The sequence below is a fragment of the Toxotes jaculatrix genome, chromosome 5, assembly GCF_017976425.1.
Source record: "Toxotes jaculatrix isolate fToxJac2 chromosome 5, fToxJac2.pri, whole genome shotgun sequence".
NCBI lineage: Eukaryota > Metazoa > Chordata > Actinopteri > Toxotidae > Toxotes > Toxotes jaculatrix.
Window position 1 is genome coordinate 21,860,308 of NC_054398.1, and position 70,751 is coordinate 21,931,058.

At 35.2% G+C, this 70,751-nt stretch overlaps 3 protein-coding genes across 3 annotated transcripts; 2 read left to right on the top strand and 1 right to left on the bottom strand.

Moving 5' to 3' along the window:
• Nucleotides 1-239: 239 nt before the first annotated feature.
• On the bottom strand, nt 240-10,064 carry LOC121181997 (forkhead box protein P2-like). The gene is made up of 15 exons (XM_041038257.1): nt 9,909-10,064; nt 7,552-7,656; nt 6,947-7,027; nt 6,276-6,315; nt 5,765-5,942; nt 5,224-5,319; nt 4,363-4,450; nt 3,794-3,931; nt 2,824-3,013; nt 2,652-2,722; nt 1,838-1,939; nt 1,607-1,728; nt 687-756; nt 463-593; nt 240-369 (listed from the first exon to the last, which is right to left on the bottom strand). Exons 1-15 carry the CDS (start codon nt 10,062-10,064, stop codon nt 240-242), a joined length of 1,698 nt encoding a protein of 565 aa, XP_040894191.1.
• A 4,113-nt stretch (nt 10,065-14,177) lies between these two features.
• Nucleotides 14,178-19,496, top strand: ppp1r3ab (protein phosphatase 1, regulatory subunit 3Ab). The gene is made up of 4 exons (XM_041039325.1): nt 14,178-14,968; nt 15,292-15,359; nt 15,472-15,569; nt 16,141-19,496. The coding sequence occupies exons 1-4, from the start codon at nt 14,187-14,189 to the stop codon at nt 19,486-19,488; spliced, it is 4,296 nt and encodes a 1,431-aa protein (XP_040895259.1). The 5' UTR covers nt 14,178-14,186; the 3' UTR covers nt 19,489-19,496.
• A 3,966-nt stretch (nt 19,497-23,462) lies between these two features.
• On the top strand, nt 23,463-30,527 carry bmt2 (base methyltransferase of 25S rRNA 2 homolog). Its single transcript, XM_041039140.1, has 5 exons — nt 23,463-23,710; nt 26,262-26,403; nt 26,569-26,697; nt 27,616-27,730; nt 27,994-30,527. The coding sequence occupies exons 1-5, from the start codon at nt 23,551-23,553 to the stop codon at nt 28,624-28,626; spliced, it is 1,179 nt and encodes a 392-aa protein (XP_040895074.1). The 5' UTR covers nt 23,463-23,550; the 3' UTR covers nt 28,627-30,527.
• Nucleotides 30,528-70,751: the final 40,224 nt, after the last annotated feature.

Sequence of the window (70,751 nt, forward strand, 5' to 3'; positions counted from 1 at the left end):
TAATCAAAATCCTAAATAGCTCAATGTTAATTTGAATTTGGAAATTGTGAATTATTGAATACTAGTTTTGGTGAGAATTTCTGGCCACCAGGCACCACATTAAGACACGTAAATGAAGTCACAAAGGTACCATGTGTACTGTAAACTGGATGGCCTACATCCCTGAATGCTCAATGAAGGCTTGCTGTACTGCTTTATGATGAATTCTTTTTAGTCAGAAACACTTCTGCTCTCCAGGGTCATTCAAGGTCAAACAAGGGCTCTTCATCGTTTTCAGTCACGTCATGCTGCAGAGCTGCTGGTTTTACTGTCGGCATCTGAGGTTTTTGGTCATTCAGATTCATCACATCGTCTTTACGGGAAAAAGACCTGCACGAGGTGAAAACCAAGACATTTCAATCCATGATCAGAGAACATCAGTCATTTCATTCATTTTTAGAGTTCAGAATGAACACAACTCACTGTTGGACTCTCGCAGAGATGTTTTGGTCACTGTTGCTGTTTGTTGCTTTGCTCTCCTGTATTTGACTCCTGGAGTTCTTGCTTAAACTCTCTGTCTTGAATCCAGGCAGTGATGCCTCAGCCAGCGCCGTCTACAGAGATTGATCAAAAATCAGTCCATCACCACAGTCCAGCCGGCTCAAACTCCTTTAATCAAGAGTCTGTTCTCAAACACATCCGCTCACCTGTAAGCTGGCGTTCAGTACAGTCCCGAAAGCAAGGTTCGAGGACACATTTTTTATCAGTGATGGACTCCTGCCGAATACGAAAGGTTACAGAATTTCAAAATAGACATCATCCATGTCTAATTCATGGCAAGCAAATCAATACCTCGTATATATTCCACAAACCACAACATGGTAAACAGCAATAGTTTGAGGCAAGGTCGGTTATGATGGCAAATAATTCATTCGAATGAATGATCAGGACAAGGCCTCGCATTAAAGCCCAAAAACTGTCACCATAGTTATTTGGATCATATTTATCATTCATTTATGGGGGACTATAATAAAAAAACCAAACGAGCGCAATACTGTAGATGTAGTATAGAATCTATTTAAGCCTGTATTATAGACACGGAGAACACAGAACAGAGCAGGTTTTTGCCTTTGTCCATTTTCAGTTGAAGTTGTAGTATTAGTAGTTTTTCTACTTAAATATTGAAGCAAAGCCAAAGACGTGGCATCATTTGTTATTTTGAAAGTATTAAAAATGTCTTAACCCTGTGAGACCTGAACTATGAAAGAATGGTCAGAAAATTCTAATTTTTCAAATATGAACTCTTTATTTGTCCCTTTGACAAAATGTAAAAAAAAAAAATTAAAAAAAAAAATTCTAAGTATATTTTTTGTTTGTATCACACATGTCAAAACATTTAGAAAAGTGAGGAGTGTCTACCAGGAGTCAGTATACGAGCATAAGAGTTCATCTAAAAGGGTTAAATGCAAAGTTTATGCTTGATGGTGATGCAATGAGTCCCAGAAATGTGGGTATCATATATGATACGTACGGGCTCACAGGGTTAAAATGTCATCATGTCTGAAATGAAATGCATGCAGATACCCTGATAACAATGCTGTGTCAAACAGGAAGCCATCGACTGTACCCTGTGATCTTCTGGGATCTCCTCCTCTGGTATTCCACCTCATCCACCGTCCACACGGCACCTTTCACATTCTCCACACGCACAAAACACTTGTGCAGGCTCAGGTTGTGGCGCACTGCGTTCTGATCCAGAGCAAATCAGAGTCAAGGAGATTTACTCAATACATGCTGCATAAATCAGGTATGACACACACTCTGGGATCACAGAGTTAATTATCTCCGGGTGTATTACCTTCCAAGTGGCAGCGTTGCGTCTGAAATAAGCAAACGTCCGTGTGAACCAGTTGTATATCTCATTGAGTGTTAGTTGCATGTCTGATGCCTCCATAATAGCCTGTAGATGGAGAGGACACAAAAATCTGTAGCACATTACAGGATCAAATTAAAGCCCAGACAGTTTCACCTGTGATCCAAGAACTGAGGGGAAAGTTGTATATTCAGAACTCTGAAACAATCCTTCTATTTTCAGCTTTATGAATCTATTTTTTGGGGATTTTCTTATTACCTGTTTTAGAATCAAAGCCATTAACTTTCTCACTGGCACATGTAAAAAGTAAGGATTATTTTCATTCATAAAATCTTAGAAACAAGTCCAAAGCCCAAGCTGACTCGTTTAAATTCCTTTTTTCCCCCCTCAGACCAGCACTCAAAAACCCAAAGATATTCAGTTTCCTGTCACAGACAACTAAGAAAAACAGCAGATATTCATATTTAAGAATCTGGGGATTTTTTTTTTGGATGAACTGTTACTTAATTATCTAAGCGTTTCAGCTGTATACAGGTGATTGAAATGAATGAGTGCACATGGGAATCAACATGCCAACAGAAACAATGACTTTCTTGGCAAGAATGGCGTCCAACATTAAAATGTCCATTTTCTAGTGACCAGTGAACATTAAATATGAAAACACAGAGTTAAAATCACAAAGGAGAAAAACCATCTGGATGCTTAAGTACAAATGATTTAAGAATGTAGTATTTAAGAATGCAAATAATGTAAATATTCATCAAATTCAAAAACTCATCTTCTAAGTCAGAGATTGTACCTGTCTGATCAGTGTTGCATAGGTGAACGGTGGTCTGATATCAGTGTTCTTGTAGAGCTCATATTCATTTTCTGAGAGAAGATAAAATATAGTAAGTGCAAAGTGGAGAAGAAAATGCGCTATGAACTGTTTATGAACATAATGCAAAAGTGACCACAGTAATTTGGTTTACCCGAGGACAGGGAGTAGACCAAAGGGTGGTGGCGACGCCTTATGGCCCCAGCACATGCAGTATGAGAGGGCGACTCTTCCTCACCCCCCTGGGATGGAGTGCTGACAGGAGCCAGAGGTTGAGGGGGGAGTTGCGCAGAGTCTGACGAGTTCAGCGAGGGCAGGTTGTTGGTGAGGGCGACTGAATTGAGCTGAGAGCGACACAAGCAGACGATTAAAGTTAACAGAGGAACGAGAGGAATGAAAGGACTGACAGGCACAAAACAGGGAGGAAGATTTTCAACAGAGTGTAACAGAGCGATTTGATTCGCCTCTTCAGAGATGATTCCACTAATATCGCAAGAAGAGGGAAGCCAATTATTGTTAATTGTAGGGTGAAATTGTTTGGTGAGTGTTGTGATTATGGTGCAATATTTGCAAGATTAACAAATGATTAGCTTCCACATTATCAGAGCATATCTGCCATCTGAAAACACAATGGCAGCCATCTGATGTCAGCAGCTGGGCACCCAAAGGAAAGGAAAGGAAACTCTCAGCACACACATGTGTAGTGAGAGTTTGAGAGTTAAAGAGGTAAAAGGCTCACAATGGAAAAGCTTTTTTTTTTTTTTTTCCCAGACATGCATTTACAATCCTGTCTGATCAAACTTCTCTGAGCAGGTCCAAATGTTACTGACCTTCATCTCATACAGGTGTATCTCTAAATCATATATATATATATTTTTGTTTCTAAGAAAATACCAACATATTTTTGCAACTCATCCAACTGTAAACGTTCTCCAGGTCAATTGCAGGCTGGTGGCATCTTCATCAGAGCTGGAGAAGCTACGTTTGTAGCCATACACTTGTTATTTTCACTCTCCATCACACACGTGGAGTTTTGCTCACGGCTCTGAAAACCCTCTGAAATGTTTACGGCTCATTTGCTCTGTGTCTGTTGTTTGAACAGCTATTACCGCGCGCCTATCTACCTGTAGAGCGTGTGGGTCAGCAGCTGTATCAGACTGTGGCGACTGCAGACTGGCGGGTGGAGAGAGCGACTGAGCTTCTAAAGATGGCAGATGCAGGTGAGCCGTCATCGCTCGCAGACGCTGACGTTCTTTGCAGAGCTGTTAGAGGGAGATGAAGGGAGGGAGAGGAAGGCTGTAGCTGTGGATGGTGTCACATCAAAATCACTGAGCACAGATTATTGAAATGGAAGGCTGTGAACCAGACACATTTTGCAAAGTACAATTTCCTGCTGTGTCAAACATCAGGAAGGAGATGGTGTTGGTTGAACATTGCGTGAATATTGAGCCATGAGCAGGAAGGTGTTTATATGGTAAAATAATCTGAAATCTCAAGGAAAAGAATTCAGTGTTGCAGAGTTACAATAACCTGTGCAAAGCAAACTCCCACTCTTATCAATGTTTGCACTTTTGTTTGCATTGTGTAGAACATGACAGTATCATCACAGGACAGGTTTGCGTGGACACTAGCACGCATTCAAGCAGCAGTGCTAACTTTTGTTGTTGGACAATTTTACAGGACTCTTGCCCACCTGAAGCTCAAGCTGCCGAACCACCTGCATCTGGACTCTGCACTGGGCTGTGCTTCTGTCATCCAGAGTGTGTTCACTGCCTATGTGCCTGAAACACACACAGGTGCATCAAAGGAATTCTCCATTGAAAATCTGTTCATTGTTTATCATATACCCACCCCTGAATGAGCTTTAAGTATTGTAAATCGTACAACTGCTGTCATGAAGTCTCCATGAAGTTTGGCGCTTCATGGAGACTTTTTAGCCCCAGTTATTGTCCTCACTTTCAAGTCACAGAGGTAACCATCAGTTTTTCTGAAAAATAAATTCAGGTCAGGCTGTTGTTGTTGTTGTTGTTGTTGTTGTTGTTGTTGTTGTTTAATAACACTTACAAACTCTTCAATGTATTTCCAGAATCCTCAAAGACTCTTCTGTCCATCTGCATAGGATAATCCTCCATCTTCTACACGATAAATATGATTTTTAATCTGCTTGTCAAGTTATGACAGATGATTTCCTATCCAATCAAAGATGGCAGTCAGAAATGACATATGTCCTTACGGTAGGTTTTATCTTTATTAATCCCACTTTCCCATATTTTATATATTTTTTAAACAATAATACGTTTATATTGTCCTTGAGTCGCACAAAATTTATCCTTTAGAAAAACTGATATTTGGTTCTGTGACTCACATTTAATGATAATACATAAGAAGCACAAACTGGGACTGCAAACATTTCAGTCCCACGCTTCAGGCCTACAGGGGCTGAGTTTTTTGATACTGAAAAGATTTTCAGTACAGTATTCCTTTAAATCATAAACACAAAATTACTCAGTGTCAGAAAGTGAAATAAATTAGGATAAATTAGTTAAAAACCTACTTGATAAACTGGGTCAAGTTTTCACAGACTGACTCACATCCAGGCCAGTTACACATGCCGTGACTGTAGAGAACATGTGAAGCAGCGTGATCAGCACTAGACGGAGGGGGAAAGGATGGAGAGTAAAAGTATCGTCATGATTAAAAACCAGAGAAGCCAAACAACACCAAGAAAACGAGAGCAAAACAGCAATAAAACAGATGTGAGAGTGTTTTCTTTTCAGGTAGCAGAAAATGACAGAGAGGGGTGGAAAGGAGCACTGAAAAATAAATGGAAAACTATTTACTTTTGATTTAGGACATGTATTCATGTAAACTTTTTTCTTTCCTTAACCACTTCAGGTGGCAGAACACAAAGCAAACAAACAAAACAAAATGTATCGTCCCGAGGGGAATTAAAAGTCTCACTGCAAAAAGCAAACACCCCCCCACCTGCACCTTGAGAGGAAGAAAATGTCTACAGATGACAAGTCTTTGATGTTTACAAAAAGGCAGTATCATTTGAGTTCTCGCAATCTGTTTACAGCACAAACAGATCTTACCATTCTGCCCTGCGAGGAGAGGGAGCCTGCTGGTCACCGGTCTGTCTCCTCATGACTTTTGTTGACATTGTGCTGTTAGCAGAAGAGTCCTGATTGCTCTTGATTGTGGTTTTATCTTCACTTGCTCCATTTGTGAGCTCTTTCCATATCTGCTGCATCTCTGCAGGGCTCAAACCAACTATCACATACGGAAACATACAGTACACTGTAAATTTGTTGTTTCACATGTCAAAGTAAATCAAAGCAGACCCTAAGCATGGGGGGTTATTAGTCCTTAAATTATAAATGTGAGAACTTGTGTGGAAAAAAGATGATGGTATTTACTGTCCAGTGAAGGGTCATTTTCTGTTCACACATGCACTTTTTTTTCCATCTGTCCTTCACATTCATTCAGAGAAACATGGAGAGTCTTTGTCAGGAGCTCTTTTCACCCCTTCACTGTGGAATGTCCAGGAATAACCATCACAGCTAGAATATGAGTAAGGATGAAATTTCTACTTTTAGGTTTTACTTTCATCATTGTCTCTTTTGAGTTTAGTTGAGCTGTATAACTGAACGTAAAACCAACGAGAAACAAATCTTCCTGTGTGTAGGTCTCTGCGACAAAATCGTATCAGATGGAAGTCCACATCTATATATTTTGGTGTTCTCATGATGTGATGTGATGTGATGTGATGTGATATAACATAATATAATAACCTTACTGTCAATTTGATCAATCAATTTGAATGGCACCACTAAAATCACTGATTCTGCACTGAAAATTGAAATACATAGTTCACAGTTTACATTGCAATTGTTATCAACAGATGCTGCAGCAAAGAGGGAGAAGAAACAGAACCATTGTAAATCCCTGGTGATAAATGTAAAGAGGAGTGACCTGGAGAGAGGGCAGGAGAGGACAGGACTGGTCTCTGCACCCGGAGGAGCTGCTGCTGCTGCTGCTGCTGCTGCTGCTGCTGCTGCTGGAGCTGAAGGAGCTGCTGGAACACAAGCTGCTGTGCATGGAGCTGGAGGACAGCGAGAGAAAACAGGACATTTCACAGAAAAGCGAGGTAGTATTTATGCCCTGTCCTGTTTTAATGTGTTGCGTACAGGGCACCATAAAATAAATTTAAAAAACCAGTCAAACAAACTTAAATAAATAATAAATCAATAAATAGACTTCGAATCAATACTTACCTCTTTGACTTTCTTGCTCGGTTGCTGTTGAAGGAAATGAATCTGTTGTTGTTGCGCCTTGTAAAACTCTTTCAGATGTTGCTAGAAAAATGAGGATGGAGCGTTATTTAACTCAAACATCTTCCAGTGAGATTAGTGAAACGGTACATTGTGCTAAAGTTACCTTACAGTAACCGATACAGATTTCTGTGTCCTTTGAGTTGTTCTTTATTCAGGTTTGTGGTTTTGTTTGAAGATGGGACAGTAACAGGAACATTAGCAAGAATGAGTTTTTTTATTCAGGTGTAGTTAAGACTTTTGTGGAGGCAGAGATAATCTGAGAGGCTGAGTTAAACCAGGATCAGGTCAACGAACCTCAAACCACAAATTCGGTTTATTTTGACTTGTCATAGCTAGTGGTACTGTAATTAATAAAAATTAATCTAGCTGACTCAAACAATCTATCGCATCTATCCCTTTAGTTACAGTAGTTTGTCCATGAACTATTTGTAGACAAGAAAAACAAGAAAAACTGAAACTTTACTCTGTAAAGACAGCCCAGCAAACCAAAGTGCCGTATGTTATTATTAGTAGTGCCTGTATTAGTGTTAGTATTGCATAAATACCTGCTGGAGCAGAAGGGCTTGTTGCTTCTGGTGGATCAGAGCCTGTAGCTGGTTAGGGGACAGAAGCTGCTGCATCTGCTGTGGAGCTATCATAGCCAGAAACACCTTCAGGAGGAAGAGAAAGGATAAAATGATCCAGGACCACAATCTACAGAGCGAAGGCACGAGGATAAGTATGCGAGACAGAAGCCAAGTGTCAGGTGTTAAACAGTAATAACCATCGAATGGGAATCTTTCCAATCCAATTACAAAACAGCGCTGTCAACCTTTTGTGAACATCATAATGTTGGATTGTGTCACTGACCTTAAATGAGATTGGAGATAGGCTGACCAGTTAATTAGCAACACAATTACATGCTTGTTGTGACTCTTAATAGAAGTGTATGGGTATTAATAAAGGCAAACACTTGCAGAATAATAACTGATCTGCACTGTTACTGATTGAGTGACAAATAACAGAGTGATTGTCTTCTTTTGTAGTCAGAGGCAGCAGCAATTGGCATGACTGCATTTAGAGACAACAAAGGGCACTTACAAATTTAACATATTGTATTACAAACAAGACTAAAAAAATAATACTAGTGCTGCCAATTGATTGTTGGGCAAAAATACATAGTTATTATTTGAACAGTTTATGCCACTTTTCTCAAATGATGAATATCTTTTTTTTTTTTTTTTTAATATAAAATATAATTTACTGTACGTATGTGCAAAGGCTGTTACCTGAAGTTCTTTGTAGGTTTCAGTGAAACCTTATGCCTGCACTGGTGCAATATCTTGGATGTAATGAAAGAAGGACACATGAGCGATCTCATGTTTGTCATTTTTGTCATGAGTCCTTTGAGATAATACCGCCAGTGTTTCAACCAGATAACACAATGAGAAATATAAGAACAGTACTAACAGGTTGAAATTTTTCTTTTTTTGTACACCTGGATCAGAATTGCTCGTACGTATGCTTGATTTGGTCTTATTTGGTGCTGAAGCAGTTGTTCTATTAATTGACTAGTTGATCAACAGAAAATTAATCACCAACAGTTATACAGTTAAGTCTCTTATAAAACATTTTACAGGCACTTAAACACAAAGATTTTCTCTGTTTTATCTTATTTATCTTATTTGTTTTTGGACTTTGCTGCACAGAGACAGAAACGTGACAATCAGAACAAAATAAATGGCAAACACTAAGTGGTGATGAAATTAGCGGAAAATCTGCAATATTTATTCTTAGACTATTCGCAATTATTAAATCGCTCTCTACATGTGATACGTTTGATTAGACAAACAATTTGAAGATGCTGCCTTGGACTTTGGAAGTTGTGATGGACATTTTTCACAATTTTCCGACAATTTCTAAAACGATTGATCAGTGTACCGAAAAAATAAAAACAGTTGCAGCTCTAGTCTTACACTTCCTGCGTCTCCCCTTAATCTTCTTTTGAGAGTTGTTTTAAATTAGGCACTGACATCAAGCTGGCTTCATTATCATGCTTTACAAATCTCTGGGTAAACCTTTGTGGTGTGTGGATTGGATGTTACACACTTTAAAACAGATTACAGATGGAGGCCCTTTTCTTTCATGAGAGAAAACCAGTCTTTGCTGTAAGTAGTCTTCTTTCGTAACACTTTTTGAGTTTTCAGGTTGAAAACGTTCACATTACATTGTCACTTAATGTAGTCATTATGTTATCTGAAAAAAAAAAATTAATTAAAAAAAGACGTTTAAAAATTCACATGCAGTTCGAGGGCTGGGAGACCATTTACAGTACCACTTGTTTTTTGTTATATTCTTAAATTTTTTAAAATCTGGTTAAAGTTGAAGACCACTACAAGTACAGATTTTGAAAGTGAATTAAGCGAAAAGGACAGAATGAAACCGACAAGCTGAGAGAACAGTGTTAAGGAAACGATGCTGGCCAGTCGTTCATTATCTTGGTTGCTTTATTGATCACCTAAATTAAGATTCCCAAGGATGGAATCGCAAGAGACAACCATAAAATTATGTGGGGCTATGCCTATTTGCCTTTCACTTGCATCTGTTTGGCCTGTGTAGGACTGTGGGCAATTATTTCTTCCTGGCTCTGACTCTAAAAACTAATAATGAAGGACAAACAGAGACCTGCGTGTCAACTCCCAACTCGGATCATATCTCATATGAAATCCCTGACACTGTCAACAGAACTGCAGCCTCTGGGTTTGGTGTCCTGTCAGAGGATGTCCAATATGGAGCTGACTTGCGATATTTCTCTTGACATCTGTTTGCCTAAGACTGTTCTATTTCTCACTTATGAAGAGGAGGAGGAAGAAACGAGGGAAGAAGAAGAATAGGGTGAGGAGTAGGAGGAGAATGAAGATACCTGTTTATGGTGGAGACTCTGCCAGTTTTCACCACTCACTCCGCTGCAGGAGTCCCCATTAGCTACTCTCTCTCCTGCACCGTTGTCTGTGTGACTGAGGAGGCTGCTGGCTGGAGTTTGACGGGCTGCCGTGGGACTGTGAGGAGACTCAGGCATCCCAGCTCCGGTCCTTAAAGAAAATAGTCAACACTAAATAAGCTGTAAGACTCAGACACAGTAGATACAGTTTAGCATCTCTGCTAAATTACACCTTCACACACTAAACACATGGCAAGAAAGAATATTAACTTGCAAATTTTAAAAATACCAAATATGATGAGCATGTACAGATATGGGAATCTTAATTTAGGTGATCTTAGTCCTATAGCAGGACTAAGAAGGAGAAAGAAAAATTATAGTAAAAAATTTCCCTTGCACAACTGAAAAAACAATGCAATTAAATACTGTAGATACAATTTACATAACCACAGACTGAATTAATTTAACGTATATATAAGAGAGCTAGACATAAAATTCAGTTTCACTTCAAGTGCTAACTCCTAAAAGCATACAAGAAGAAAATGTGATCACATGGCCATAACAGAGAGCTCTCTGGTGCCTGTATTTCTTCCCAGGGTAGCATCAAACCTACATACCGTTCAGGTGAATAGTTGAATTCAGAGCAGCCAGGCAGAGTTGATGTCTCCAAGTCATGCGGTTTGGAGTGAGGATGGGAGAGAACTGCTACAGTTGTGTGTGTCCTACCTGAGGAGGAGGAGGAGTCACTGTATCAGTCAGTAAATTAGACAGTGAGAAGAGCAGTTGATTACTGCTTTGTGAAAAACAGAAAAAAAAATAGTTACAGATCAGCGAGAGCTGTAGACAATTTTTTATTTTGGGCTTAAAGTGGTTTCAAAGGAACAGTGCTTGCCTGGTGAGTCTACATCACATGTACATTGCAGTAATGTAAAAAAAAATATTGTATATTGTAATATGATAAATAGACAAAACATGCTTCTGTGATTTCCCTATGTGGCAGTAAGATTGTATTTTTGCAGGCATTACTTTTCTGTGTACATATTCATAGACATACACAATCCAATGATGAAAAAATATCTTAAAAAAAAAAAGAAGGAATGAAAAAAGCCTCAATTCAAGCATCATTTATTGTCTTTTATGGTTAAAACAAAGGGTCCTTTTCTTTGAGAAAAGGCAAGTATAGTTGTCTGTGACTTTATTTAGATATGCAGTATCTGAGAATTTTGAACAACAAAAAGAGCTCTGCAGCTGCAACTGTCAAACTGTTATCAAAGAGCTATTTACAGTGGTGTCTGCACTTTTATTTCAATAGCACATCACTACATCTATTAAAAACAAATAAAAGCATTTTAATTTGGGCTGCTGATAAATACAGTATACCCTAGAGGGTAAAAGTTCAACACAGCTACTTTAACAAACAACTCCTGAAATGTTTCTGGGGTAATAAACTTTGTACAGGATATTTCTGCACACTCACCTCTTCATGAATTTAAGCATGTTTGCACAGTTTTTTTCATTCTGTTGTGCTCTTTATTTATTTATTGTATTGCTTCTTTTCTTCTTTTCAGCATACCAACTTTGTCACACTCCTACAGCAGTTTCTTTTAACATCAGCTCTTTATTGCAAAACGTGTTTTACAGACTGCAAGTGCATGATGAAAGAAGAGGATGAGAAGCAAAGGCCAGACTGCTATAACATCAAGAGTTGCTAGCCTGTCGTGAGATGAGAGCGATTTCAAGGTAAGGAGCAAAAAACCTTGACTACATTATTTTATATTCGACATACTTTTATATTTAAGTGTTTCTTTCTTGTCGTGCCATAAGAATGAAGAAATAACATGGCATAGCAATAAATATACACAAAAATAATGTAGAGTAGAAGATGTCAAAGATTAAACTATTTATAGTATGTAAAGTAGATATTTAGATATGCATTTAAATATGAGACAGTTGAGTAGAGAGGCCAAATAGATCCTATCTCTTATAAAACGTCTCATAGCAGAACAGACTTGAGAGCAATTAATGATTGAAATGTAGATATTGTTACCAAGGTAACGTTCTGCCACCTACTGGATCAGTGTTTCCCCTGCCCTGCAGTTTCATTGGAAGAAAAAAAGGCAAAAAACATTTGTCTGGTACATTCAGATACAAACAGAAAAAAAAAAATCCTTCCATGTAGCCTCCAGCTTGTTTTACTTATCATCATAATGCTCCAAGACAGTTCAGGGGTGAAATTAAAAGTTGACTTTGTAAGGCAAAGGATTTATCAACTGTCTGATGACCGGTGGCACACACCAGCAGCCAGGAAACCAGAAGGGTTGCACTGGTGGTGTCATGAACCTGCTGTCATATGACTCTTTCACACACTTCAGTTCTGGGTCACTTGTCTCCCAGCAGTGAAGTCTGGAGGTCAGGGGTTGGCTGTTGTGCCCTCTCCCAGCTCTAACACTGCCATATGAGTCCGGCTGGCTCTCAGGAAAACTGAACTGTCTCATCCAGCTGGGGTATTTTACCCAACCCACATGGACACTCCAAGGCTGATAGCATTGTTGAGCCCAGTCCAATGAACTCATCTGATACCTCTCTGGTTCCTGCAGAGGGCATTGTGGGTCCACCCAACCCAAAGATCTGTTCTCACAGAGCTTTCCCAGGAAGCAGCTGCTCTCCATCCATGCCAGATAACCTGCCACTTTGTCATACCGCTCCCTCTCCCTCCGGCCTCTGGCCTTCCTGTACTGCCTGAAGTTCCCCTGCTGAAAGTCTCTCAGGTGAGCTTGGTGGACACCCCAGTGATGGCCCCGACCGTCTTCGCAGCGACTAACCTTTACAAAGCAGTCGTTCACGGACAAGTTGTGCCGAACGCTGTTCCTCCAGCCTGGACCGCGGTTCCTTAGGTAGGGAAACTGCTCCTCCATTTCTCTGTAGATGGACGCCAGGTTGAGTTTCTGGGAGGGGGAGGAAAGGATGACTTTGGCAATCAGGGCAATGTAGGAGAGTGAGGGCTTTGAGAGGAGCCGTGTGTCCTCAGAGGAGGGATTCCCTGAGGAGCTGATCCTGTTATCTGGAGGATGGGCTGGGCTGGTGAAGATGCTCCCATAGGTGTTGGCAGCATCCACCGTTATTGCAGCCGTTTCTGGTGCAATAATTTCTCTGCTGCTCTCCTCTGTCTCAGATGCATTTGTGAAGTTGCATCCTGCTTTTTGTTCTCTCAGACATAAAGTGTCCATTAGATCCTGTCTTGTTCTTTCTTTCTCTGTATTCATTTTTTACTTTTACTGTAACTTTCACGTCCTAGCACTGCAGTGTAATTTAAAGTATCCAGCCTGTCTCAGATCCCACATTCTCTGATGGTTGGGTTCTTTTCTCCTGGACAAAGAAATTATCTACCCTGACAGCCTTTACATGCTTTTATACTGTTCATATCCAATTCAGGGGGGGAGGTGTTCACCATTCTTTAGTTAAGACACAATGCTCTTACTCACTGTTAAAATATGTATTTTATTTGCTCAGTAAGATTATGAGCTAACCACTTTGGTCATGGCTTGGGCTGAACATGCCACTCTGTCACAGCTGTGAGATAAACACAGGAAATAGTACAAACACAATGCATAACTGTAAACTGTGTAATGCTGGCATCCACAGATAAATCTTGACATGCGATAAGCAGATAAAAGAGTGAACTCATGTGGAATGGTTGTTTCTTACACTATCAGGCTTTTGCAGTTATTGCACCATCAGAGAGTCAATGATAGGTCAGTGGAAATTATTTTGGAGGCCTGAACTTTATGTAAAGACCATTTGTTTCTGTTTGTCCTGTCTTAGACTTTCTGTGACCCAATGTGGGCCAAAAAGCAACAGAACACAAATAGCCGCTATGGTAAATCTCAGGCTTGTTGTACAAATACCATTATAAGTCTTCAGGGACACATTTGTACAGTTAAACAAGAAAGATGTCTGCAAAGCTTTGAGGTTTTGGGGTAGTTTTGCAGTAAGAATATTAGATAATCATTGACCTACATTGAAGATTATGTCACACAAATGCTCAGCCTCAAAGAGGGAAGAGGATGATATTTTCTCCTCCTGAGCTTCAGACTACTGGACATAGTTTAAGTCCCCTCTGGCCTATTTATAGTGTTGGCCCTTGCAACAATGTCATCTGTAACTCGACTCCATCTGTTAAGTCAGAGCATGTTGAATGTCAGTTGCCAGAAGCAGAAGCACTGCTGTTCATTTCCTGCTGACTCCCTCACGGAGAGCCCCATGGAGTTTGTGGGACAACCAAGACTTTCTGGGGCCTGTAATTTCTTAGAGGTGCCAGGCCTCAGCTCTTTGGATGTGGACGGTGATGAGGGTGAAGTGGTCATCAACATCAGGCCCAAATCCTCTCCTCTCCCACGGAGAAAGAGCTCCATCACTGACGAGGACTCAGAGCCTGAGCCACCCCTCTGTGGCTCCAGGAGAGTGTCCTTTGCAGACTCCAAAGGCCTCAGTTTGGTACAAGTGAAGGAATTTGACTCACGGGATGTACCCAAGCTGCCAGGGTATGACTCCTTCCCTTCTGAGGGTGAAGGTAAAGAGGCAGAGGAATACTTCCTATCTCCTCTCACTTTCTCCCTTCCGTTGTCGACTGAGGAGCTGTTCATCAAAGTGCGGGACCAGAAAGTGGAGCTGGAGTCAATCGAGTTACTTCCTGGGACCACAATACTGAAAGGAGTGATCCGTGTCCTCAACATCTCCTTTAGTAAGGCAGTATACATCCGAACCACTTTAGACACCTGGTCCACTCACTTTGACCTCCTGGCGGAGTACATCCCCGGTTCCAGTGACGGTGAGATGGACTGTTTCTCATTCAAGCTCACCTTAGTGCCCCCATTCGGGGAGCAGGGAGCCAGAGTTGACTTTTGCCTGCGGTACGAGACTCCACTGGGGACATTCTGGTCCAACAATAACAACAGGAATTACGTGCTGTTCTGTCACCAGAGAATGAAACACAAACCACAGAAGGAAAATGTGAACAAGAAAAGCTGCCTAAAGACTGTCAGGTGACGATGTGTGTGAAGTGTTTTGCTGTTACAGATTTGAAATGATTAATACTGAGGATGTTTTTAGATGTTGGCCATTTATGAACCTGATATAGTGATCTGACCCAAATTGAAGTCGTTGTTGACCAAACTATATAATATTCTGTATGTAGAGCAGAGAATATAGGTTTATTTTAGTTTTATTTCACGTGGAGACTATATGTGGTCTATATCTTGTGATATATATGAGCATTGTTGCCTCATGGTTTGTTGAACGTTGATAGTTACATAAATCTAAATGAGGCAAATTAAGTCTGACTGTTCGCAATGTCATTAATTCACAGTCAGAACTTCTCCTCTGTGGAAGACATTACAGCCATGGACGTTTCATTTCAGGACAATATTTCAGCAGGTGAATATTTATTTTGCTGATTGTGAAATGAGGAAAATAATTGTGAAATTTAAATAATGACAGCCGTAATAGTGCAGCTGCAGAATAAATGTGCACTGTCTCTTTTCTTCAGTTGTGTCAAAACATGGAGAGGAAGTGGATGAGATGAAAGCCAAGCAAATCTCTGATGGTCAGTCAGGAACAACAGTGGAAGATGAGCAGAAATTAAAGGTGAGTAAAAAAACAAAAAAAAACAAAATAACTACACTTAACATTTCTTTGTTTTCATTTTTATTTGACACATTTTATGGTTTGCCTTCAGACTTTCTACATATCAAATATGTAATTCAACACACAACATAGTTGATTGAATGATTCCTTGTTGTAATAACCATGCATTATTTTCAAGCTTGATTTGACAGGTTTGATGTATTGTATATATGCTTATGAGATACAGGAGGAACAGAAAACTTAACATAACCCCGGTGCACTCTCTGAGAGAATGTCACATGGCTGCAGCTTGAGTAGCACCAGCGTCACATCATGTTCTGTGCATCTAAAGGACACTTAGTTCAGGCTGTCTGCACTGACTCAGTGTCTCATATTTTGCCAAGCATGTTGTTGTGATACTGTTTTATTCTCTTATATATTTTATAAAAAATGCAGTCAAGTACAGTAATTTATACAAGCATGTTACCACGTGACATGCAACCTTAAATGTTATACCACTCCCTGTTCTAAAAACAACATAACTATTGGATGAGTATGCTAAAATTAATCTATCCCTGTTGTTGATGGACAGACTGAGAAGAGACAAAACAGCAGCCGAAGAAGTCGCAGAAAGGCTGCTCGGATGGCCCGGGTGAGGGAATACTTTGCTCAGAGAGATGGGGAAGCGAATGACACTGAAAGGTATGAATCACCTCCAGAAGCAGAACAGGCAGCACAAGCAGAAAACCCAAAGGAAAGGTGCTCAGACATGCAGTCATTTTCTGAGGGGAGCAGAAAATCAGAGCTTTCTCAGCTTGTTTCTGTGTCTCTGGAAACACACAGCAAATCCCTGCTTGATGTTCTACATGATACGTCACCAGCACATGGCAACACATCTAACCGCGAGCCAGAGAAATCTGAGAGCAACAATTTGGCTGAGTCAGCCACATTAACAGGAGGTGAGAGTGCCACAAATATCCCAGAGAATCCGCTGCATTCAAATGATGAGCCTGCTCCTGCACAATGCCAAAATATCAACACGTCTGTCTCCAAAGCTGAGGGGAAAAGTCAGAAGCAAGGCACAAGTTATAAATGTACTAACAACAATTCAGCTGAACCAGCTGACAGTGTTATTTCAGCGGTGATCAGCGAAAGCCTTGTTAGCCAGACCAGCAGCCACACATTTGGAACGGTGGTGGCTCCACTGTATCATCAGATGTTTGGCAGAGTGGGAAGTGAAAGTCAGAGCGTAGGTGACTGGGGAAATCCTGTGGGGGCTACACTGAATATTGGAGACTTAACTCAAAGTTATCCTCATACTGAAAGAAAAGAAAGCAGCTGCACAGTTCCAACAGATGTTAGAAATAATAATGACAAAGTTCAGGGAAATGTGATCAAGATTCAGGAATCAAACCAAGGATGCTTAGATACCACTGGAAATAGTCCTCCCGCTGAGGAAGAACAGATAAATTTGAGCGTGACAGCAGATGACAGCCTGGACTATGCAGAAACTTTGCAGGATCTATGTGAGATTATCAGGTCAGACCAGCAATGCACAAATACATCTGAAGTTACAAAAACTCTATCTGGAGATACAGAAGTATGTTCACATGCTGTGAACATTTTACATTCAGATTTGTTGAATGCACAAATAGCCACTCAGAGTTTATATCTCCAGGGAGAAGCACAGGAAGACAATCTGACATGTGACCTCCAAAACCAAACTACAGCAGAAGCAGCACAGGCTCAGCTGCCAGAGCATATGTGTTCACAAATTAAAACAAATCTAAATAAAACACATTCACAAACTGAAGCTCAAGAAGTCATGGCCAGTTTAGAAATTTCATTTCTGCCAACTCAGCCTTCTCAGAGTGTGTCAGAGCATGTTAGTAATGATACAAACCAACAGACCAGCAAAGGTGGTGGAGAAAATGAGTCAAACAAAGACGATGACATTGGCAAAACCATAACAATATCAACAACCAGTGCATCTTCAGAGGCAGATAACCCTTCAGATCCTTTTCATAATTTGAATCCCAATCAAATCAATCATTCAGCTGCAAAAGAAATCACAAATAGCCACGGATCTTGTTGTGAAATTGTAGTGGAAGAGCATTTCTCAACACCTAATACATCTCTGGAAACTCAGGAGGAAACCAAAAATGTGGAAGAAAGAGATAAGTTGACTAACAATTCGTGTGAAGATGAAACAGAACATTCAGCTGTAACTGAGGTTAGTGATGATGCAGCTGAGTCAGTGACAAAAGCAGTGAGAAGCAACTATCACACACATGATGACATGTTTGTGGAGCTGAAAGATGAAGGCACTTTAAAAGATGAGCCAATTATTGCTTCAGAGGGATTAGAAAAAACGGAGCATTGTGAAATGGAAGCAGCTGTCTTAAAACAGGAGGATTTCAGTTTAGCAGACACTACTGAGGTAAAAAACTGGGAAATGATGGTTGAAGAGGAGGAGAAGAATATATTAACAGATCAAGAGGAAAATGAGGCAACGGGTTTAAAAGTGGACACTGAAACAGTGGAGAAAGACCAAGGAGGACAGTTAGAGGATGCAGGGATAGAGACATCATTAGAACATAGAGATACCAGAGAGAAGGAAAAAGAGAAGACACAGGAAGAACTGGTGGAGGAGCTCATAGCTGCAGGGGAGAATGGGACCAAGGCTGAAGGTGCTGTGTGGTTAGAGGACAAGGAGAGAGCTGGAGAGAAGGAAATCTGGGAGATTATGGCTGGAAAAGATAGGGAAGAGGCTGAGAAAGACTTAGGATATTTTCAAGCCACAAAGACAGAAAAGGAGGAAGAAACAGCTGTGGAGATGGAAGCAGAGAAGAGAGAAGAACAAGAGGAGACAGAGATAGAGATAGAAAAATGCACCGCACAAATGCAAGAGGTCAATATCAGAAGGACGAATGTCCAAGAAAAAGAGGAGATAGAGGGGGAGGAAGAAATGGAAATTGTTTTGAACACTAGAGACAAAGCCAGTGTTGTGTGGGAGGATCAGGTACAACCAAGGGAGGAAAACATAGAAGAGGAGAATCCAAAGTACAGGGAGGAAATTGCAGTTGATGAAGCAGCAGACTCAGAGATTGTAGATGCAGACTCAGAGGGCATGACAATAGAGGGTGGGGAAGATGAAGTATGGTGTTTTGAAGAGAGGTTAGACATTACACAAAACAAGGTTGAGGATAGTTTGTCTGCTCCGGTGAACAGTCTGCAGGACAAGGGAGTGACAGACAAAGAAAATATGAGGAAGGGGGAAAATGCACACATCCCAAGTGAAATACAACCTTATGAAGAGGAGGATTTTCAAAGCGCAGAGAATGTTACACATGATCGATCAGAGGCTGAGAATGAATTCTCCGGTATGGTCGCAGACTCGTGCATTTCAGCAGCTGAACCTGAAAATGACCAAACAAGCCACGACAGCGCTTCAGCAGAGTCCGACTCAGACGATGAGGTGGAGTTGTACATGCACTGTCTGAGGGCTGTTCACACTGGGGCACAGGCCACTAAAGACAGAAACAAAGATGCAGGTCTTAGTGTGGGTAAAAGACCCTCAGTAAGCAGAAGCAAACTGCTGTCCACACCCATGCCCTCCATAAGTGAGTCTCTGGATGAGGAACAACACCTCAGCTGCCTTCAGGGCAATCATGAAGACATGGACAGAGCAGATATCCATCCCACAGCACCGTCAGGTGGAAAGGAAAGCATCAATAGGAATGGTTTATGGTGGAAAGAGACTTTTTCCTGTAGCAATATCTCAAAAATGTTGTTATACACCACTTTGTTAGTGGTATTTTTAGTTGTGGCATACCATTATGATTTCCTTGCCTGCTTTGGACTCTACTTGATATCAGTGTTTTGGCTCTGCTGTCAAGAAGAGAGACGACCAGTTAAGAACACGAACAGAATTGGCTGAATTAAGATTTAAAAAAAAAAAGTTTCAGTTGTGATAATGTTCAACAAGGACTTCTGAGGTTTATGAGAGTAGAAAGTGCTGACTTGATGCCCACAAATGTCTGTAGGTTTAGTGGATTTTAAACTCTCATTTTTTTTTCTTGCTACATGCCATAATGCCACGTGATATTTCCCTAATTAGTAATGATCTATATAGAAGAATTTTTAAAAAATCATACAACAGTAAATAAATAATGGGCATTGATTTAAAATATATGACACATATCAGAATAAATGCTGTGCATTCCCTATGGGAGGATGTTAACTCTCTATTGTCAAGAGTATGAACCAATTTTCTTTACGCTCCGCTGTACATAAAACTCGACTCAGCTAGCAGGCTGTGGACCACTGGTCACGCTGATACTTTTACAGAGTGTTTGTGCATTTTTGAGGTGTAAATGAAACTCGTCAGTGTGCTGTGTGTATGGATGCCTCCTAAAGATCCTTGTGTTTGTGAAGGTTACACTTAGTTTTTGTAAGTTTGGAATGAATAAATTATACTAAAGACAAATGATTCAGTGTGTTCAGCGGCTCCGTCTGAATAAAAACAGATTTCATTTAGATTTCTAATGTCACATTTTATCTTTCCGCACTGTACTGCATTTTGATTTTCTTGCTTACAAATAAACAGGAAGGTTTGTATATCCAGAATACATTTTTATTTTCTCCCTAACAGTCTACAGGTTAGAAATAGGTAATACATCCCAAAATCAGTGCTTTGCAAAAGAAAACATGAATGCCATCAGGAGTATGTCATGTCAGAGAACCATGGTTATACCCTGAAACTCTAAAGAACACAGAAACCGGATTCTGATTGGAGAGTTTAGATTCTTATTTGTGTTTCTGGTGTGTTGAAATTTTTTTTGTCTCAGGCTGCATTCTGATCAAATCAGTTATCTTGTTATCACCAGTTATTGGTTTTAAAATATGTTTGGCATCAAGCTGAAGAACACGACTGCTAACCTGCACTTTCATACCATTCAGGGTTTTCAAAGTGCAGTCTGAAGGTCAATATTTATACGTGAACAACCAGCTCCTGGGACAAGAAAGAAGGAAATAGTTATTTTGAATTATTACATCTTTTTCTATCCCTCTTCTCTTATCTTTCTCTGGGAAAGAATAACAGGCTTCTTTCCAAGATGTTGTTCGAAATAGAGGACAAACCTTGAGTAAAGTCCATGTGCATGTCCGACATGCTGTCCACAACAATAAATCTAGCAAAGCAGAGCACTCTTCTGACAGTAGTTGAATCATTTTGTCTCAGAATAAATGAACTGAGAGTCAAATCAAGTCACTTGTAGATTTAGCACGTAGTTCCTGTTCCCTGTTTGAACTCTGGCTTTTAGCTGTGTTTTGAGCTGAACACAGCTGCAGTAATCTACTCGCCAGGGGATTCCAGGGCAGCCCGCTGTGAGGATTACCTCTCGCTTTTGCCAGAAGAACATTTTTAAACTCTCAAAGAAACACAGCAACATTTTTGACAAGTTGCATATACATAGGGGTACAGGCTTATGTATCTGTTCCAAATACCAAATATGGCCAGGGGCAGGGTTTTATGCCCAACACTTTTCTGCAAGTGTCCTTTTTTTCCCATAAATTGAAAATCTGTTACTTAAGTTCTGCAGTTCAACTCATGCAGCCTGGTCTTTCTGTCTTCTAAATAAGACCATGATGTGTTAAAGAGGAGAATGATCAGAACCAGACAAACAAACTTCTTCTGCCAGTATGGTTATGTGGACTTTTAAACATGAAATCACTGATAGGTGTTGGCCTTGCAACAAAACCCCTGAGAGCAGCAGTTACTTATTTTTATTAGCTGTGCAGGTGGAGCTTATTTTGGCCACGTATCATCAGAGAATTTTGGCTGACCCCTGCACCTATTAGACTGTGCATTCTGGTTATGACCACAGTGTTTATTGGCTACTACAGACTGCAGTCAGCAAGCTGTCTTAACTTCCTCACTAACAGATGCCTGTCTGATCTCTTTTTATTACTCGAGTGCAGTGATAAATCAAATGTACTGTGACTATGTGACTACACTGTAAATGGCAAAATTCAAATTAATACAATGAAAACATACAAACTACAGTGAAAAACAGTTGCATAAATTATAATTCAGTAGGCCTGTCTCATTTCTTTTCCTGTTTACGACTTGTAGCCTTTGCGTGAGAGCTCACATGATGATTGTCCGTTAATATCCACAAACAGTGGAATACAGTAGTTTTATGAGGTAATTACATCCCATCCAAGACAGTATCACAGTGAAACAAGCACGCATATCTGCAGCCAAATAAACAGTGCAGTAGCCATCATGTGCTATGTGTTATTTTTGGGAGAGGGGAGTAGTTGTGTTCTGTCAAGGGACTTAAAAGAATTTATAACTATAGTCTGGATAACAGAGCTTTTGATACAACTACACGTGTCCTTATTTCACACTGAATTCAACTTTTCAGTCAGGACAGAAGCAGTGTAGAAGATGAAAATTAAATTAAATTAAATCAATTTTAAATTAAATTAATGAAAATTAATTTATGTTTAGCAAATTATCACATTTTCACTTCTCTAACAACAGAACTTTACACTCAGCCCTGTCGGTCTTATTCTTTTTGACAAATGTAGACTAAGATGTACACATCAACATTGTCACCCAACTAGAATGTCGAGTGGGAAAAGTATTCATCATTTTAGTTGGGGGTCCACACCAGGTAAATAACACCGGAGCCCATCGGGCAACACAATATACACAGTTACTTAAATTGGGTGTTCAGTGTTGTTAATGGATAAAGTTTTCCTTTAAATAGTAGTGTTATGTGAAGTATTTAATAATTTTGTTGCCAGCCATTTTTTCAGGCTATTTTGATGACAGTAGCTCGTTTATATCAGCCACAGTCTGGTTCCCATAACAGAATAATATGCTCTCCATCAGGCTGATATTCACTTTTTATCTTATGTTGAAATCCTTTTGTTTCCTAATTCAAAATAATCTTTGACTGTTTTTGCTCTTGTACATGGTTTGAATTGCTTAGGGTGTTTTAAAATTACTGCGTTCCCTCTTCCAAGATTCAGGATACCTCATGCACCTGAATAATCTGCACCAACCCCATGCTAATCACAGCATTACTTATTGAGGCTTTCCAAGGGTCTCTCTGCACATTATCCCCCCTTCACAAGACAAAACATCATGTTCACTTCCAGTCACACTCTCTCAAATCTGTTGTGCAGACTATGTCCCATATTTGGACCTGATCAGATTATCTCACTTGCTGAGGCAGTTAGCCAAATGTATTTTCTATGTTGCAGTATCTGTGCCAAATCACTTATATGAGCATGTTTTTGGACTATTGTCTACTTTCTGTAGACAGATTAAGTGGTAACATATGCTGTTTATAGTGAGTTATGAATACAAAGGCCTTGAATTAGTGAAATTAAAATAGTGGCATAGGTGTTGAAATAAATAAATAATTATTTTATCTTATGAACAAAAGAAATGTAGGTATGTTGTTCCATTGCATGTTCTGTTTATTTGGGTTCTTATTTTTTTCTTTTTCAAATAAACTTAAAATTTAAGAAAATGCGTGTACATATCCAGTGTATATGTATGTATATGTATAAATGATAAAAAATAACGAGATACAAAATTGTAAATAGGCGTCGTGTGTGTGTGTGTGTGTATGTGTGTGTGTGTGTGTACAGATGTGGGAGAAAAAATAAACAAAGCAAATGAGTAGCATTTACATTATTAATGAATAAAAAAAACACATTTTCCGTCATGTTCTTATGTGTTGAGACAACTTTAGGAGTTGTGGGATTTACAAGATGAACGTAAACGCTGCACAGTGCGCACTCAAGCCCAGGTACGTTTCCAGGCCTGTGATTGGACGTCGGGCTGTCAGTTCTGCCGCATGGCTGTCAAAGTCCACCAATGAGCTTGCGTGTTGTTGGCCGGTGCACCGGTTCGCCGGTCGGGTTGCAGCTTGGAGAAAGGGGAAGCAACTGGCGGAGGCAGCATCGGCGGTGCGGTGCTATGGACCCCAGGGACAATGTCGAGACAGGGGAGACGGAAAGCCACTCGGAGCTGTTCTACGTGCCGATCCCTGAAGAAGCACCGTGCAGGAATGAGCAGGAGAAGTTGTCAGGGGTCGTCAAAAACGTCCACAGAAAACTGCGTAGGAAATACAGAGAGGGTAAGCAGCCTGAGTGGGCCCCTCTATCTGTCTGTGGCCCTGCAGCCGAGTGGCTAACATTCAGCGTTAGCTCAAATATACTAAATTAAATCCTTTCCGTTGACGGTTATGTCAGTAAACATAACTCCTTCTGCTCGCTGTCGTTGTTGTTTTGCGGCCGGTTGGCTGCCGTGGAAGAAGGCAGCAGTCGACAACTGTGAACGTTGCATTCAGCAAGCAAGGCCTTTAAAGCTGCTTAACATTAACATTACACACTGCAAATGTTGCTGCTGTTTGTAATCTTATGCCTGTGCTGTAAACATGTGTTATCTCTCTTTCACAATCGGTGAACTGACAACCGAGACCTTTTATAGCTTACTAAAGAGAAACTCTAACAGAGCCTGTCTGTTGACAATGAATGGCTTTCTATTGCCTCTCTATTGCCAATAAACGATAACTCTGTGGACTGAACAAACATTTGGGGCCACTTTTACAACCAGATTAGCTTTATTTCTGAGCACTGCTGTTATTCAGAACCGGTCAACGTCTCCAAAATAAGTTAATAAATCAAGTTAATACAAGTTAATATTCCTTACATAAGATGTTGAGTAGGTTTTGGTGGGCTGCTAGGGGTGGACAGAGAGCAGTGTGGCTTAGATATCATAACACAGGATAATTAGTGGAAAATCTGAGAAACCTCTCAGACAAAATCACTGTTTGTTTAATCCACTGAATCAAATACCTGGCTAATCTAGGCGCCTCACGTTGAGGCACAAATCCTGTCAATCCAATTTTGCATCCTTATAGCACTCTTGTTTATTGGTTTGCAGCATTGCCCACAATACCCAAATATGACTAAAGAGATTAAAATCTCTTTTGGTTGACAAATGTCTGCTACATCACAGTATATAACGTAATATTTCCCAACCCTATCTGCTGCAGTCCCATGCTATTCCTTTTGCACCATGTTAGCAAAAGGTTTGCACATGCTTATAAAAGGTAAATCAGCTGTTCATGTCCAAAAGAGTCATTTTTGACACGACCTGTAAGAGGCAGGTGGAGAAAGTATCACCTGAGAAGTTTTTACTCTTTATCAGATTGTATCAGGGTTGGATTTCCATAAGATTCCACAAGAGTGCATGTTCTTCAGCAGCTGTAGGTCCTGAGAGCTAAAACCTCTGTCTTGTTTCCTAATATGAGTCAGTCTGGATAAGAGCATGTAAAATGGGAAGTTTGGAAAAACCCTTTCATAATACATCAGTTCTGACGGATGACATCTGAGCTTGAGAGTGCTCAGTGTCTTCAGAAGAAAGAAGAAATTGACATTTCACTTTACGGCACTGACAGAGGGGTTTATTCCAGTGCCCTGGATTCAAAAACTTGCCACGGTGCCTACCCACACAGAGGCTTTATGTTGTTATTGCTCTGTCTCATTTTCTCTTTTCTGAGGAAATGTATCATCCTACTGAAGACTGCGTAGGAGGGGAGCACAAACAGGCAAATTCACGTTAGGTGCAGAATCTTTATCTTTAGAAAAGAAAACTTTGAATTGCTTCGTCTTTGCCTTGTAACTGTAGCAGAACAACAGCGCAACAGTTTTTAGACCGTAGCATTTATTTGACTCAGCAAGTATAAAAGTCACATACATCATGATTTAGGTTGTCACCTGCTTGAATGCCTGACTGGTTTGTTTCATATGACTGCCTCTGAATTAAAACCATGCGTTTGACCGTTTCACTGCTCTCAAATCTCAAAGTGAACGGCAGAAAAAAGGGGAGTTCCAGTAATATTTTTGGAGTTGTAGAAAATGGGGCAACATTCTCTACTATCAGTTGTGCAGTAAACAATGACTGAAGAAGTGAGGTTTTGCTGTTATTCATTTAGGCTCTGCCTTACTTTTCCACCTTAGAAACGCTATGTAAGCATGATTGCAATGCTTTAAATCTATGTTGGATCAGGTGATGTTTTGAATAAAGCATGTCAGAAAATACTCAGAATAGTAGAGACTAATTGCTTGTTTTGGAGACTAGAACAGCACAGAGGAGTCGTCCTGTTGCAGACCTCATGATTGGTTAATAAGTAAAGCATGATCTGGGAGGCTTGGCATTGAATCACAATGGTCATGCTTTCAGAGCACCGCTGTTTACCACCACTCCTCTTGTTGTCCTTTCATTTCTGCAGATTTGATAGAGTTTTTCCTTGTGGTCATGGGATTTCTCCCTTATCAGCGTGTTTGCCTATGCAACAGGCTGTAAACTTCTGAGCAGCTGTGAAGATGTGCTGAAGGGAATTTTTGTGCACATTATTATTACTGTGAAATGGTTATTTGAGGTTGACTTTTACAGAAACAGATTCGCGTCTGTGCTGGCAGATACGACAGAAGGCAATGTAGCAGTAAATGGGGAGGGCTGAGGTTTTTCAGCAGGTTTTTTCAGAGGAGTACAGTCATGTTTTGGTGCCAAGTTTATTGAAGTAAAGTTGGCAAGTAGGTTGTGAATGTTTGCTCCTTGCTGTGGATAGACATGTTTGTTAGTTCTGTCCTGATTTTTCTTTTTTTTATGTTTCCCCTCAGTGGGTGACTTCGATAAGATCTGGCGTGAGCACTGTGAGGATGAGCAGACATTGAGTGAGTATGCCCTGGCCATGAAGAATCTTGCAGACAACCACTGGACCAAAAACTGCGAAGGAGAGGGACGCATCGAATGGTGCCGCAGGTACGGTTGACTTCAGATGTCCTCCAGTGTCTTTCATCTGCAGTTTAGACCTCATGACAGTGAAATAAGACAAATATAGGGCATGTTTATAGGACATGTTTATATGACAAGTCACTCTTACTATCACCATAAGGTCTAAGGGATGTTTTGATTCAACTTCCGCAGTGTCTGTCAGGAATATTTTTTGGATGGCGGGATGAAAAGAATGTTAGAAAAGGATGAAAAAAGTGCCACGCTTGCCATGGGTCTTACTGCAGCATCTGTAAGTGCCCAACCATACAGCACCATCCCCAGGTAAGTTATACTACCAGTATATATATTTATTTATCTACCATAAATGTGGATACTAGAATTTATGTCCCAGTTACATACTAACTGTAAAAAGTATCCACTGCATACTAATCTTTATAGTATGCTGTTCTTGCAGTCAGTATGCAAGAAATTAACAGACTTAATTGTTCTATAGTAGCATCTATCTTATATTAAATCATTATTAGGGCTATTATTTGCCATTAAAGTTTGATCTAAAGATCATCCCTACCTCAGTTGGGTAGCAAGAAAATATTCAGTCATGTAAACAGAAAAGATAACATTTTTTTTGTGCACTCTTTGGCAGCGCAGTTAAAAAAGTATATTAGTTATGTTAAAAGCCTTTATTTATTTGGCATTTAAGTTTTAAATGCCTCTTAAAACACTGCAATTCAGTGTTTTAAGTGATTTGTAAGTAGAAGCCCAGACAGTGTTGGATAGAATGACTCACAGATCAGTCAGCATCATTATCGACTGTGGAACACAGAAGCAAAAACATTTATCATTTATACCATTTATAGTTTTTAAATGCTTTGTAAAAGTGTGTCTGCATTAATGCGTTGTCACTAATTGTAAAATGATTCTGTCAGCATTATTTCTGATGATTGAAATTGAGGTTTTCTCCTTCACATAAAAAAAAGTGTCTCCAGTTCTGTCGACACCAACATGTGACTGACCCTCAGCGTCTATATTTTCTCATAATTTCTTTAAAACACACCTTCTGTAACATGTAGCAGACAGAAATTTAATTAGCCCTTGCATTTAATATTCATCATCATCAACAAAAAATTACATGTTTGTTTGCCAATACGCTACTTTTTAAAAATATGTACTAACAGTTGAGCATATTGTGTGCAGGGAAGTTTTGCTGCAGTTGACACTTCTTCCACATTTGTGTTGCAGCTCAATCTCCCAGCTGGGAAAAATGCGTCTTCTTGACGTGGGAAGCTGCTTCAACCCTTTCTTGAAGTTCGATGAATTCCTTACAGTTGGTATTGACATAGTGCCTGCAGTTGAGGTATGAGTGCTTATTTGTTCTGTTCGCTTTTTGTTGGCAACTGCTGTGTGTCTTAGAGCTGGCATTACAAAGCAAAGGCAACACCAGAAATGACTCATGCAGGGATATCAGTGTTGTGGTTAGGCAGCCTATGTGAGCACATTCAGCAGAAAGCAGAACAAAAAGAGTTGCACACTATGCAGCTGCAAGTTGTGAAACTAAATGAGTGGAGTGACAGTGGTAATAGGTTTAAAAGATCACATTCCACCTTTCCTCTCCTTCAGAGTGTGTACAAGTGTGACTTCCTCAACCTTCAGCTCCAGCAGCCTCTGCAGCTGGCAGGTGATGCAGTAGAGGCCTTCCTGCGCCACCTCCACAACCCCATCGATGCTCTGCCTGCTCAACTTTTCCACGTAGTGGTCTTCTCGCTGCTCCTCTCTTACTTCCCCTCGCCATACCAGCGCTGGATCTGCTGCAAGAAGGCTCACGAGCTGTTGGAGCTGCACGGCCTGCTGCTCATCATCACACCTGATTCGTCCCACCAAAACCGCCACGCTCTCATGATGCGTAGCTGGCGGGTCGCAGTGGAGTCACTGGGCTTCAAGCGCTACAAATACGTCAAGTATTCCCACATGCATCTCATCGCCTTCCGAAAGGTGTCTCTGGCCACCACCAGTGACCTGGTGTCGCGCAACTACCCCGAGATGCTCTACATCCCTCAGGACTTCCACTCCAATGAGGAGGAAGACTTTGCCGATGTGCCCGTACAGGTGCGCTCCGAGTTTGAGGATGAGCAGCTGGCTTGGGGCTTCACAGAGCTACCAGACACGCCCTATGATTCAGATTCTGGGGAGAGCCAGAGCAGCTCGGTGCCTGGCTTCCATGAGCTAGAGGACCCCATCCTGCTTCAGAGCTAGGCTAAACCAGCTACCTACCCCCGCCCCCCTTCCAGAAATATCACCTCCCCTTCAACTGCTGCGCTGCCAAATTTAACCTGCTGCATTCTTCTCCAGCTTCTCCTCCCTCTCCCCAAAACAATGCAGTTTGCACAGTGTGAAAGAGAGAAGTTTACAGATTTTCTCATATCCACTCTCCTCTGAGAGTGCGCGCACACACACACGCGCACGCACACACACACACACACACACACACATTAAGATGGATATATTTTGATAAATAGCTAGGTTTTTTAAGAGTTGGAAAGTGAATGCCCTTAAGATATCTTAACTCCCTGCTCCTTGATTTTCATCCCATCTTCCAATCAGCTCTCAATAACAAAAATTCAGCTTGTCTACATTTTGTACTCAGTCTCTGTTTGAATAAGCTAGTGTGGCAGACTGCTTAGTATAAAAGCCAAATACAGCCCCTGAGCAGTCTGATAGGAGTTTGATTGCACTGGAGAGGTTGAGGTGGAACGACTGGACTTGGTACACTTGCTTCTGTCACAGTCATGCAGCTAGACCTTCTGAAAATTCTTGTTGTGCATTTAGTTTTCCAAGATGAAAAAAAAAGTTCATTGTTTTGAAATATATATTCTCAACAGTCAAAACATTGGTGTTGTCCAGTGTAAAGTGTGGCAATGCCATTTTAACCTGGCATCCCTTGAATGATTTGTGTATCTTTTACAAGAAAGTGGTATTTGTAGCATTTGAAACATTTTCAGAACCATATGGTAGGAGTATTACTAGGTTTACTAATGTGAAACTGTAACTGTGTTTACATTGTGTAACAAGGTGCGAAAGTAGGTATTACACTTTTTTTCATTCTCTTGTTGTGCTCACAAACATTAATAATGAATAATTTCCTGTTAGATTTCCAATACATTTTTTTTATTCTCAAGCAGAGAAATAGTACAACACTGCAAGTCAGTGACCCATATCAAATGAACTTTACAGCACCAGTATCCTTTGACACAATTTTGTAACTTTGATGTGAAAATACAGTAAGTATTCTGCCTCCAAAAATATCCAGATCTGAGTTCCTCACAGTCAGAAAATTCACCTCAGCAGAAGAGATTTGCACTAATTTACTATTTTGTCATGCAGAACCTCTGAAACAGGTGAGATACTGTAGATTTTAGCAATAGTAAGCAAGACCAGATCTGAAGGTACTGTATCTCACAGGGGGAGGTTTTAACTAAAGACACTACCAGGTGAAATGTTAGTGTGTGTTCCTGCCTGTCCCTGGACAGGTCAAATGTGTGGCTGTGGTCAGTGTGAATGACGGAATGAATTTACGTGGATGTGTGCTTTGTCTGTGGCACTTTATCATTGATCCCAAAGGGTGTCACAAAATGTAATTATTTTCCTATGATGACAGTTTTACAACCAATATGATGGGCCCATAACATGATACCAATAAGTCTAAGGTGCCTTCTTCGTTCACATTTATGTTGCAAGCAGACTTTCATGCCCCTGGAGAAAATGAAATTCATACCATGTAACAAACAATACCAAGCTTCTTTGGCCTAACAGTACATACATACAAACTAGCCAGTTCTCCTTTGTTATATTAATGGTTAACAAGAAACATTTTAGTGTTGATATAATGCAGTGTGTTGTTGCCATTCCCATATCATTTTCCAGTAATGCACATCTTTTCTGATATCTCCTCTGTTTAAACAGGAAAAAAAAAATTAAGAGTACCATACATAGTCAGGCTCTGAAGCAGCGTGTTTTGTGACTGGTGCATTTGTCTTCCAATGTTTCTTTTGGCCCATTTGCATGAAATGTTTCATCTTCATTATCAACATTTTCAACAATGCAGAACAACGTGTGCTTATAGTATGGTTGTATTTCTCTTTTATAAATGAATGTAAATGTAAAGTGTCTGTGTGAGTTTTTTTTTTTTTTTTTTTTTTTTTTTTTTGATTGTGTATTGATTGTTTTGCAGGTTTTTTTAATGCACTGAAAATATTCAACACCAGTAGAGACTGAAAACATGATTAAAGCAGGGGCCTGCACAAATCATGAGGCAGGATTACTTCATTAGGATTACTTTATGTTGAAGTACTGTACATTATGCATTGGATATTGGTTACACGTATTATGCCTAACCTGTAAGGAATTGTGGACACACAGGGTATGTCACATGGCTCATCACATGACAGTTAGAGGCCTGTTTTTTCAGTTTTGTTCAGTTGATACCCAAACAAGTTTATACCCAAAAAAAGTTTACTCTTGACCGTTAAAAAAACAACCAAAAAAAAAGAAACATCTAGGTCAGCCAACCGTCTGAATCTGCCCTGGGCACAGACAAGTGATGCAGTTGTTTGGAAGTTGGATGTCTGTTTTACTTCTCTTTGTAGTCATTTTTTTTCTCTTTTTAGTCAGTTTTTGTGTCTTTAATGTCATCTCTTTTTGGTTGTTATATGGTCACTTTGTGTTTTGTTTTTGTCTTTTTTTTTGTTTGGTCGTTTTGTGTGTCTTCAGAGTTGTGTCATGGTTTTCTGGTCTTTTGCTGTCTTTTTATGGTGATTTTGTGTCTCTTTGTGGTTGCTTTCTGTCTCTTTATGGCAATTTTTTGTGTTTTAACTGAGCTCTGTTAATTTCAAGCAAAAATTAAAGCTGCAAGCAGTGATGGGCGGGCCCTCACACCGCTTTGCACAAATTTCGGGCCCTGATAAAAAAGATCATAGTATAGTAAGACTTCAAAATTGGCCAAAAAAAGTCATACTTTAGAATGGCCTCAAAATGTCATGAAAAAGGTCATAGTATAGTAAGGCTTCAAAATCGGCAAAAAAAGGTCGTACATTAGTAAGGCTTCAAAATCGGCCAAAAAACGTCATAGTTTAGTAAGACGTCAAAAAAGGACAAAAAAAGTCAAAATTTTTTTGGACCTCAAAATGTCATAAAAACGTCATAGTATAGTAAGGCGTCAAAATCGGCCAAAAAAAGTCAAAATTTTTTTGGACCTCAAAATGTCATAAAAAACGTCATAATATAGTAAGACTTCATAATCGGCCAAAAAAAGTCATATTTTTATAGGACCTCAAAATGTAAAAAACGTCAAAATTTTTTTGGACCTCAAAATGTCATAAAAAACGTCATAGTATAGTAAGGCGTCAAAATCGGCCAAAAAAAGTCAAAATTTTTTGGGACCTCAAAATGTCATAAAAAACGTCATAGTATAGTAAGGCGCTTTTTTCGGCCAAAAAAAGTCAAAATTTTTTTGGACCTCAAAATGTCATAAAAAAACGTCATAGTATAGTAAGGCGCTTTTTTCGGCCAAAAAAAGTCAAAATTTTTTTGGACCTCAAAATGTCATAAAAAACGTCATAGTATAGTAAGGCGTCAAAATCGGCCAAAAAAAGTCAAAATTTTTTTGGACCTCAAAATGTCATAAAAAAGGTCATAGTATAGTAAGGCGTCAAAATCGGCCAAAAGAAGTCAAAATTTTTTTGGACCTCAAAATGTCATAAAAAACGTCATAGTATAGTAAGGCCTTTTTTTCGGACAAAAAAAGTCAATTTTTTTGGACCTCAAAATGTCATAAAAAACGTCATAGTATAGTAAGGCGTCAAAATCGGCCAAAAAAAGTCAAAATTTTTTTGGACCTCAAAATGTCATAAAAAACGTCATAGTATAGTAAGGCGTCAAAATCTGCCAAAAAAAGTCAAAAATTTTTTGGACCTCAAAATGTCATAAAAAACGTCATAGTATAGTAAGGCGCTTTTTTCGGCCAAAAAAAGTCAAAATTTTTTTGGACCTCAAAATGTCATAAAAAACGTCATAGTATAGTAAGGAGTCAAAATCGGCCAAAAAAAGTCAAAATTTTTTTGGACCTCAAAATGTCATAAAAAAACGTCATAGTATAGTAAGGCGTCAAAATCGGCCAAAAAAAGTCAAAATTTTTTTGGACCTCAAAATATCATAAAAAACGTCATAGTATAGTAAGGCGTCAAAATCGGCCAAAAAAAGTCAAAATTTTTTTGGACCTCAAAATGTCATAAAAAACGTCATAGTATAGTAAGGCGTCAAAATCGGCCAAAAAAAGTCAAAATTTTTTTGGACCTCAAAATGTCATAAAAAACGTCATAGTATAGTAAGGCGCTTTTTTCGGCCAAAAAAAGTCAAAATTTTTTTGGACCTCAAAATGTCATTAAAAACATCATAGTATAGTAAGGCGTCAAAATCGGCCAAAAAAAGTCAAAATTTTTTTGGACCTCAAAATGTCATAAAAAACGTCATAGTATAGTAAGGCCTTTTTTTCGGACAAAAAAAGTCAAAATTTTTTTGGACCTCAAAATGTCATAAAAAACGTAATAGTATAGTAAGGCGTCAAAATCGGCCAAAAAAAGTCAAAATTTTTTTGGACCTCAAAATATCATAAAAAACGTCATAGTATAGTAAGGCGTCAAAATCGGCCAAAAAAAGTCAAAATTTTTTTGGACCTCAAAATGTCATAAAAAACGTCATAGTATAGTAAGGCGCTTTTTTCGGCCAAAAAAAGTCAAAATTTTTTTGGACCTCAAAATGTCATAAAAAACATCATAGTATAGTAAGGCGTCAAAATCGGCCAAAAAAAGTCAAAATTTTTTTGGACCTCAAAATGTCATAAAAAACGTCATAGTATAGTAAGGCGCTTTTTTCGGCCAAAAAAAGTCAAAATTTTTTTGGACCTCAAAATGTCATAAAAAACGTCATAGTATAGTAAGGCGTTTTTTTTTCAGCCAAAAAAAGTCAAAATTTTTTTGGACCTCAAAATGTCATAAAAAACATCATAGTATAGTAAGGCGTCAAAATCGGCCAAAAAAAGTCAAAATTTTTTTGGACCTCAAAATGTCATAAAAAACGTCATAGTATAGTAAGGCGTCAAAATCGGCCAAAAAAAGTCAAAATTTTTTTGGACCTCAAAATGTCATAAAAAACGTCATAGTATAGTAAGGCGTCAAAATCGGCCAAAAAAAGTCAAAATATTTTTGGACCTCAAAATGTCAGAAAAAACGTCATAGTATAGTAAGGCGTCAAAATCGGCCAAAAAAAGTCAAAATTTTTTTGGACCTCAAAATGTCATAAAAAACGTCATAGTATAGTAAGGCGCTTTTTTCGGCCAAAAAAAGTCAAAATTTTTTTGGACCTCAAAATGTCATAAAAAACGTCATAGTATAGTAAGGCGTCAAAATCGGCCAAAAAAAGTCAAAATTTTTTTGGACCTCAAAATGTCATTAAAAACGTCATAGTATAGTAAGGCGTCAAAATCGGCCAAAAAAAGTCAAAAATTTTTTGGACCTCAAAATGTCAGAAAAAACGTCATAGTATAGTAAGGCGTCAAAATCGGCCAAAAAAAGTCAAAATATTTTTGGACCTCAAAATGTCAGAAAAAACGTCATAGTATAGTAAGGAGTCAAAATCGGCCAAAAAAAGTCAAAATTTTTTTGGACCTCAAAATGTCATAAAAAACGTCATAGTATAGTAAGGCGCTTTTTTCGGCCAAAAAAAGTCAAAATTTTTTTGGACCTCAAAATGTCATAAAAAACGTCATAGTATAGTAAGGCGTCAAAATCGGCCAAAAAAAGTCAAAATTTTTTTGGACCTCAAAATGTCATAAAAAACGTCATAATATAGTAAGGCGTCAAAATCGGCCAAAAAAAGTCAAAATTTTTTTGGACCTCAAAATGTCATAAAAAACGTCATAGTATAGTAAGGCGCTTTTTTCGGCCAAAAAAAGTCAACATTTTTTTGGACCTCAAAATGTCATAAAAAACGTCATAGTATAGTAAGGCCTTTTTTTCGGCCAAAAAAAGTCAAAATTTTTTTGGACCTCAAAATGTCAGAAAAAACGTCATAGTATAGTAAGGCGTTTTTTTTTTCGGCCAAAAAAAGTCAAAATTTTTTTGGACCTCAAAATGTCATTAAAAACATCATAGTATAGTAAGGCGTCAAAATCGGCCAAAAAAAGTCAAAATTTTTTTGGACCTCAAAATGTCATAAAAAACGTCATAGTATAGTAAGGCCTTTTTTTTTCGGACAAAAAAAGTCAAAATTTTTTTGGACCTCAAAATGTCATAAAAAACGTCATAGTATAGTAAGGCGTCAAAATCGGCCAAAAAAAGTCAAAATTTTTTTGGACCTCAAAATGTCATAAAAAACGTCATAGTATAGTAAGGCGTCAAAATCGGCCAAAAAAAGTCAAAATTTTTTTTGGACCTCAAAATGTCATAAAAAACGTCATAGTATAGTAAGGCGCTTTTTTCGGCCAAAAAAAAGTCAAAATTTTTTTGGACCTCAAAATGTCATAAAAAACGTCATAGTATAGTAAGGCCTTTTTTTCGGCCAAAAAAAGTCAAAATTTTTTTGGACCTCAAAATGTCATAAAAAACGTTATAGTATAGTAAGGCGTTTTTTTTTCGGCCAAAAAAAGTCAAAATTTTTTTGGACCTCAAAATGTCATAAAAAACATCATAGTATAGTAAGGCGTCAAAATCGGCCAAAAAAAGTCAAAATTTTTTTGGACCTCAAAATGTCATAAAAAACGTCATAGTATAGTAAGGCCTTTTTTTCGGCCAAAAAAAGTCAAAATTTTTTTGGACCTCAAAATGTCATAAAAAACGTCATAGTATAGTAAGGCGTCAAAATCGGCCAAAAAAAGTCAAAATATTTTTGGACCTCAAAATGTCATAAAAAACGTCATAGTATAGTAAGGCCTTTTTTTCGGCCAAAAAAAGTCAAAATTTTTTTGGACCTCAAAATGTCAGAAAAAACGTCATAGTATAGTTAGACCTTTTTTTCGGCCAAAAAAAGTCAAAATTTTTTTGGACCTCAAAATGTCATAAAAAAGGTCATAGTATAGTAAGGCGTCAAAATCGGCCAAAAAAAGTCAAAATTTTTTTGGACCTCAAAATGTCATAAAAAACGTCATAGTATAGTAAGACGTCAAAATCGGCCAAAAAAAGTCAAAATTTTTTTGGACCTCAAAATGTCATAAAAAACGTCATAGTATAGTTAGGCCTTTTTTTCGGACAAAAAAAAGTCAAAATTTTTTTGGACCTCAAAATGTCAGAAAAAACGTCATAGTATAGTTAGGCCTTTTTTTCGGACAAAAAAAAGTCAAAATTTTTTTGGACCTCAAAATGTCAGAAAAAACGTCATAGTATAGTAAGGCGCTTTTTTCGGCCAAAAAAAGTCAAAATTTTTTTGGACCTCAAAATGTCAGAAAAAACGTCATAGTATAGTAAGGCGTCAAAATCGGCCAAAAAAAGTCAAAATTTTTTTGGACCTCAAAATGTCATAAAAAACGTCATAGTATAGTAAGGCGTTTTTTTCGGCCAAAAAAAGTCAAAAATTTTTTGGACCTCAAAATGTCATAAAAAACGTCATAGTATAGTAAGGCGTCAAAATCGGCCAAAAAAAGTCAAAATTTTTTTGGACCTCAAAATGTCATAAAAAGGTCATAGTATAGTAAGGCGTCAAAATCGGCCAAAAAAAGTCAAAATTTTTTTGGACCTCAAAATGTCATAAAAAACGTCATAGTATAGTAAGGCGTCAAAATCGGCCAAAAAAAGTCAAAATTTTTTTGGACCTCAAAATGTCAGAAAAAACGTCATAGTATAGTAAGGCGTCAAAATCGGCCAAAAAAAGTCAAAATTTTTTTGGACCTCAAAATGTCATAAAAAACGTCATAGTATAGTAAGGCCTTTTTTTCGGCCAAAAAAAGTCAAAAATTTTTTGGACCTCAAAATGTCATAAAAAACGTCATAGTATAGTAAGGCGTCAAAATCGGCCAAAAAAAGTCAAAATATTTTTGGACCTCAAAATGTCATAAAAAACGTCATAGTATAGTAAGGCCTTTTTTTCGGCCAAAAAAAGTCAAAATTTTTTTGGACCTCAAAATGTCATAAAAAACGTCATAGTATAGTAAGGCGTCAAAATCGGCCAAAAAAAGTCAAAATTTTTTTGGACCTCAAAATGTCATAAAAAACGTCATAGTATAGTAAGGCGTCAAAATCGGCCAAAAAAAGTCAAAATTTTTTTGGACCTCAAAATGTCATAAAAAACGTCATAGTATAGTAAGGCGTCAAAATCGGCCAAAAAAAGTCAAAATTTTTTTGGACCTCAAAATGTCAGAAAAAACGTCATAGTATAGTAAGGCCTTTTTTTCGGCCAAAAAAAGTCTAAATTTTTTTGGACCTCAAAATGTCATAAAAAACGTCATAGTATAGTAAGGCGTCAAAATCGGCCAAAAAAAGTCAAAATTTTTTTGGACCTCAAAATGTCAGAAAAAACGTCATAGTATAGTAAGGCGTCAAAATCGGCCAAAAAAAGTCAAAATTTTTTTGGACCTCAAAATGTCATAAAAAACGTCATAGTATAGTAAGGCCTTTTTTTTCGGACAAAAAAAGTCAAAATTTTTTTGGACCTCAAAATGTCAGAAAAAACGTCATAGTATAGTAAGGCCTTTTTTTCGGCCAAAAAAAGTCAAAATTTTTTTGGACCTCAAAATGTCAGAAAAAACGTCATAGTATAGTAAGGCGTCAAAATCGGCCAAAAAAAGTCAAAATATTTTTGGACCTCAAAATGTCATAAAAAACGTCATAGTATAGTAAGGCGTCAAAATCGGCCAAAAAAAGTCAAAATTTTTTTGGACCTCAAAATGTCATAAAAAAGGTCATAGTGTAGTAAGGCGTTTTTTTCGGCCAAAAAAAGTCAAAATTTTTTTGGACCTCAAAATGTCATAAAAAAGGTCATAGTATAGTAAGGCGTTTTTTTCAGCCAAAAAAAGTCAAAATTTTTTTGGACCTCAAAATGTCATAAAAAACGTCATAGTATAGTAAGGCGTCAAAATCGGCCAAAAAAAGTCAAAAATTTTTTTGGACCTCAAAATGTCATAAAAAACGTCATAGTATAGTAAGGCGTCAAAATCGGCCAAAAAAAGTCAAAAATTTTTTGGACCTCAAAATGTCATAAAAAACGTCATAGTATAGTAAGGCCTTTTTTTCGGCCAAAAAAAGTCAAAATTTTTTTGGACCTCAAAATGTCATAAAAAACGTCATAGTATAGTAAGGCGTCAAAATCGGCCAAAAAAAGTCAAAATTTTTTTGGACCTCAAAATGTCATAAAAAACGTCATAGTATAGTAAGGCCTTTTTTTTCAGACAAAAAAAGTCAAAATTTTTTTGGACCTCAAAATGTCAGAAAAAACGTCATAGTATAGTAAGGCCTTTTTTTCGGCCAAAAAAAGTCAAAATTTTTTTGGACCTCAAAATGTCATAAAAAACGTCATAGTATAGTAAGGCGTCAAAATCGGCCAAAAAAAGTCAAAATTTTTTTGGACCTCAAAATGTCATAAAAAACGTCATAGTATAGTAAGGCGTTTTTTTCGGACAAAAAAAGTCAAAATTTTTTTGGACCTCAAAATGTCAGAAAAAACGTCATAGTATAGTAAGGCGTCAAAATCGGCCAAAAAAAGTCAAAATTTTTTTGGACCTCAAAATGTCATAAAAAGGTCATAGTATAGTAAGGCGTCAAAATCGGCCAAAAAAAGTCAAAATCTTTTTGGACCTCAAAATGTCAGAAAAAACGTCATAGTATAGTAAGGCGTCAAAATCGGCCAAAAAAAGTCAAAATTTTTTTGGACCTCAAAATGTCTGAAAAAACGTCATAGTATAGTAAGGCCTTTTTTTCGGCCAAAAAAGGTCAAAATTTTTTTGGAGCTCAAAATGTCATAAAAAAGGTCATAGTATAGTAAGGCATTTTTTTCGGCCAAAAAAAGTCAAATTTTTTTTGGACCTCAAAGTGTCATAAAAAACGTCATAGTATAATAAGGCGTTTTTTTCAGCCAAAAAAAGTCAAAATTTTTTTGGACCTCAAAATGTCATAAAAAACGTCATAGTATAGTAAGGCCTTTTTTTCGGACAAAAAAAAGTCAAAATATTTTTGGAAATCAAAATGTCATAAAAAACGTCATAGTATAGTAAGGCCTTTTTTTCGGACAAAAAAAGTCAAAATTTTTTTGGACCTCAAAATGTCATAAAAAACGTCATAGTATAGTAAGGCGTCAAAATCGGCCAAAAAAAGTCAAAAAATTTTTTGGACCTCAAAATGTCATAAAAAACGTCATAGTATAGTAAGGCGTCAAAATCGGCCAAAAAAAGTCAAAAATTTTTTGGACCTCAAAATGTCATAAAAAACGTCATAGTATAGTAAGGCGTCAAAATCGGCCAAAAAAAGTCAAAATATTTTTGGACCTCAAAATGTCATAAAAAACGTCATAGTATAGTAAGGCCTTTTTTTCGGCCAAAAAAAGTAAAAATTTTTTTGGACCTCAAAATGTCAGAAAAAACGTCATAGTATAGTAAGGCGTCAAAATCGGCCAAAAAAAGTCAAAATATTTTTGGACCTCAAAATGTCATAAAAAACGTCATAGTATAGTAAGGCGTCAAAATCGGCCAAAAAAAGTCAAAATTTTTTTGGACCTCAAAATGTCATAAAAAACGTCATAGTATAATAAGGCGCTTTTTTCGGCCAAAAAAAGTCAAAATTTTTTTGGACCTCAAAATGTCATAAAAAACGTCATAGTATAGTAAGGCGTCAAAATCGGCCAAAAAAAGTCAAAATTTTTTTGGACCTCAAAATGTCATAAAAAACGTCATAGTATAGTAAGGCATCAAAATCGGCCAAAAAAAGGAATATTTTTGTTTGGACCTCAAAATGTCATAAAAAACGTCATAGTATAATAAGGCGTTTTTTTCGGCCAAAAAAAGTCAAAATTTTTTTGGACCTCAAAATGTCAGAAAAAACGTCATAGTATAGTAAGGCGTCAAAATCGGCCAAAAAAAGTCAAAATATTTTTGGACCTCAAAATGTCATAAAAAACGTCATAGTATAGTAAGGAGTCAAAATCGGCCAAAAAAAGTCAAAATTTTTTTGGACCTCAAAATGTCATAAAAAACGTCATAGTATAGTAAGGCGCTTTTTTCGGCCAAAAAAAGTCAAAATTTTTTTGGACCTCAAAATGTCATAAAAAACGTCATAGTATAGTAAGGCGTCAAAATCGGCCAAAAAAAGTCAAAATTTTTTTGGACCTCAAAATGTCAGAAAAAACGTCATAGTATAGTTAGGCCTTTTTTTCGGACAAAAAAAAGTCAAAATTTTTTTGGACCTCAAAATGTCATAAAAACGTCATAGTATAGCAAGGCGCTTTTTTCGGCCAAAAAAAGTCAAAATTTTTTTGGACCTCAAAATGTCATAAAAAACGTCATAGTATAGTAAGGCGTTTTTTTCGGACAAAAAAAGTCAAAATTTTTTTGGACCTCAAAATGTCAGAAAAAACGTCATAGTATAGTAAGGCGTCAAAATCGGCCAAAAAAAGTCAAAATTTTTTTGGACCTCAAAATGTCATAAAAAACGTCATAGTATAGTTAGGCCTTTTTTTCGGACAAAAAAAAGTCAAAATTTTTTTGGACCTCAAAATGTCATAAAAACGTCATAGTATAGTAAGGCGTCAAAATCGGCCAAAAAAAGTCAAATTTTTTTGGACCTCAAAATGTCATAAAAAACGTCATAGTATAGTTAGGCCTTTTTTTCGGCCAAAAAAAGGCAAAATTTTTTTGGACCTCAAAATGTCATAAAAAACGTCATAGTATAGTAAGGCGTCAAAATCGGCCAAAAAAAGTCAACATATTTTTGGACCTCAAAATGTCATAAAAAAGGTCATAGTATAGTAAGGCGTCAAAATCGGCCAAAAAAAGTCAAAATTTTTTTGGACCTCAAAATGTCAGAAAAAACGTCATAGTATAGTAAGGCGTCAAAATCGGCCAAAAAAAGTCAAAATTTTTTTGGACCTCAAAATGTCATAAAAAACGTCATAGTATAGTAAGGCGCTTTTTTCGGCCAAAAAAAGTCAAAATTTTTTTGGACCTCAAAATGTCATAAAAAACGTCATAGTATAGTAAGGCGTCAAAATCGGCCAAAAAAAGTCAAAATTTTTTTGGACCTCAAAATGTCATAAAAAACGTCATAGTATAGTAAGGCGTCAAAATCGGCCAAAAAAAGTCAAAATTTTTTTGGACCTCAAAATGTCATAAAAAACGTCATAGTATAGTAAGGCCTTTTTTTTCGGACAAAAAAAGTCAAAATTTTTTTGGACCTCAAAATGTCAGAAAAAACGTCATAGTATAGTAAGGCCTTTTTTTCGGCCAAAAAAAGTCAAAATTTTTTTGGACCTCAAAATGTCAGAAAAAACGTCATAGTATAGTAAGGCGTCAAAATCGGCCAAAAAAAGTCAAAATATTTTTGGACCTCAAAATGTCATAAAAAACGTCATAGTATAGTAAGGCGTCAAAATCGGCCAAAAAAAGTCAAAATTTTTTTGGACCTCAAAATGTCATAAAAAGGTCATAGTATAGTAAGGCGTCAAAATCGGCCAAAAAAAGTCAAAATATTTTTGGACCTCAAAATGTCATAAAAAACGTCATAGTATAGTAAGGCCTTTTTTTCGGCCAAAAAAAGTCAAAATTTTTTTGGACCTCAAAATGTCAGAAAAAACGTCATAGTATAGTAAGGCGTCAAAATCGGCCAAAAAAAGTCAAAATATTTTTGGACCTCAAAATGTCATAAAAAACGTCATAGTATAGTAAGGCGTCAAAATCGGCCAAAAAAAGTCAAAATTTTTTTGGACCTCAAAATGTCATAAAAAACGTCATAGTATAGTAAGGCGTCAAAATCGGCCAAAAAAAGTCAAAATTTTTTTGGACCTCAAAATGTCTGAAAAAACGTCATAGTATAGTAAGGCGTCAAAATCGGCCAAAAAAAGTCAAAATTTTTTTGGACCTCAAAATGTCTGAAAAAACGTCATAGTATAGTAAGGCCTTTTTTTCGGCCAAAAAAGGTCAAAATTTTTTTGGAGCTCAAAATGTCATAAAAAACGTCATAGTATAGTAAGGCGTCAAAATCGGCCAAAAAAAGTCAAAATTTTTTTGGACCTCAAAATGTCATAAAAAACGTCATAGTATAGTTAGGCCTTTTTTTCGGCCAAAAAAAGTCAAAATTTTTTTGGACCTCAAAGTGTCATAAAAAACGTCATAGTATAATAAGGCGTTTTTTTCAGCCAAAAAAAGTCAAAATTTTTTTGGACCTCAAAATGTCATAAAAAACGTCATAGTATAGTAAGGCCTTTTTTTCGGACAAAAAAAAGTCAAAATATTTTTGGAAATCAAAATGTCATAAAAAACGTCATAGTATAGTAAGGCCTTTTTTTCGGACAAAAAAAGTCAAAATTTTTTTGGACCTCAAAATGTCATAAAAAACGTCATAGTATAGTAAGGCGTCAAAATCGGCCAAAAAAAGTCAAAAAATTTTTTGGACCTCAAAATGTCATAAAAAACGTCATAGTATAGTAAGGCGTCAAAATCGGCCAAAAAAAGTCAAAAATTTTTTGGACCTCAAAATGTCATAAAAAACGTCATAGTATAGTAAGGCGTCAAAATCGGCCAAAAAAAGTCAAAATATTTTTGGACCTCAAAATGTCATAAAAAACGTCATAGTATAGTAAGGCCTTTTTTTCGGCCAAAAAAAGTAAAAATTTTTTTGGACCTCAAAATGTCAGAAAAAACGTCATAGTATAGTAAGGCGTCAAAATCGGCCAAAAAAAGTCAAAATATTTTTGGACCTCAAAATGTCATAAAAAACGTCATAGTATAGTAAGGCGTCAAAATCGGCCAAAAAAAGTCAAAATTTTTTTGGACCTCAAAATGTCATAAAAAACGTCATAGTATAATAAGGCGCTTTTTTCGGCCAAAAAAAGTCAAAATTTTTTTGGACCTCAAAATGTCATAAAAAACGTCATAGTATAGTAAGGCGTCAAAATCGGCCAAAAAAAGTCAAAATTTTTTTGGACCTCAAAATGTCATAAAAAACGTCATAGTATAGTAAGGCGTCAAAATCGGCCAAAAAAAGTCAAAATTTTTTTGGACCTCAAAATGTCAGAAAAAACGTCATAGTATAATAAGGCGTTTTTTTCGGCCAAAAAAAGTCAAAATTTTTTTGGACCTCAAAATGTCATAAAAAACGTCATAGTATAGTAAGGCGTCAAAATCGGCCAAAAAAAGTCAAAATATTTTTGGACCTCAAAATGTCATAAAAAACGTCATAGTATAGTAAGGCGTCAAAATCGGCCAAAAAAAGTCAAAATTTTTTTGGACCTCAAAATGTCATAAAAAACGTCATAGTATAGTAAGGCCTTTTTTTCGGCCAAAAAAAGTCAAAATTTTTTTGGACCTCAAAATGTCAGAAAAAACGTCATAGTATAGTAAGGCGTCAAAATCGGCCAAAAAAAGTCAAAATATTTTTGGACCTCAAAATGTCATAAAAAACGTCATAGTATAGTAAGGAGTCAAAATCGGCCAAAAAAAGTCAAAATTTTTTTGGACCTCAAAATGTCATAAAAAACGTCATAGTATAGTAAGGCGCTTTTTTCGGCCAAAAAAAGTCAAAATTTTTTTGGACCTCAAAATGTCATAAAAAACGTCATAGTATAGTAAGGCGTCAAAATCGGCCAAAAAAAGTCAAAATTTTTTTGGACCTCAAAATGTCATAAAAAACGTCATAGTATAGTAAGGCCTTTTTTTCGGCCAAAAAAGGTCAAAATTTTTTTGGAGCTCAAAATGTCATAAAAAAGGTCATAGTGTAGTAAGGCGTCAAAATCGGCCAAAAAATGTCAAAATTTTTTTGGACCTCAAAATGTCAGAAAAAACGTCATAGTATAGTAAGGCCTTTTTTTTCGGACAAAAAAAGTCAAAATTTTTTTGGACCTCAAAATGTCAGAAAAAACGTCATAGTATAGTAAGGCCTTTTTTTCGGCCAAAAAAAGTCAAAATTTTTTTGGACCTCAAAATGTCAGAAAAAACGTCATAGTATAGTAAGGCGTCAAAATCGGCCAAAAAAAGTCAAAATATTTTTGGACCTCAAAATGTCATAAAAAACGTCATAGTATAGTAAGGCGTCAAAATCGGCCAAAAAAAGTCAAAATTTTTTTGGACCTCAAAATGTCAGAAAAAACATCATAGTATAGTAAGGCCTTTTTTTCGGCCAAAAAAAGTCAAAATTTTTTTGGACCTCAAAATTTCAGAAAAAACGTCATAGTATAGTAAGGCGTCAAAATCGGCCAAAAAAAGTCAAAATATTTTTGGACCTCAAAATGTCATAAAAAACGTCATAGTATAGTAAGGAGTCAAAATCGGCCAAAAAAAGTCAAAATTTTTTTGGACCTCAAAATGTCATAAAAAACGTCATAGTATAGTAAGGCGTCAAAATCGGCCAAAAAAAGTCAAAATTTTTTTGGACCTCAAAATGTCATAAAAAAGGTCATAGTATAGTAAGGCGTTTTTTTCGGCCAAAAAAAGTCAAAATTTTTTTGGACCTCAAAATGTCATAAAAAACGTCATAGTATAGTAAGGCGTCAAAATCGGCCAAAAAAAGTCAAAATTTTTTTGGACCTCAAAATGTCATAAAAACGTCATTGTATGGTAAGGCGTCAAAATCGGCCAAAAAAAGTCAAAATTTTTTTGGACCTCAAAATGTCATAAAAAACGTCATAGTATAATAAGGCGTTTTTTTCGGCCAAAAAAGGTCAAAATTTTTTTGGACCTCAAAATGTCATAAAAAACGTCATAGTATAGTAAGGCGTCAAAATCGGCCAAAAAAGTCAAAATTTTTTTGGACCTCAAAATGTCATAAAAAACGTCATAGTATAGTAAGGCGTCAAAATCGGCCAAAAAAAGTCAAAAATTATTTGGACCTCAAAATGTCATAAAAAACGTCATAGTATAGTAAGGCGTTTTTTTCGGCCAAAAAAAGTCAAAATTTTTTTGGACCTCAAAATGTCATAAAAAACGTCATAGTATAGTAAGGCGCTTTTTTCGGCCAAAAAAAGTCAAAATTTTTTTGGACCTCAAAATGTCATAAAAAACGTCATAGTATAGTAAGGCATTTTTTTCGGCCAAAAAAGGTCAAAATTTTTTTGGACCTCAAAATGTCATAAAAAACGTCATAGTATAGTAAGGCGTCAAAATCGGCCAAAAAAGTCAAAATTTTTTTGGACCTCAAAATGTCATAAAAAAGGTCATAGTATAGTAAGGCCTTTTTTTCGGCCAAAAAAGGTCAAAATTTTTTTGGACCTCAAAATGTCATAAAAAACGTCATAGTATAGTAAGGCGTTTTTTTCGGCCAAAAAAAGTCAAAATTTTTTTGGACCTCAAAATGTCAGAAAAAACGTCATAGTATAGTAAGGCGTCAAAATCGGCCAAAAAAAGTCAAAATTTTTTTGGACCTCAAAATGTCATAAAAAACGTCATAGTATAGTAAGGCGTCAAAATCGGCCAAAAAAAGTCAAAATATTTTTGGACCTCAAAATGTCATAAAAAACGTCATAGTATAGTAAGGCGTCAAAATCGGCCAAAAAAAGTCAAAATTTTTTTGGACCTCAAAATGTCAGAAAAAACGTCATAGTATAGTAAGGCGTCAAAATCGGCCAAAAAAAGTCAAAATTTTTTTGGACCTCAAAATGTCAGAAAAAACGTCATAGTATAGTAAGGAGTCAAAATCGGCCAAAAAAAGTCAAAATATTTTTGGACCTCAAAATGTCATAAAAAACGTCATAGTATAGTAAGGCGTCAAAATCGGCCAAAAAAAGTCAAAATTTTTTTGGACCTCAAAATGTCATAAAAAACGTCCTAGTATAGTAAGGCGTCAAAATCGGCCAAAAAAAGTCAAAATTTTTTGGGACCTCAAAATGTCAGAAAAAACGTCATAGTATAGTAAGGCGTCAAAATCGGCCAAAAAAAGTCAAAATTTTTTTGGACCTCAAAATGTCATAAAAAACGTCATAGTATAGTAAGGCGTCAAAATCGGCCAAAAAAAGTCAAAATTTTTTTGGACCTCAAAATGTCATAAAAAACGTCATAGTATAGTAAGGCCTTTTTTTCGGCCAAAAAAAGTCAAAATTTTTTTGGACCTCAAAATGTCATAAAAAACGTCATAGTATAGTAAGGCGTCAAAATCGGCCAAAAAAAGTCAAAATTTTTTTGGACCTCAAAATGTCAGAAAAAACGTCATAGTATAGTAAGGCGTCAAAATCGGCCAAAAAAAGTCAAAATATTTTTGGACCTCAAAATGTCATAAAAAACGTCATAGTATAGTAAGGCGTCAAAATCGGCCAAAAAAAGTCAAAATATTTTTGGACCTCAAAATGTCAGAAAAAACGTCATAGTATAGTAAGGCGTCAAAATCGGCCAAAAAAAGTCAAAATTTTTTGGACCTCAAAATGTCATAAAAAACGTCATAGTATAGTAAGGCGCTTTTTTCGGCCAAAAAAAGTCAAAATTTTTTTGGACCTCAAAATGTCATAAAAAACGTCATAGTATAGTAAGGCGTCAAAATCGGCCAAAAAAAGTCAAAATTTTTTTGGACCTCAAAATGTCATAAAAAACGTCATAGTATAGTAAGGCGTCAAAATCGGCCAAAAAAAGTCAAAAATTTTTTGGACCTCAAAATGTCAGAAAAAACGTCATAGTATAGTAAGGCGTCAAAATCGGCCAAAAAAAGTCAAAATATTTTTGGACCTCAAAATGTCAGAAAAAACGTCATAGTATAGTAAGGAGTCAAAATCGGCCAAAAAAAGTCAAAATTTTTTTGGACCTCAAAATGTCATAAAAAACGTCATAGTATAGTAAGGCGCTTTTTTCGGCCAAAAAAAGTCAAAATTTTTTTGGACCTCAAAATGTCAGAAAAAACGTCATAGTATAGTAAGGCCTTTTTTTCGGCCAAAAAAAGTCAAAATTTTTTTGGACCTCAAAATGTCAGAAAAAACGTCATAGTATAGTAAGGCGTTTTTTTTTCGGCCAAAAAAAGTCAAAATTTTTTTGGACCTCAAAATGTCATAAAAAACATCATAGTATAGTAAGGCGTCAAAATCGGCCAAAAAAAGTCAAAATTTTTTTGGACCTCAAAATGTCATAAAAAACGTCATAGTATAGTAAGGCCTTTTTTTTCGGACAAAAAAAGTCAAAATTTTTTTGGACCTCAAAATGTCATAAAAAACGTCATAGTATAGTAAGGCGTCAAAATCGGCCAAAAAAAGTCAAAATTTTTTTGGACCTCAAAATGTCAGAAAAAACGTCATAGTATAGTAAGGCGTCAAAATCGGCCAAAAAAAGTCAAAATTTTTTTGGACCTCAAAATGTCATAAAAAACGTCATAGTATAGTAAGGCGCTTTTTTCGGCCAAAAAAAGTCAAAATTTTTTTGGACCTCAAAATGTCATAAAAAACGTCATAGTATAGTAAGGCCTTTTTTTCGGCCAAAAAAAGTCAAAATTTTTTTGGACCTCAAAATGTCATAAAAAACGTTATAGTATAGTAAGGCGTTTTTTTTTCGGCCAAAAAAAGTCAAAATTTTTTTGGACCTCAAAATGTCATAAAAAACATCATAGTATAGTAAGGCGTCAAAATCGGCCAAAAAAAGTCAAAATTTTTTTGGACCTCAAAATGTCATAAAAAACGTCATAGTATAGTAAGGCCTTTTTTTCGGCCAAAAAAAGTCAAAATTTTTTTGGACCTCAAAATGTCATAAAAAACGTCATAGTATAGTAAGGCGTCAAAATCGGCCAAAAAAAGTCAAAATATTTTTGGACCTCAAAATGTCATAAAAAACGTCATAGTATAGTAAGGCCTTTTTTTCGGCCAAAAAAAGTCAAAATTTTTTTGGACCTCAAAATGTCAGAAAAAACGTCATAGTATAGTTAGACCTTTTTTTCGGCCAAAAAAAGTCAAAATTTTTTTGGACCTCAAAATGTCATAAAAAAGGTCATAGTATAGTAAGGCGTCAAAATCGGCCAAAAAAAGTCAAAATTTTTTTGGACCTCAAAATGTCATAAAAAACGTCATAGTATAGTAAGGCGTCAAAATCGGCCAAAAAAAGTCAAAATTTTTTTGGACCTCAAAATGTCATAAAAAACGTCATAGTATAGTAAGGCCTTTTTTTCGGCCAAAAAAAGTCAAAATTTTTTTGGACCTCAAAATGTCATAAAAAACGTCATAGTATAGTAAGGCGTCAAAATCGGCCAAAAAAAGTCAAAATTTTTTTGGACCTCAAAATGTCAGAAAAAACGTCATAGTATAGTAAGGCGCTTTTTTCGGCCAAAAAAAGTCAAAATTTTTTTGGACCTCAAAATGTCAGAAAAAACGTCATAGTATAGTAAGGCGTCAAAATCGGCCAAAAAAAGTCAAAATTTTTTTGGACCTCAAAATGTCAGAAAAAACGTCATAGTATAGTAAGGCGTCAAAATCGGCCAAAAAAAGTCAAAATTTTTTTGGACCTCAAAATGTCAGAAAAAACGTCATAGTATAGTAAGGCGTCAAAATCGGCCAAAAAAAGTCAAAATTTTTTTGGACCTCAAAATGTCATAAAAAGGTCATAGTATAGTAAGGCGTCAAAATCGGCCAAAAAAAGTCAAAATTTTTTTGGACCTCAAAATGTCATAAAAAACGTCATAGTATAGTAAGGCGTCAAAATCGGCCAAAAAAAGTCAAAATTTTTTTGGACCTCAAAATGTCAGAAAAAACGTCATAGTATAGTAAGGCGTCAAAATCGGCCAAAAAAAGTCAAAATATTTTTGGACCTCAAAATGTCATAAAAAACGTCATAGTATAGTAAGGCGTCAAAATCGGCCAAAAAAAGTCAAAATTTTTTTGGACCTCAAAATGTCAGAAAAAACGTCATAGTATAGTAAGGCGTCAAAATCGGCCAAAAAAAGTCAAAATTTTTTTGGACCTCAAAATGTCAGAAAAAACGTCATAGTATAGTAAGGCGTCAAAATCGGCCAAAAAAAGTCAAAATTTTTTTGGACCTCAAAATGTCAGAAAAAACGTCATAGTATAGTAAGGCCTCAAAATTGGCCAAAAAAAGTCAAAATTTTTTTGGACCTCAAAATGTCATAAAAAACGTCATAGTATAGTAAGGCCTTTTTTTCGGACAAAAAAAGTCAAAATTTTTTTGGACCTCAAAATGTCAGAAAAAACGTCATAGTATAGTAAGGCCTTTTTTTCGGCCAAAAAAAGTCAAAATTTTTTTGGACCTCAAAATGTCATAAAAAACGTCATAGTATAGTAAGGCGTCAAAATCGGCCAAAAAAAGTCAAAATTTTTTTGGACCTCAAAATGTCATAAAAAACGTCATAGTATAGTAAGGCGTTTTTTTCGGCCAAAAAAAGTCAAAATTTTTTTGGACCTCAAAATGTCATAAAAAACGTCATAGTATAGTAAGGCGTTTTTTTCGGCCAAAAAAGGTCAAAATTTTTTTGGACCTCAAAATGTCATAAAAAACGTCATAGTATAGTAAGGCGTTTTTTTCGGCCAAAAAAAGTCAAAATTTTTTTGGACCTCAAAATGTCATAAAAAACGTCCTAGTATAGTAAGGCGTCAAAATCGGCCAAAAAAAGTCAAAATTTTTTGGGACCTCAAAATGTCAGAAAAAACGTCATAGTATAGTAAGGCGTCAAAATCGGCCAAAAAAAGTCAAAATTTTTTTGGACCTCAAAATGTCATAAAAAACGTCATAGTATAGTAAGGCGTCAAAATCGGCCAAAAAAAGTCAAAATTTTTTTGGACCTCAAAATGTCATAAAAAACGTCATAGTATAGTAAGGCGTCAAAATTGGCCAAAAAAAGTCAAAATTTTTTTGGACCTCAAAATGTCATAAAAAACGTCATAGTATAGTAAGGCCTTTTTTTCGGACAAAAAAAGTCAAAATTTTTTTGGACCTCAAAATGTCATAAAAAACGTCATAGTATAGTAAGGCCTTTTTTTCGGCCAAAAAAAGTCAAAATTTTTTTGGACCTCAAAATGTCATAAAAAACGTCATAGTATAGTAAGGCGTCAAAATCGGCCAAAAAAAGTCAAAATTTTTTTGGACCTCAAAATGTCATAAAAAACGTCATAGTATAGTAAGGCGTTTTTTTCGGCCAAAAAAAGTCAAAATTTTTTTGGACCTCAAAATGTCATAAAAAACGTCATAGTATAGTAAGGCGTTTTTTTCGGCCAAAAAAGGTCAAAATTTTTTTGGACCTCAAAATGTCATAAAAAACGTCATAGTATAGTAAGGCGTTTTTTTCGGCCAAAAAAAGTCAAAATTTTTTTGGACCTCAAAATGTCATAAAAAACGTCCTAGTATAGTAAGGCGTCAAAATCGGCCAAAAAAAGTCAAAATTTTTTGGGACCTCAAAATGTCAGAAAAAACGTCATAGTATAGTAAGGCGTCAAAATCGGCCAAAAAAAGTCAAAATTTTTTTGGACCTCAAAATGTCATAAAAAACGTCATAGTATAGTAAGGCGTCAAAATCGGCCAAAAAAAGTCAAAATTTTTTTGGACCTCAAAATGTCATAAAAAACGTCATAGTATAGTAAGGCCTTTTTTTCGGCCAAAAAAAGTCAAAATTTTTTTGGACCTCAAAATGTCAGAAAAAACGTCATAGTATAGTTAAACCTTTTTTTCGGCCAAAAAAAGTCAAAATTTTTTTGGACCTCAAAATGTCATAAAAAAGGTCATAGTATAGTAAGGCGTCAAAATCGGCCAAAAAAAGTCAAAATTTTTTTGGACCTCAAAATGTCATAAAAAACGTCATAGTATAGTAAGACGTCAAAATCGGCCAAAAAAAGTCAAAATTTTTTTGGACCTCAAAATGTCATAAAAAACGTCATAGTATAGTTAGGCCTTTTTTTCGGACAAAAAAAAGTCAAAATTTTTTTGGACCTCAAAATGTCAGAAAAAACGTCATAGTATAGTTAGGCCTTTTTTTCGGACAAAAAAAAGTCAAAATTTTTTTGGACCTCAAAATGTCAGAAAAAACGTCATAGTATAGTAAGGCGTCAAAATCGGCCAAAAAAAGTCAAAATATTTTTGGACCTCAAAATGTCATAAAAAACGTCATAGTATAGTAAGGCGTCAAAATCGGCCAAAAAAAGTCAAAATTTTTTTGGACCTCAAAATGTCAGAAAAAACGTCATAGTATAGTAAGGCGTCAAAATCGGCCAAAAAAAGTCAAAATTTTTTTGGACCTCAAAATGTCAGAAAAAACGTCATAGTATAGTAAGGCGTCAAAATCGGCCAAAAAAAGTCAAAATTTTTTTGGACCTCAAAATGTCAGAAAAAACGTCATAGTATAGTAAGGCGTCAAAATTGGCCAAAAGAAGTCAAAATTTTTTTGGACCTCAAAATGTCATAAAAAACGTCATAGTATAGTAAGGCCTTTTTTTCGGACAAAAAAAGTCAAAATTTTTTTGGACCTCAAAATGTCAGAAAAAACGTCATAGTATAGTAAGGCCTTTTTTTCGGCCAAAAAAAGTCAAAATTTTTTTGGACCTCAAAATGTCATAAAAAACGTCATAGTATAGTAAGGCGTCAAAATCGGCCAAAAAAAGTCAAAATTTTTTTGGACCTCAAAATGTCATAAAAAACGTCATAGTATAGTAAGGCGTTTTTTTCGGCCAAAAAAAGTCAAAATTTTTTTGGACCTCAAAATGTCATAAAAAACGTCATAGTATAGTAAGGCGTTTTTTTCGGCCAAAAAAGGTCAAAATTTTTTTGGACCTCAAAATGTCATAAAAAACGTCATAGTATAGTAAGGCGTTTTTTTCGGCCAAAAAAAGTCAAAATTTTTTTGGACCTCAAAATGTCATAAAAAACGTCCTAGTATAGTAAGGCGTCAAAATCGGCCAAAAAAAGTCAAAATTTTTTGGGACCTCAAAATGTCAGAAAAAACGTCATAGTATAGTAAGGCGTCAAAATCGGCCAAAAAAAGTCAAAATTTTTTTGGACCTCAAAATGTCATAAAAAACGTCATAGTATAGTAAGGCGTCAAAATCGGCCAAAAAAAGTCAAAATTTTTTTGGACCTCAAAATGTCATAAAAAACGTCATAGTATAGTAAGGCGTCAAAATTGGCCAAAAAAAGTCAAAATTTTTTTGGACCTCAAAATGTCATAAAAAACGTCATAGTATAGTAAGGCCTTTTTTTCGGACAAAAAAAGTCAAAATTTTTTTGGACCTCAAAATGTCATAAAAAACGTCATAGTATAGTAAGGCCTTTTTTTCGGCCAAAAAAAGTCAAAATTTTTTTGGACCTCAAAATGTCATAAAAAACGTCATAGTATAGTAAGGCGTCAAAATCGGCCAAAAAAAGTCAAAATTTTTTTGGACCTCAAAATGTCATAAAAAAGGTCATAGTATAGTAAGGCGTCAAAATCGGCCAAAAAAAGTCAAAATTTTTTTGGACCTCAAAATGTCATAAAAAACGTCATAGTATAGTGGGACGTCAAAATCGGCCAAAAAAAGTCAAAATTTTTTTGGACCTCAAAATGTCATAAAAAACGTCATAGTATAGTTAGGCCTTTTTTTCGGACAAAAAAAAGTCAAAATTTTTTTGGACCTCAAAATGTCAGAAAAAACGTCATAGTATAGTTAGGCCTTTTTTTCGGACAAAAAAAAGTCAAAATTTTTTTGGACCTCAAAATGTCAGAAAAAACGTCATAGTATAGTAAGGCGCTTTTTTCGGCCAAAAAAAGTCAAAATTTTTTTGGACCTCAAAATGTCAGAAAAAACGTCATAGTATAGTAAGGCGTCAAAATCGGCCAAAAAAAGTCAAAATTTTTTTGGACCTCAAAATGTCAGAAAAAACGTCATAGTATAGTAAGGCGTCAAAATCGGCCAAAAAAAGTCAAAATTTTTTTGGACCTCAAAATGTCAGAAAAAACGTCATAGTATAGTAAGGCGTCAAAATCGGCCAAAAAAAGTCAAAATTTTTTTGGACCTCAAAATGTCATAAAAAGGTCATAGTATAGTAAGGCGTCAAAATCGGCCAAAAAAAGTCAAAATTTTTTTGGACCTCAAAATGTCATAAAAAACGTCATAGTATAGTAAGGCGTCAAAATCGGCCAAAAAAAGTCAAAATTTTTTTGGACCTCAAAATGTCAGAAAAAACGTCATAGTATAGTAAGGCGTCAAAATCGGCCAAAAAAAGTCAAAATTTTTTTGGACCTCAAAATGTCATAAAAAACGTCATAGTATAGTAAGGCCTTTTTTTCGGCCAAAAAAAGTCAAAAATTTTTTGGACCTCAAAATGTCATAAAAAACGTCATAGTATAGTAAGGCGTCAAAATCGGCCAAAAAAAGTCAAAATATTTTTGGACCTCAAAATGTCATAAAAAACGTCATAGTATAGTAAGGCCTTTTTTTCGGCCAAAAAAAGTCAAAATTTTTTTGGACCTCAAAATGTCATAAAAAACGTCATAGTATAGTAAGGCGTCAAAATCGGCCAAAAAAAGTCAAAATATTTTTGGACCTCAAAATGTCATAAAAAACGTCATAGTATAGTAAGGCGTCAAAATCGGCCAAAAAAAGTCAAAATTTTTTTGGACCTCAAAATGTCATAAAAAACGTCATAGTATAGTAAGGCGTCAAAATCGGCCAAAAAAAGTCAAAATTTTTTTGGACCTCAAAATGTCATAAAAAACGTCATAGTATAGTAAGGCCTTTTTTTTCGGCCAAAAAAAGTCAAAATTTTTTTGGACCTCAAAATGTCATAAAAAACGTCATAGTATAGTAAGGAGTCAAAATCGGCCAAAAAAAGTCAAAATTTTTTTGGACCTCAAAATGTCATAAAAAACGTCATAGTATAGTAAGGCCTTTTTTCGGACAAAAAAAGTCAAAATTTTTTTGGACCTCAAAATGTCAGAAAAAACGTCATAGTATAGTAAGGCGTCAAAATCGGCCAAAAAAAGTCAAAATTTTTTTGGACCTCAAAATGTCAGAAAAAACGTCATAGTATAGTAAGGCCTTTTTTTCGGCCAAAAAAAGTCAAAATTTTTTTGGACCTCAAAATGTCATAAAAAACGTCATAGTATAGTAAGGCGTCAAAATCGGCCAAAAAAAGTCAAAATTTTTTTGGACCTCAAAATGTCATAAAAAACGTCATAGTATAGTAAGGCGTTTTTTTCGGCCAAAAAAAGTCAAAATTTTTTTGGACCTCAAAATGTCATAAAAAACGTCATAGTATAGTAAGGCGTTTTTTTCGGCCAAAAAAGGTCAAAATTTTTTTGGACCTCAAAATGTCATAAAAAACGTCATAGTATAGTAAGGCGTTTTTTTCGGCCAAAAAAAGTCAAAATTTTTTTGGACCTCAAAATGTCATAAAAAACGTCCTAGTATAGTAAGGCGTCAAAATCGGCCAAAAAAAGTCAAAATTTTTTGGGACCTCAAAATGTCAGAAAAAACGTCATAGTATAGTAAGGCGTCAAAATCGGCCAAAAAAAGTCAAAATTTTTTTGGACCTCAAAATGTCATAAAAAACGTCATAGTATAGTAAGGCGTCAAAATCGGCCAAAAAAAGTCAAAATTTTTTTGGACCTCAAAATGTCATAAAAAACGTCATAGTATAGTAAGGCGTCAAAATTGGCCAAAAAAAGTCAAAATTTTTTTGGACCTCAAAATGTCATAAAAAACGTCATAGTATAGTAAGGCCTTTTTTTCGGACAAAAAAAGTCAAAATTTTTTTGGACCTCAAAATGTCATAAAAAAACGTCATAGTATAGTAAGGCCTTTTTTTCGGCCAAAAAAAGTCAAAATTTTTTTGGACCTCAAAATGTCATAAAAAACGTCATAGTATAGTAAGGCGTCAAAATCGGCCAAAAAAAGTCAAAATTTTTTTGGACCTCAAAATGTCATAAAAAACGTCATAGTATAGTAAGGCGTTTTTTTCGGCCAAAAAAAGTCAAAATTTTTTTGGACCTCAAAATGTCATAAAAAACGTCATAGTATAGTAAGGCGTTTTTTTCGGCCAAAAAAGGTCAAAATTTTTTTGGACCTCAAAATGTCATAAAAAACGTCATAGTATAGTAAGGCGTTTTTTTCGGCCAAAAAAAGTCAAAATTTTTTTGGACCTCAAAATGTCATAAAAAACGTCCTAGTATAGTAAGGCGTCAAAATCGGCCAAAAAAAGTCAAAATTTTTTGGGACCTCAAAATGTCAGAAAAAACGTCATAGTATAGTAAGGCGTCAAAATCGGCCAAAAAAAGTCAAAATTTTTTTGGACCTCAAAATGTCATAAAAAACGTCATAGTATAGTAAGGCGTCAAAATCGGCCAAAAAAAGTCAAAATTTTTTTGGACCTCAAAATGTCATAAAAAACGTCATAGTATAGTAAGGCCTTTTTTTCGGCCAAAAAAAGTCAAAATTTTTTTGGACCTCAAAATGTCAGAAAAAACGTCATAGTATAGTTAAACCTTTTTTTCGGCCAAAAAAAGTCAAAATTTTTTTGGACCTCAAAATGTCATAAAAAAGGTCATAGTATAGTAAGGCGTCAAAATCGGCCAAAAAAAGTCAAAATTTTTTTGGACCTCAAAATGTCATAAAAAACGTCATAGTATAGTAAGACGTCAAAATCGGCCAAAAAAAGTCAAAATTTTTTTGGACCTCAAAATGTCATAAAAAACGTCATAGTATAGTTAGGCCTTTTTTTCGGACAAAAAAAAGTCAAAATTTTTTTGGACCTCAAAATGTCAGAAAAAACGTCATAGTATAGTTAGGCCTTTTTTTCGGACAAAAAAAAGTCAAAATTTTTTTGGACCTCAAAATGTCAGAAAAAACGTCATAGTATAGTAAGGCGTCAAAATCGGCCAAAAAAAGTCAAAATATTTTTGGACCTCAAAATGTCATAAAAAACGTCATAGTATAGTAAGGCGTCAAAATCGGCCAAAAAAAGTCAAAATTTTTTTGGACCTCAAAATGTCAGAAAAAACGTCATAGTATAGTAAGGCGTCAAAATCGGCCAAAAAAAGTCAAAATTTTTTTGGACCTCAAAATGTCAGAAAAAACGTCATAGTATAGTAAGGCGTCAAAATCGGCCAAAAAAAGTCAAAATTTTTTTGGACCTCAAAATGTCAGAAAAAACGTCATAGTATAGTAAGGCGTCAAAATTGGCCAAAAAAAGTCAAAATTTTTTTGGACCTCAAAATGTCATAAAAAACGTCATAGTATAGTAAGGCCTTTTTTTCGGACAAAAAAAGTCAAAATTTTTTTGGACCTCAAAATGTCAGAAAAAACGTCATAGTATAGTAAGGCCTTTTTTTCGGCCAAAAAAAGTCAAAATTTTTTTGGACCTCAAAATGTCATAAAAAACGTCATAGTATAGTAAGGCGTCAAAATCGGCCAAAAAAAGTCAAAATTTTTTTGGACCTCAAAATGTCATAAAAAACGTCATAGTATAGTAAGGCGTTTTTTTCGGCCAAAAAAAGTCAAAATTTTTTTGGACCTCAAAATGTCATAAAAAACGTCATAGTATAGTAAGGCGTTTTTTTCGGCCAAAAAAGGTCAAAATTTTTTTGGACCTCAAAATGTCATAAAAAACGTCATAGTATAGTAAGGCGTTTTTTTCGGCCAAAAAAAGTCAAAATTTTTTTGGACCTCAAAATGTCATAAAAAACGTCCTAGTATAGTAAGGCGTCAAAATCGGCCAAAAAAAGTCAAAATTTTTTGGGACCTCAAAATGTCAGAAAAAACGTCATAGTATAGTAAGGCGTCAAAATCGGCCAAAAAAAGTCAAAATTTTTTTGGACCTCAAAATGTCATAAAAAACGTCATAGTATAGTAAGGCGTCAAAATCGGCCAAAAAAAGTCAAAATTTTTTTGGACCTCAAAATGTCATAAAAAACGTCATAGTATAGTAAGGCGTCAAAATTGGCCAAAAAAAGTCAAAATTTTTTTGGACCTCAAAATGTCATAAAAAACGTCATAGTATAGTAAGGCCTTTTTTTCGGACAAAAAAAGTCAAAATTTTTTTGGACCTCAAAATGTCATAAAAAACGTCATAGTATAGTAAGGCCTTTTTTTCGGCCAAAAAAAGTCAAAATTTTTTTGGACCTCAAAATGTCATAAAAAACGTCATAGTATAGTAAGGCGTCAAAATCGGCCAAAAAAAGTCAAAATATTTTTGGACCTCAAAATGTCATAAAAAACGTCATAGTATAGTAAGGCGTCAAAATCGGCCAAAAAAAGTCAAAATTTTTTTGGACCTCAAAATGTCATAAAAAACGTCATAGTATAGTAAGGCGTCAAAATCGGCCAAAAAAAGTCAAAATTTTTTTGGACCTCAAAATGTCATAAAAAACGTCATAGTATAGTAAGGCCTTTTTTTTCGGCCAAAAAAAGTCAAAATTTTTTTGGACCTCAAAATGTCATAAAAAACGTCATAGTATAGTAAGGAGTCAAAATCGGCCAAAAAAAGTCAAAATTTTTTTGGACCTCAAAATGTCATAAAAAACGTCATAGTATAGTAAGGCCTTTTTTCGGACAAAAAAAGTCAAAATTTTTTTGGACCTCAAAATGTCAGAAAAAACGTCATAGTATAGTAAGGCGTTTTTTTCGGCCAAAAAAAGTCAAAATTTTTTTGGACCTCAAAATGTCATAAAAAACGTCATAGTATAGTAAGGCGCTTTTTTCGGCCAAAAAAAGTCAAAATTTTTTTGGACCTCAAAATGTCTGAAAAAACGTCATAGTATAGTAAGGCCTTTTTTTCGGCCAAAAAAGGTCAAAATTTTTTTGGACCTCAAAATGTCATAAAAAACGTCATAGTATAGTAAGGCGTCAAAATCGGCCAAAAAAAGTCAAAATTTTTTTGGACCTCAAAATGTCATAAAAAACGTCATAGTATAGTAAGGCGTCAAAATCGGCCAAAAAAGGTCAAAATTTTTTTGGACCTCAAAATGTCATAAAAAACGTCATAGTATAGTAAGGCGTCAAAATCGGCCAAAAAAAGTCAAAATATTTTTGGACCTCAAAATGTCATAAAAAACGTCATAGTATAGTAAGGAGTCAAAATCGGCCAAAAAAAGTCAAAATTTTTTTGGACCTCAAAATGTCATAAAAAACGTCATAGTATAGTAAGGCGCTTTTTTCGGCCAAAAAAAGTCAAAATTTTTTTGGACCTCAAAATGTCATAAAAAACGTCATAGTATAGTAAGGCGTCAAAATCGGCCAAAAAAAGTCAAAATTTTTTTGGACCTCAAAATGTCATAAAAAAGGTCATAGTATAGTAAGGCGTTTTTTTCGGCCAAAAAAAGTCAAAATTTTTTTGGACCTCAAAATGTCATAAAAAACGTCATAGTATAGTAAGGCGTCAAAATCGACCAAAAAAAGTCAAAATTTTTTTGGACCTCAAAATGTCATAAAAAACGTCATAGTATAGTTAGGCCTTTTTTTCGGACAAAAAAAAGTCAAAATTTTTTTGGACCTCAAAATGTCAGAAAAAACGTCATAGTATAGTTAGGCCTTTTTTTCGGACAAAAAAAAGTCAAAATTTTTTTGGACCTCAATATGTCATAAAAAACGTCATAGTATAGTAAGGCGTTTTTTTCGGACAAAAAAAGTCAAAATTTTTTTGGACCTCAAAATGTCTGAAAAAACGTCATAGTATAGTAAGGCGTCAAAATCGGCCAAAAAAAGTCAACATTTTTTTGGACCTCAAAATGTCTGAAAAAACGTCATAGTATAGTAAGGCCTTTTTTTCGGCCAAAAAAGGTCAAAATTTTTTTGGAGCTCAAAATGTCATAAAAAACGTCATAGTATAGTAAGGCGTCAAAATCGGCCAAAAAAAGTCAAAATTTTTTTGGACCTCAAAATGTCATAAAAAACGTCATAGTATAGTAAGGCGTCAAAATCGGCCAAAAAAAGTCAAAATTTTTTTGGACCTCAAAATGTCATTAAAAACGTCATAGTATAGTAAGGTGTCAAAATCGGCCAAAAAAAGTCAAAATTTTTTTGGACCTCAAAATGTCATAAAAAACGTCATAGTATAGTAAGCCGTCAAAATCGGCCAGAAAAAGTCAAAATTTTTTTGGACCTCAAAATGTCATAAAAAAGGTCATAGTATAGTAAGGCGTTTTTTCAGCCAAAAAAAGTCAAAATTTTTTTGGACCTCAAAATGTCATAAAAAACGTCATAGTATAGTAAGGCGTCAAAATCTGCTAAAAAAAGTCAAAATTTTTTTGGACCTCAAAATGTCATAAAAAACGTCATAGTATAGTAAGGCGTCAAAATCGGCCAAAAAAAGTCAAAATTTTTTTGGACCTCAAAATGTCATAAAAAGCGTCATAGTATAGTAAGGCGTCAAAATCGGCCAAAAAAAGTCAAAATTTTTTTGGACCTCAAAATGTCAGAAAAAACGTCATAGTATAGTAAGGCGTCAAAATCGGCCAAAAAAAGTCAAAATTTTTTTGGACCTCAAAATGTCATAAAAAACGTCATAGTATAGTAAGGCCTTTTTTTCGGCCAAAAAAAGTCAAAATTTTTTTGGACCTCAAAATGTCATAAAAAACGTCATAGTATAGTAAGGCGTTTTTTTCGGCCAAAAAAAGTCAAAATTTTTTTGGACCTCAAAATGTCATAAAAAACGTCATAGTATAGTAAGGCGCTTTTTTCGGCCAAAAAAAGTCAAAATTTTTTTGGACCTCAAAATGTCTGAAAAAACGTCATAGTATAGTAAGGCCTTTTTTTCGGCCAAAAAAGGTCAAAATTTTTTTGGACCTCAAAATGTCATAAAAAACGTCATAGTATAGTAAGGCGTCAAAATCGGCCAAAAAAAGTCAAAATTTTTTTGGACCTCAAAATGTCATAAAAAACGTCATAGTATAGTAAGGCGTCAAAATCGGCCAAAAAAGGTCAAAATTTTTTTGGACCTCAAAATGTCATAAAAAACGTCATAGTATAGTTAGGCCTTTTTTTCGGACAAAAAAAAGTCAAAATTTTTTTGGACCTCAAAATGTCAGAAAAAACGTCATAGTATAGTTAGGCCTTTTTTTCGGACAAAAAAAAGTCAAAATTTTTTTGGACCTCAATATGTCATAAAAAACGTCATAGTATAGTAAGGCGTTTTTTTCGGACAAAAAAAGTCAAAATTTTTTTGGACCTCAAAATGTCAGAAAAAACGTCATAGTATAGTAAGGCGTCAAAATCGGCCAAAAAAAGTCAAAATTTTTTTGGACCTCAAAATGTCATAAAAAGGTCATAGTATAGTAAGGCGTCAAAATCGGCCAAAATAAGTCAAAATTTTTTTGGACCTCAAAATGTCATAAAAAACGTCATAGTATAGTAAGGCGTCAAAATCGGCCAAAAAAAGTCAAAAATTATTTGGACCTCAAAATGTCATAAAAAACGTCATAGTATAGTAAGGCGTCAAAATCGGCCAAAAAAAGTCAAAATTTTTTTGGACCTCAAAATGTCATAAAAAACGTCATAGTATAGTAAGGCGTCAAAATCGGCCAAAAAAAGTCAAAATTTTTTTGGACCTCAAAATGTCAGAAAAAACGTCATAGTATAGTAAGGCGTCAAAATCGGCCAAAAAAAGTCAAAATTTTTTTGGACCTCAAAATGTCATAAAAAACGTCATAGTATAGTAAGGCCTTTTTTTCGGCCAAAAAAAGTCAAAATTTTTTTGGACCTCAAAATGTCATAAAAAACGTCATAGTATAGTAAGGCGTTTTTTTCGGCCAAAAAAAGTCAAAATTTTTTTGGACCTCAAAATGTCATAAAAAACGTCATAGTATAGTAAGGCGCTTTTTTCGGCCAAAAAAAGTCAAAATTTTTTTGGACCTCAAAATGTCATAAAAAACGTCATAGTATAGTAAGGCGTTTTTTTCGGCCAAAAAAGTCAAAATTTTTTTGGACCTCAAAATGTCATAAAAAACGTCATAGTATAGTAAGGCGTCAAAATCGGCCAAAAAAAGTCAAAATTTTTTTGGACCTCAAAATGTCATAAAAAACGTCATAGTATAGTAAGGCGTCAAAATCGGCCAAAAAAGGTCAAAATTTTTTTGGACCTCAAAATGTCATAAAAAACGTCATAGTATAGTAAGGCGTCAAAATCGGCCAAAAAAAGTCAAAATATTTTTGGACCTCAAAATGTCATAAAAAACGTCATAGTATAGTAAGGAGTCAAAATCGGCCAAAAAAAGTCAAAATTTTTTTGGACCTCAAAATGTCATAAAAAACGTCATAGTATAGTAAGGCGCTTTTTTCGGCCAAAAAAAGTCAAAATTTTTTTGGACCTCAAAATGTCATAAAAAACGTCATAGTATAGTAAGGCGTCAAAATCGGCCAAAAAAAGTCAAAATTTTTTTGGACCTCAAAATGTCATAAAAAAGGTCATAGTATAGTAAGGCGTTTTTTTCGGCCAAAAAAAGTCAAAATTTTTTTGGACCTCAAAATGTCATAAAAAACGTCATAGTATAGTAAGGCGTCAAAATCGACCAAAAAAAGTCAAAATTTTTTTGGACCTCAAAATGTCATAAAAAACGTCATAGTATAGTTAGGCCTTTTTTTCGGACAAAAAAAAGTCAAAATTTTTTTGGACCTCAAAATGTCAGAAAAAACGTCATAGTATAGTTAGGCCTTTTTTTCGGACAAAAAAAAGTCAAAATTTTTTTGGACCTCAATATGTCATAAAAAACGTCATAGTATAGTAAGGCGTTTTTTTCGGACAAAAAAAGTCAAAATTTTTTTGGACCTCAAAATGTCAGAAAAAACGTCATAGTATAGTAAGGCGTCAAAATCGGCCAAAAAAAGTCAAAATTTTTTTGGACCTCAAAATGTCATAAAAAGGTCATAGTATAGTAAGGCGTCAAAATCGGCCAAAAAAAGTCAAAATTTTTTTGGACCTCAAAATGTCATAAAAAACGTCATAGTATAGTAAGGCGTCAAAATCGGCCAAAAAAAGTCAAAATTTTTTTGGACCTCAAAATGTCTGAAAAAACGTCATAGTATAGTAAGGCCTTTTTTTCGGCCAAAAAAGGTCAAAATTTTTTTGGAGCTCAAAATGTCATAAAAAAGGTCATAGTATAGTAAGGCATTTTTTTCGGCCAAAAAAAGTCAAAATTTTTTTGGACCTCAAAATGTCATAAAAAACGTCATAGTATAATAAGGCGTTTTTTTCAGCCAAAAAAAGTCAAAATTTTTTTGGACCTCAAAATGTCATAAAAAACGTCATAGTATAGTAAGGCCTTTTTTTCGGACAAAAAAAAGTCAAAATATTTTTGGACCTCAAAATGTCATAAAAAACGTCATAGTATAGTAAGGCCTTTTTTTCGGACAAAAAAAGTCAAAATATTTTTGGACCTCAAAATGTCATAAAAAACGTCATAGTATAGTAAGGCGTCACAATCGGCCAAAAAAAGTCAAAAATTTTTTTGGACCTCAAAATGTCATAAAAAACGTCATAGTATAGTAAGGCGTCAAAATCGGCCAAAAAAAGTCAAAATTTTTTTGGACCTCAAAATGTCATAAAAAACGTCATAGTATAGTAAGGAGTCAAAATCGGCCAAAAAAAGTCAAAATTTTTTTGGACCTCAAAATGTCATAAAAAACGTCATAGTATAGTAAGGCGCTTTTTTCGGCCAAAAAAAGTCAAAATTTTTTTGGACCTCAAAATGTCATAAAAAACGTCATAGTATAGTAAGGAGTCAAAATCGGCCAAAAAAAGTCAAAATTTTTTTGGACCTCAAAATGTCATAAAAAACGTCATAGTATAGTAAGGCGCTTTTTTCGGCCAAAAAAAGTCAAAATTTTTTTGGACCTCAAAATGTCATAAAAAACATCATAGTATAGTAAGGCGTCAAAATCGGCCAAAAAAAGTCAAAAATTTTTTGGACCTCAAAATGTCATAAAAAAGGTCATAGTATAGTAAGGCGTTTTTTTCGGCCAAAAAAAGTCAAAATTTTTTTGGACCTCAAAATGTCATAAAAAACATCATAGTATAGTAAGGCGTCAAAATCGGCCAAAAAAAGTCAAAATTTTTTTGGACCTCAAAATGTCATAAAAAACGTCATAGTATAGTTAGGCCTTTTTTTCGGACAAAAAAAAGTCAAAATTTTTTTGGACCTCAAAATGTCATAAAAAACGTCATAGTATAGTAAGGCGTCAAAATCGGCCAAAAAAAGTCAAAATTTTTTTGGACCTCAAAATGTCATAAAAAACGTCATAGTATAGTAAGGCGTCAAAATCGGCCAAAAAAAGTCAAAATTTTTTTGGACCTCAAAATGTCATAAAAAACGTCATAGTATAGTAAGGCCTTTTTTTCGGCCAAAAAAGGTCAAAATTTTTTTGGACCTCAAAATGTCATAATAAAGGTCATAGTATAGTAAGGCGTTTTTTTTTGGCCAAAAAAAGTCAAAATTTTTTTGGACCTCAAAATGTCATAAAAAACGTCATAGTATAGTAAGGCGTCAAAATCGGCCAAAAAAAGGAAAATTTTTTATGACCTCAAAATGTCATAAAAAACATCATAGTATAGTAAGGCGTCAAAATCGGCCAAAAAAAGTCAAAATTTTTTTGGACCTCAAAATGTCATAAAAAACGTCATAGTATATCAAGGCGTCAAAATCGGCCAAAAAAAGTCAAAATTTTTTTGGACCTCAAAATGTCATAAAAAACGTCATAGTATAGTAAGGCCTCAAAATCGGCCAAAAAAAGGAATATTTTTGTTTGGACCTCAAAATGTCATAAAAAAGGTCATAGTATAGTAAGGCGTCAAAATCGGCCAAAAAAAGTCAAAATTTTTTTGGACCTCAAAATGTCATAAAAAACATCATAGTATAGTAAGGCGTCAAAATCGGCCAAAAAAAGGAATATTTTTGTATGACCTCAAAATGTCATAAAAAACGTCATAGTATAGTAAGGCGTCAAAATCGGCCAAAAAAAGTCAAAATTTTTTTGGACCTCAAAATGTCAGAAAAAACGTCATAGTATAGTAAGGCGTCAAAATCGGCCAAAAAAAGTCAACATTTTTTTGGACCTCAAAATGTCATAAAAAACGTCATAGTATAGTAAGGCGTTTTTTTTCGGCCAAAAAAGGTCAAAATTTTTTTGGACCTCAAAATGTCATAAAAAACGTCATAGTATAGTAAGGCGTTTTTTTCGGCCAAAAAAAGTCAAAATTTTTTTGGACCTCAAAATGTCATAAAAAACGTCCTAGTATAGTAAGGCGTCAAAATCGGCCAAAAAAAGTCAAAATTTTTTGGGACCTCAAAATGTCATAAAAAACGTCATAGTATAGTAAGGCGTCAAAATCGGCCAAAAAAAGTCAAAATTTTTTTGGACCTCAAAATGTCATAAAAAACGTCATAGTATAGTAAGGCGTCAAAATCGGCCAAAAAAAGTCAAAATTTTTTTGGACCTCAAAATGTCATAAAAAACGTCATAGTATAGTAAGGCCTTTTTTTCGGCCAAAAAAAGTCAAAATTTTTTTGGACCTCAAAATGTCATAAAAAACGTCATAGTATAGTAAGGCGTCAAAATCGGCCAAAAAAAGTCAAAAATTTTTTGGACCTCAAAATGTCATAAAAAACGTCATAGTATAGTAAGGCGTCAAAATCGGCCAAAAAAAGTCAAAATTTTTTTGGACCTCAAAATGTCATAAAAAAACGTCATAGTATAGTAAGGCGTCAAAATCGGCCAAAAAAAGTCAAAATTTTTTTGGACCTCAAAATGTCATAAAAAACATCATAGTATAGTAAGGCGTTTTTTTCGGCCAAAAAAAGTCAAAATTTTTTTGGACCTCAAAATGTCATAAAAAACGTCATAGTATAGTAAGGCGCTTTTTTCGGCCAAAAAAAGTCAAAATTTTTTTGGACCTCAAAATGTCATAAAAAACGTCATAGTATAGTTAGGCGTTTTTTTCGGCCAAAAAAGGTCAAAATTTTTTTGGACCTCAAAATGTCATAAAAAACGTCATAGTATAGTAAGGCGTCAAAATCGGCCAAAAAAAGTCAAAATTTTTTTGGACCTCAAAATGTCAGAAAAAACGTCATAGTATAGTAAGGCGTCAAAATCGGCCAAAAAAAGTCAAAATTTTTTTGGACCTCAAAATGTCAGAAAAAACGTCATAGTATAGTAAGGCGTCAAAATCGGCCAAAAAAAGTCAAAATTTTTTTGGACCTCAAAATGTCATAAAAAACGTCATAGTATAGTAAGGCGTCAAAATCGGCCAAAAAAAGTCAAAATATTTTTGGACCTCAAAATGTCATAAAAAACGTCATAGTATAGTAAGGCGTCAAAATCGGCCAAAAAAAGTCAAAATTTTTTTGGACCTCAAAATGTCAGAAAAAACGTCATAGTATAGTAAGGCGTCAAAATCGGCCAAAAAAAGTCAAAATTTTTTTGGACCTCAAAATGTCATAAAAAAACGTCATAGTATAGTAAGGCGTTTTTTTCGGCCAAAAAAAGTCAAAATTTTTTTGGACCTCAAAATGTCATAAAAAACGTCATAGTATAGTAAGGCGCTTTTTTCGGCCAAAAAAAGTCAAAATTTTTTTGGACCTCAAAATGTCATAAAAAACGTCATAGTATAGTAAGGCCTTTTTTTCGGCCAAAAAAGGTCAAAATTTTTTTGGACCTCAAAATGTCATAAAAAACGTCATAGTATAGTAAGGCGTCAAAATCGGCCAAAAAAAGTCAAAATTTTTTTGGACCTCAAAATGTCATAAAAAAGGTCATAGTATAGTAAGGCCTTTTTTTCGGCCAAAAAAGGTCAAAATTTTTTTGGACCTCAAAATGTCATAAAAAACGTCATAGTATAGTAAGGCGTTTTTTTCGGCCAAAAAAAGTCAAAATTTTTTTGGACCTCAAAATGTCAGAAAAAACGTCATAGTATAGTAAGGCGTCAAAATCGGCCAAAAAAAGTCAAAATTTTTTTGGACCTCAAAATGTCAGAAAAAACGTCATAGTATAGTAAGGCGTCAAAATCGGCCAAAAAAAGTCAAAATATTTTTGGACCTCAAAATGTCATAAAAAACGTCATAGTATAGTAAGGCGTCAAAATCGGCCAAAAAAAGTCAAAATTTTTTTGGACCTCAAAATGTCATAAAAAACGTCATAGTATAGTAAGGCGTCAAAATCGGCCAAAAAAAGTCAAAATTTTTTTGGACCTCAAAATGTCAGAAAAAACGTCATAGTATAGTAAGGCGTCAAAATCGGCCAAAAAAAGTCAAAATTTTTTTGGACCTCAAAATGTCAGAAAAAACGTCATAGTATAGTAAGGCCTCAAAATCGGCCAAAAAAAGGAATATTTTTGTTTGGACCTCAAAATGTCATAAAAAAGGTCATAGTATAGTAAGGCGTCAAAATCGGCCAAAAAAAGTCAAAATTTTTTTGGACCTCAAAATGTCATAAAAAACATCATAGTATAGTAAGGCGTCAAAATCGGCCAAAAAAAGGAATATTTTTGTATGACCTCAAAATGTCATAAAAAACGTCATAGTATAGTAAGGCGTCAAAATCGGCCAAAAAAAGTCAAAATTTTTTTGGACCTCAAAATGTCATAAAAAACGTCATAGTATAGTAAGGCGTCAAAATCGGCCAAAAAAAGTCAACATTTTTTTGGACCTCAAAATGTCATAAAAAACGTCATAGTATAGTAAGGCGTCAAAATCGGCCAAAAAAGTCAAATTTTTTTTGGACCTCAAAATGTCATAAAAAAGGTCATAGTATAGTAAGGCCTTTTTTTCGGCCAAAAAAGGTCAAAATTTTTTTGGACCTCAAAATGTCATAAAAAACGTCATAGTATAGTAAGGCGTCAAAATCGGCCAAAAAAAGTCAAAATTTTTTTGGACCTCAAAATGTCAGAAAAAACGTCATAGTATAGTAAGGCGTCAAAATCGGCCAAAAAAAGTCAAAATTTTTTTGGACCTCAAAATGTCAGAAAAAACGTCATAGTATAGTAAGGCGTCAAAATCGGCCAAAAAAAGTCAAAATTTTTTTGGACCTCAAAATGTCATAAAAAACGTCATAGTATAGTAAGGCGTCAAAATCGGCCAAAAAAAGTCAAAATATTTTTGGACCTCAAAATGTCATAAAAAACGTCATAGTATAGTAAGGCGTCAAAATCGGCCAAAAAAAGTCAAAATTTTTTTGGACCTCAAAATGTCAGAAAAAACGTCATAGTATAGTAAGGCGTCAAAATCGGCCAAAAAAAGTCAAAATTTTTTTGGACCTCAAAATGTCATAAAAAACGTCATAGTATAGTAAGGCGTCAAAATCGGCCAAAAAAAGTCAAAATTTTTTTGGACCTCAAAATGTCATAAAAAACGTCATAGTATAGTAAGGCGTCAAAATTGGCCAAAAAAAGTCAAAATTTTTTTGGACCTCAAAATGTCATAAAAAACGTCATAGTATAGTAAGGCCTTTTTTTCGGCCAAAAAAAGTCAAAATTTTTTTGGACCTCAAAATGTCATAAAAAACGTCATAGTATAGTAAGGCGTCAAAATCGGCCAAAAAAAGTCAAAATTTTTTTGGACCTCAAAATGTCATAAAAAACGTCATAGTATAGTAAGGCGTTTTTTTCGGCCAAAAAAAGTCAAAATTTTTTTGGACCTCAAAATGTCATAAAAAACGTCATAGTATAGTAAGGCGTTTTTTTCGGCCAAAAAAGGTCAAAATTTTTTTGGACCTCAAAATGTCATAAAAAACGTCATAGTATAGTAAGGCGTTTTTTTTCGGCCAAAAAAAGTCAAAATTTTTTTGGACCTCAAAATGTCATAAAAAACGTCCTAGTATAGTAAGGCGTCAAAATCGGCCAAAAAAAGTCAAAATTTTTTGGGACCTCAAAATGTCATAAAAAACGTCATAGTATAGTAAGGCATCAAAATCGGCCAAAAAAAGGAATATTTTTGTTTGGACCTCAAAATGTCATAAAAAACGTCATAGTATAGTAAGGCGTCAAAATCGGCCAAAAAAAGTCACAATTTTTTTGGACCTCAAAATGTCATAAAAAACGTCATAGTATAGTAAGGCCTTTTTTTCGGCCAAAAAAAGTCAAAATTTTTTTGGACCTCAAAATGTCATAAAAAACGTCATAGTATAGTAAGGCGTTTTTTTCGGCCAAAAAAGGTCAAAATTTTTTTGGACCTCAAAATGTCATAAAAAACGTCATAGTATAGTAAGGCGTTTTTTTTCGGCCAAAAAAAGTCAAAATTTTTTTGGACCTCAAAATGTCATAAAAAACGTCATAGTATAGTAAGGCGTCAAAATCGGCCAAAAAAAGTCAAAATTTTTTGGGACCTCAAAATGTCATAAAAAACGTCATAGTATTGTAAGGCGTCAAAATCGGCCAAAAAAAGTCAAAATTTTTTTGGACCTCAAAATGTCATAAAAAACGTCATAGTATAGTAAGGCGTCAAAATCGGCCAAAAAAAGTCAAAATTTTTTTGGACCTCAAAATGTCATAAAAAACGTCATAGTATAGTAAGGCGTCAAAATCGGCCAAAAAAGTCAAAATTTTTTTGGACCTCAAAATGTCATAAAAAACGTCATAGTATAGTAAGGCGGTCAAAATCGGCCAAAAAAGGGTCAAAATTTTTTTGGACCTCAAAATGTCATAAAAAACGTCATAGTATAGTAAGGCGTTTTTTTCGGCCAAAAAAGTCAAAATTTTTTTGGACCTCAAAATGTCAGAAAAAACGTCATAGTATAGTAAGGCGTCAAAATCGGCCAAAAAAAGTCAAAATTTTTTTGGACCTCAAAATGTCAGAAAAAACGTCATAGTATAGTAAGGCGGTCAAAATCGGCCAAAAAAAGTCAAAATTTTTTTGGACCTCAAAATGTCATAAAAAACGTCATAGTATAGTAAGGCGTCAAAATCGGCCAAAAAAAGTCAAAAATTTTTTTGGACCTCAAAATGTCATAAAAAACGTCATAGTATAGTAAGGCGTCAAAATCGGCCAAAAAAAGTCAAAATTTTTTTGGACCTCAAAATGTCATAAAAAACGTCATAGTATAGTAAGGCGTCAAAATCGGCCAAAAAAAGTCAAAATTTTTTTGGACCTCAAAATGTCATAAAAAACGTCATAGTATAGTAAGGCGTCAAAATCGGCCAAAAAAAGTCAAAATTTTTTTGGACCTCAAAATGTCATAAAAAACGTCATAGTATAGTAAGGCGTCAAAATCGGCCAAAAAAAGTCAAAATTTTTTGGGACCTCAAAATGTCATAAAAAACGTCATAGTATAGTAAGGCGCTTTTTTCGGCCAAAAAAAGTCAAAATTTTTTTGGGACCTCAAAATGTCATAAAAAAAACGTCATAGTATAGTAAGGCGCTTTTTTCGGCCAAAAAAAGTCAAAATTTTTTTGGACCTCAAAATGTCATAAAAAACGTCATAGTATAGTAAGGCGTCAAAATCGGCCAAAAAAAGTCAAAATTTTTTTGGACCTCAAAATGTCATAAAAAAGGTCATAGTATAGTAAGGCGTCAAAATCGGCCAAAAGAAGTCAAAATTTTTTTGGACCTCAAAATGTCATAAAAAAACGTCATAGTATAGTAAGGCCTTTTTTTCGGACAAAAAAAGTCAATTTTTTGGACCTCAAAATGTCATAAAAAACGTCATAGTATAGTAAGGCGTCAAAATCGGCCAAAAAAAGTCAAAATTTTTTTGGACCTCAAAATGTCATAAAAAACGTCATAGTATAGTAAGGCGTCAAAATCTGCCAAAAAAAGTCAAAAATTTTTTGGACCTCAAAAATGTCATAAAAAACGTCATAGTATAGTAAGGCGCTTTTTTCGGCCAAAAAAAGTCAAAATTTTTTTGGACCTCAAAATGTCATAAAAAACGTCATAGTATAGTAAGGAGTCAAAATCGGACCAAAAAAAGTCAAAATTTTTTTGGACCTCAAAATGTCATAAAAAAACCGTCATAGTATAGTAAGGCGTCAAAATCGGCCAAAAAAAAGTCAAAATTTTTTTGGACCTCAAAATATCATAAAAAACGTCATAGTATAGTAAGGCGTCAAAATCGGCCAAAAAAAGTCAAAATTTTTTTGGACCTCAAAATGTCATAAAAAACGTCATAGTATAGTAAGGCGTCAAAATCGGCCAAAAAAAGTCAAAATTTTTTTGGACCTCAAAATGTCATAAAAAACGTCATAGTATAGTAAGGCGCTTTTTTCGGCCAAAAAAAGTCAAAATTTTTTTGGACCTCAAAATGTCATAAAAACATCATAGTATAGTAAGGCGTCAAAATCGGCCCAAAAAAAGTCAAAATTTTTTTGGACCTCAAAATGTCATAAAAAACGTCATAGTATAGTAAGGCTTTTTTTCGGACAAAAAAAGTCAAAATTTTTTTTGGACCTCAAAATGTCATAAAAAACGTAATAGTATAGTAAGGCGTCAAAATCGGCCAAAAAAAGTCAAAATTTTTTTGGACCTCAAAATATCATAAAAAAACGTCATAGTATAGTAAGGCGTCAAAATCGGCCAAAAAAAGTCAAAATTTTTTTTGGACCTCAAAATGTCATAAAAAACGTCATAGTATAGTAAGGCGCTTTTTTTCGGCCAAAAAAAGTCAAAATTTTTTTGGACCTCAAAATGTCATAAAAAACATCATAGTATAGTAAGGCGTCAAAATCGGCCAAAAAAAGTCAAAATTTTTTTGGACCTCAAAATGTCATAAAAAACGTCCATAGTATAGTAAGGCGCTTTTTTCGGCCAAAAAAAGTCAAAATTTTTTTGGACCTCAAAATGTCAGAAAAAACGTCATAGTATAGTAAGGCGTTTTTTTTTCAGCCAAAAAAAGTCAAAATTTTTTTGGACCTCAAAATGTCATAAAAAACATCATAGTATAGTAAGGCGTCAAAATCGGCCAAAAAAAGTCAAAATTTTTTTGGACCTCAAAATGTCATAAAAAAACGTCATAGTATAGTAAGGCGTCAAAATCGGCCAAAAAAAGTCAAAATTTTTTTTGGACCTCAAAATGTCATAAAAAACGTCATAGTATAGTAAGGCGTCAAAATCGGCCAAAAAAAGTCAAAATATTTTTGGACCTCAAAATGTCAGAAAAAACGTCATAGTATAGTAAGGCGTCAAAATCGGCCAAAAAAAGTCAAAATTTTTTGGACCTCAAAATGTCATAAAAAACGTCATAGTATAGTAAGGCGCTTTTTTCGGCCAAAAAAAGTCAAAATTTTTTTGGACCTCAAAATGTCATAAAAAACGTCATAGTATAGTAAGGCGTCAAAATCGGCCAAA

Bases quoted from the DNA above. Each gene is read 5' to 3' on its own strand.
- LOC121181997 (XM_041038257.1), bottom strand. From the start codon at position 10,064: ATGCCTGAGTCTCCTCACAGTCCCACGGCAGCCCGTCAAACTCCAGCC. The intron at 6,316-6,946 runs GTAAGTATTGAT...TTTTACGTTCAG, and splicing joins CGAGCAAGAAAGTCAAAGAG to TTATACAGCTCAACTAAACT. The intron at 1,940-2,651 runs GTACAATCTCTG...CTCCATCTACAG, and splicing joins ATGCAACACTGATCAGACAG to GCTATTATGGAGGCATCAGA.
- ppp1r3ab (XM_041039325.1), top strand. From the start codon at position 14,187: ATGGAGTTTGTGGGACAACCAAGACTTTCTGGGGCCTGTAATTTCTTA. The intron at 15,360-15,471 runs GTGAATATTTAT...TCTTTTCTTCAG, and splicing joins TCAGGACAATATTTCAGCAG to TTGTGTCAAAACATGGAGAG. The intron at 15,570-16,140 runs GTGAGTAAAAAA...GTTGATGGACAG, and splicing joins AAGATGAGCAGAAATTAAAG to ACTGAGAAGAGACAAAACAG.
- bmt2 (XM_041039140.1), top strand. From the start codon at position 23,551: ATGGACCCCAGGGACAATGTCGAGACAGGGGAGACGGAAAGCCACTCG. The intron at 26,404-26,568 runs GTACGGTTGACT...CAACTTCCGCAG, and splicing joins CGCATCGAATGGTGCCGCAG to TGTCTGTCAGGAATATTTTT. The intron at 27,731-27,993 runs GTATGAGTGCTT...CCTCTCCTTCAG, and splicing joins ACATAGTGCCTGCAGTTGAG to AGTGTGTACAAGTGTGACTT.